This window comes from Haemaphysalis longicornis, unplaced genomic scaffold, assembly GCF_048455015.1.
Source record: "Haemaphysalis longicornis isolate Haplotype H1 unplaced genomic scaffold, Haemaphysalis longicornis Haplotype H1 scaffold_2, whole genome shotgun sequence".
In the NCBI taxonomy this organism is placed as follows: Eukaryota; Metazoa; Arthropoda; class Arachnida; order Ixodida; family Ixodidae; genus Haemaphysalis; species Haemaphysalis longicornis.
The window spans coordinates 117,618,436-117,690,524 of NW_027526295.1; the positions used below are offsets into that span (position 1 = coordinate 117,618,436).

Below are 72,089 nucleotides of genomic sequence, written 5' to 3' on the forward strand. Positions count from 1 at the left end.
GTTCAGCTTTTTGAAGTGTTCACGCGAAAAAAAACGGCAGTGCCCTAAGGGAGTACTGAGCGGCACGTTGTTCACAGTGAGCAAAAACACGCTTGGTTATGCGTTGCCGCCCTCAGTATATTATATTATGTATGTGGAGGCTTCCCAAAAATTCATTAAACCATGTAACATGTCAATATGTGAAGGCTAATTCAAGCATGGCGTGAGGAAGCTGGCTGGCTTGGCATGCAAAACGGCTTGAAGCTGAACCCAAAAAAAACGTACGTGTGCTGCATTTTCTAAAGGGAAAATGAGGTACACGTACAGCGCGAGGTCTCGATGCGGCCATATTGAGACCTCAGTATGAAAAGTGGGGCGATTCTATTCAAAAGGTAACACATGTTTATGGACACAGTTCTTGACGAGAAACTTACATTCACCCGGCACATTATGCTGCTTAAACAAAAGTCCGTGAAAACATTGAAAATTCGTAAACTCTTAGGAAATATTTAATGTGGTGATGAACAAAACTTCTTCTGCGTGGTTTCTTTTGTTTGACTATGGGAGTGTGGTATAATAGTTGAGCAATAGAAACAGCTCGACCCGGTGCTACACTTCGGTCTGCGGCTTGCGTCTGGTGCTTTCCGCACTAGCCCGGTACAAAGTCTGTACGTCGAATATGACAAATTTTGCCTAGGATACCAGAAAAGTATGTTAACTTGCAATGTGCATTGAAACTTCTTCACTGAATTAACACCTTTTTATTCATGCAATGAGTTAACATCCGCATCCACACTCTCTTTAAACCGCTCATCCGTTTCTGTGAATTTCTCAAGGACGGTGCGAGGGGATGCTTCAGAACTGTTGGTCCCTTTTTACACATATTTCAAACATCTAACTGGTTTATTGCCCCATGACACTTTTGCCCTGTATCATGTGAGCAGTCCTTTACGCAACTACAAAAAGCGGGATACCACAAATTGCTATTTTTCGGCATTTTCTGTGTCTGCAGCTGAACTACCAGCTGCAGACGTTTTTTAGCCATCCTTCAGAAATATTCAACGCGGGGTCTTGTGCTGCGGACGGACCCAATTTTGTGTATCCTGTGTATCCATGCACGCAAATACGAACATTCTCATAGCGCAAGCGTAAGGCAATTTTTTGTTGCAGATCATTGTGCTAACATTATGTTACAAATTCGATCATATACACAGATTTACTCAGCGTCGTAGGTGCATTATCTCCCCAAAAACCTTCCAACAAATCTCGTCACTAATCTGGTTACGTTTTTAAGGCCTTGATGTCAGTGCATGCCACAAAGCATCTGAAAGTGATTATATGTCGGGTACGAGTCAATTCTGGGAACGCAGGAAATGGGGCCGCGGATCAAATGGCTGTGACTGCCAGACACACGGATACAGTGTACGTAACAATACCCTACACAGAAATCGAGCCACACCTCAGGCAGAACCTTCTCAAAACATGGTAAACAGCGTGGAGTACACAGAAAAAAAAGAGTTACACGCAATAAAATAATACTTCGGACCATACACCATCGACACGCGTAACAGATACACAGACGTCGCCTTGGCTAGATTACGGATAGGCCACGCACTTATAACCCACTCCGACTTACTTACTGGATCAAGACTTCTGTCTAGATTGCGTGGAGTTGGCCTGTCAGTAGTCCGCAACGTCAATCAACGCAAGGCCCTAAACTCAACACGGCGCAAACACTTGCCATAACTATTCAGACGACATGTTTCACTGCACCAATCACTACCTTCAGGTGGAAGAGAGAGATACTTTATTCACAGTTGAAGACAACGTATTTGTGGTCGGAGTCTTCAGTCCACGACACTGCTGGTACAGCCGGCTGTCTTAGCCCTTTCTGCTAGAAAAGCTGCGTTACGCAGAAGGAGCTGGCCAACGTACTCTCCCACTGCTCGCGTGAGGGGTTGGGGATCGGGGAAGATTTGTATTTAGTTGGCATTCCCAGACAATATGATACAGTGTGCCAGAGGCTTGGCAATGACTACATAGAGATTCATAGAGTAGGATGTATGGCGTGTAGTCTTCTTAGGTATTAGTCTACAGTTGTCGCAGGATGACTTCCTGTTCTTTAATGGCCTGATCTGAGACTGCTGGATACAGTTGGCTCACCAGTCGGTAATATTGGGTGATGTCGGCGTATGTAAGGAGTGCTTGCCAGGTTCGTACCGACTCTTGTTGCGGTGCCCGGTGGGCGAGTTCTCGGGCCAGGAAGTGTGCCGTCTGGTTGCCGTAAAGAGCAGAGTGCGCCGGGGTCCAAATAATTCTGACCTGCTTCTGTGGGGTTCGTGGAAGGAGAACCCGAAGAGCTTGTCTTGAAATCCTACCTGATTGGTATGCTCGGCAGGCAGCTTGACAGCCCGTAATAAATACTTTGGCCTTTGTCTGGCAGAGGGCAGTGGCGATAGCTGTCTCTTCAGCCTGCTGGGTATTAAACAACCGAAGCGTCAGAGTGTAAATGAGGTTGGTTCCGGGGTAACGGCCGCCAAACTTAGTTCGTACCTCACCTATTCCGCCACGTCTGTATAGACAACGTGGTCTTGTCCTCCATGCTGTTTTTCTAAAGCTGTAGCTCTTGCTATGCGTCTTCCCTCATGATGTTGAGGGGACATATTCCACGGTATTGCACAGACAAGAATTATGGTCCTTATTTCGGATGAGATGTCCACTGCGTTTTCCGCGATGTGCTGCGCCGTGCACCCAAGCATAGCTAGCGTTTTCCTACCCGTGGGGCTTTCTCCACGTTTTACTTTCTGCTCCGTTACTTGGGCCTCTATGAGCTCTTCGGTGGTGTTGTGCAGCTCTAATCCGTGATGCGCGCCGTAGAGGTGCTCTCAGGACGAGCCAGGGGCTATTTGACCCCAATACGTGAATTGAGTGCACTTTTTAGTTTCTCAGTGCCGTCAAGTTTTTCTCTCCCATTAGTTATCATACACCTGGAAAACCTGGTCCCGTTACACGTGTCGTCATTTCATTTCCAATTTATTTTTAGAGAACTGATTTATATTTACTAACACTTCACTATCATAAAACATTTCTTTGGCGGTCTTTGCCCTGAGTCAGGTTTGCGTCATAAAAATCCAAACATAATCCCCTTTGATCTCGCAAGAAATGAAGATATTACGCGCAATCTGTAAAAGGCAACGCTAATGCTCGGCCTAGGTAATTCTTTGCGGATCAGCGAACAGTACAAAATTACTAGTTTTTAAAACGCACGCTACACCACTCGCTAGATATGAGTACGTTATACCGTACCTCACACTGCAGCCACCTGCTTAGATCTAGAAAGCCTGAAAAGAAATGCTGAGAGCTTTATTTCGACCCTTTCAGCAGGTCCACTTCACCCATATCTCTGTTACAATCGGAAAGTTAACAAAACCTGAAAGTTACCGCTACTGGCGATATAAATTAATTGTTGCATCAAAAGAAATTCCTAGTGTTCATAATTATAGACTTCGTACCATCCGTTTCACGATAGACACAATCACATTGCCCGAAAATGGTGAACGCATGGGCTCATGTTACCAATATTTTCTGTTGGTTTCTTCCTTGGGCCTTTCCTGCACGAACATGTTTACCGTTGATAAGTTTTATTTCCCGGTTAGTGTAACCTCTTTTTCTTTTTGGAAGCTTCATAACACCCTAAACGAACTGTATTTGTGCGTGAGTTCTCCTATTTCTTCTACACCTTTTCTTTTTTGTTGTTTTTTGTGTTGTATTGTTATAATTGTATCACCCACTTATTGTAAAACGTTGAACCAAGTCAGCAGTAGCCAACAAACACAATTGAGTTTCCACTATTTAAAGGCAACAATAATGCTCTGTGTCCAAGAGAAAGGTAAAAACGGGTTGTAAAGATTTTTCTCCGTTAATTGCCTTCTTCTAGTTGTCTGCTCTGTTAGTGTTATGATGGTCACATCACAAAGAACACATCAACTGCTATGCGGTACATCGTGGTGCAAAACAGTTCTATGGGGAGTGTAGAGACAGGCAAAATGAATGGCGCCGATGGAGAAATACGCCGCACGTGACGAGTAAATCTCAGAGCGTCGTTAAGCACTGCAATATCTCACGCTGCCGCACTTTTGGAAGACGTAAAATGCTTATTGATTTTATAATCCACCGTTCATACTGCTTACTAAAGACGAAAATTGAGTTTAAAAAATTTCGCACGCCTTTTGCACTTTACAGAATCCGACGTTTGGTCTTAAATTTGTTATTGTGTGTGCTGTAACGTATGTTTGGGCAAATGAAGACATATTGTAAATATTTTTATAAGAGCCCGTAGGAGCAAATTACATAGCAACTACTTTGACTCTTTTGCTCTGGCGAGCCCACAATATATTCCCATGTGGTAGACGAGGAAGGAATTTTTCAAGTATTTGTTTTTTTTTCAGATCCAGTGGAAGCATCAAAAGCAAGGAAAATGTATTCGGACTTATTCTTTGCTTGCAAACATGAACTTATCAGGTTTGACGTGAAGCCTGGAATTATCAAGGTAGTAAACCACAATTCCGGCAACAATTTCATTTTTGAAATAAATGTTTACATGATATCTCGATCGAATTTAAATCCACCGATGCGGAATACAAACTGGGTGATTCCTTTTTCGAACCAATGTTTATTCAAATACTTACTTCACAAACGCTGGAAATGCCGCTGGAAACGCCGGAAACATCCGCAGAGTAAACTAAACCCCTTTACTTCATAGCTACCGAATATGATGATGATGATGATGGTTTAAGTTTAATGGCGCAAGGCCGACATGGGCAAAGAGCGCCAAATACAAAGTTATTTGATGAGGAGGGAAATAGAATAAAGTCAGTTAATGACTATGAGCACGGCTGGTGTAAAGGGCCAGGGTGAAGAACGCGAGTGGTTAAAAGATAAATACGGTGGCTGGTGTATAGGACCAGGGGTAAAACTATGGGTGATATGAGATGAGTTGTAAGAAATGAACTTCAGATGGGAACTTAAAGGTGAGCTGAACAGAGAACATGGCATCATCTCCTAAGAAGTATGACGGGTGTAGTGGAATATGTCGTGTGTGTAGTTGAGGGAAGTGTTTGCGTCGTGTAATGTCGAGTGCCTTACATTGTATGAGGACGTGGATCACGAATAGGGCCTCTCCGCACCTGCTGCACAGAGGTCTTGGAGATGCAGTGAGAAGGTGCGAGTGCGTTGCATGAGTGTGCCCTATCCGTAATCTAGCCAAGGCGACTTCAGTGTATCTATTGCGTGTGTCGGTGGTGTATGGTCCCAAGTGTGGTTTTATTACGTGTAACTTGTTGTCTGTTTGTTCGCTCCTGTGCGTTTGCCATGTTTTGCGAAGTTGTTGTCTGATGTGTGGTTTCACGTCGGTGTAGGCTAATGTGGTTATGTCTACTGCATTCGAGAGTGTAGCAGCAGCAGCCATTCGATCCGCTGCTTCGTTCCCGGCTATACCACAGTGGCCAGGGGCCCAGCAAAGAACCAGTTCAAATTTGCGTACATACACAGACATAACACCCTTGACTATTAAATTTATAACGTGATTTTTTGAAGACTTTGTTGACGACAACGCCCGCACAACACTGAGAGAATCTGTATATATAATGGATTGTGGGATGTTATTTTGAAGGATATGATTAACGACAAGAAGTACACCATAAGCCTCTGCCGTAAAGATACTGGTATTACTGTTAGGAGTTCTAGTGACATTAAGGCCGGGCCCATGCGCCGCGCAGGACACAGAGGTGGCAGATTTAGAGGCGTCCGTATAAAATTCAGAAAATTGATACTTCTGCTGCAAATACAAGAAGTGCTGCAGAATTGCATATGTGGGAGCTCGGTTTTTATCTACATGTGTGAAAGATGTGTCGCATAAGACAGGGCGGAGATGCCATGGTGCTATAAAATCTGTTTGAGAACTTTGTATGGTGTCTAAAAAGGAGACAGAAAGCTCTCACGCTTCCTCACTAACTCTGTAAGAGAAGGGTGCAGAAAACGATGGTCGGTTTAGGAGTAGTGCAGTCATAGACGTATCATAAAAACCTGATTTAAAAGGATGGTGTGGCATAGATGAAATTTTAAAAGCAAAAAGGAGATCTGTGTATGCTCGCTGACGTTTTAGGTTCCACTTATTACACTCCACATAGAGGCTTTCGAGCGGGCTAGTCCGGAAAGCGCCACATGCCAGCCGGAGCCCCAGATGAAGCACTGGGTCCAATATTTTGAGGGATGTCTTACTTGCTGACCCATAAACAATACTTCCATAGTCTAATCGTTAACCTATCAGGCTAGTAAAAACACGTAAAAGGAGTTGTTTGTCAGCACCATATGAAGAGTGGGAGAGAACCTTGAGTATATTTATGGCCTTTAAGCATTTATGTTTAAGTGTTTTATATGTAGAATGAACGAGAGCTTTTTGTCAAGGACTACACCTAAAAACTTGTGTTCATTTCTGACTGGAATTGAGACACCATTGAGTTTGAGGTCTGGATCCGGCCGAATGCCACGCCTTTTTGAAAACAAAACACAAGTACACTTTACTGGAATTAATTTAAAACCGTTGCTATCTGCCCAGCCAGCTAGCTTGTTAACACCAAGCTGGACATGGCGCTCGCAGGTAGACAGGTTACAAGACTTAAAGGATAATTGCACGTCGTCTACATAGATTGAGCAGGAAATGGTTGGTGGCAGAGCCTTCCGAAGAGAGTTCATTTTTACAATAAACAAAGTGCAACTCAAAACTCCACCTTGTGGAACACCGTTTTCCTGCACATGAACTCTAGAGAGTGCAGTTCGAACACGCACGCGAAACGTTCTTTCAGAGAGGTAACTGGAAAGCGTGTTCCACATGTTACCCGACATACCAAAGGACTTCAAATCGCTGAGGATGCCGTACCGCCAAGCAGTGTCGCACGCCTTTTCAAGATCAAAGAATACTGTCATACAGTACTGCTTATGGATGAAAGCATCTTTAATATATGACTCTAACGCAACGAGTTGATCGTTCGTAGATCGCCCTGCCCTAAAGCCTTCCTGGCAGCTCTCGAGAAGACCGTTGTACTCTAAGAAGTACACGAGTCTCCTGTTTACCATCTTCTCGAAGAGCTTACACAGGCAGCTTGTCAGGGCAATGGGGCGATAACTGGCGGGAGATGAAGGGTCCTTCCCTTCCTTTAGGAAAGCCACTACTATGGCCTCCCTCCAAGAGCGTGGGAAGTGCCCCGAAAGAAATATTTTATTGTAGAGGTGAAGAAGTGTTTCAAGCGTGTCTGCATGTAAGTGTTGTATCATTGTGTATGAAATCCTGTCTGCACCTGGAGCTGAAGGTTTACAAGTACCAAGTGCGACCTTCAGCTCATGAAGTGACAAGGGGGTGTTATAGGATGAGTTCGACTTATTAGTGTATCGCAAGGACTTCTTCTCACATGATGCTTTGTGTTTATTGAAAGTGTGGGTGTAGTGTGCTGAGCTGGACAGGTGTTCGAAGTGTTGTGCAAGCGTGTTGGCCTGGTCTTCGAGTGTGTCTCCTGTTGTGCTAACCAGGGGCAGGCTGTGTGTCTGTTGTCCTTTTAGCTTGCGTATTCGTGTCCAGACTTTGTGAGTGTCGGTGTATGAGTTGATAAAAGTGAGGAAGGCGCGCCAACTCTCCCTTTTCGCCTCACGACGCACACGCTTACCAAGAGCCTTTGCCCGTTTAAAGGAAATGAGATTATCTGGCGAGGGGTACCGGCGAAGGACACCCCACGCCTTGTTCTGGGCCTCCCGCGCCCGCCTACATTCCTCGTTCCACCAGGGACTCCTTGGGGTGCGGGACGCACTGGAGGCCTGGGGCATGGACTTTTCGGCGGCGTCGAGTATGTGTGCCGCGACGAGTTGGGCTGCTTCCTCCACGTGTAGGTGTTTTATGGTTGTGTGGTGTAGTTTAGATGTTTCTGTGAATGTACTCCAGTTTGCTTTTGATTCATTAAACCTGTTATGGGAAGATGGACTGCTCGGGCCTATACCTATATACGTTAATGAAGTGGGGAAATGGTCACTACCATATGGGCCAGTGCCCACTCCCCACTCAAGACATGGAAAGAGAACTACAGGCCAACAGCCAGGTCAAGATGTGAGTATGTGTTGTGACCTATGTTATGGTATGTAGGCTGTTTATTGTTGAAAAGGCATGCTCCAGAGGATGTAAGAAACCTCTCTATCAGGCGACCCCGGGCATCCGTACGAGTAGAGCCCCATAGAGAATAGTGAGCATTAAGGTCACCTGTTAGAATGTACGGTTCGGGCAGCTGGTCAACCAACGCCTCGAAGTCAGAGCTCGAAAGTGTAACATCAGGAGGAATGTATAGGGAGCATACCGTTATCAACCTATTAAATAATATTGTTCGAATTGCTACAGCCTCGAGGACAGTGTTCAGAGTGACAGGGTGGCAGGCTAAGGATTTCCGGGCAATTATGGCCACACCGCCAGAAGAGTGTGTGCAGCTATCCCTGTGCTTTCTGAAGACCATGTAACTATTCAAGAAATTTCTGTGCTTGGAATTCAAATGTGTTTCCTGAACACACATTACACTTGGCTGATTAGCATGCAGTATTTCGTATACATCGTCAAGATTTTTAAGAAGGCCTCTACAGTTCCATTGAATTATGTTTTCTCTCCCCATTATTTAGTGTGAGAGCTACTGGAGTGTGTGTGTTTGTTTATGTGTCGTCTTTCGGGGCTGTGACTCTCGCCTTTTTTGGCTTGTCGGGAGGCTTTGGAGTCGGGACGCGTTCCTTGCGCTGCGTTGCAGGCAGGAACGGCCCGACATCCATCGCGTCGTCGAATGTCCGAGGGGTGCCCGAGGGACCGGGCCCCCCGGACTTGGCCCCCCCTCGGGAGCCCTTCGTTTGAGCCGCCACCGCTGAGGGCGTCCGGGGCGCCAGAGGTGGCACGGGCGGTGCGGTGGCGGTGGGAACCGGTGCGGGGCCCGTGGTGTTCATCATCTCGGTACCCTCCAACGCACTGGAGGACGGGGAGACAGAGGCGGGAGCGGCACCGGTCCCGACCACGGCCGGGCTGGAGGAGCGACGGGAGCGCACTTTCATACGGCCTGCGCTTCGGGTATAGTTCCCACATTTCACCGGCGCTAGTTCGTGGCGCTGCGGACCAACCCTCGCCGGTTGACCTACAGCACGGGTGGGGTAGAGCGGCGGCGCGCGCGCATTAGCCACTGCCCTAGCCCTGCCTTGGCTACACGTGATACCTGTCCGTGTAAATTTACATGTGCGTCATTAAAATAGGCGACTCTTTCCCCCCTTCTGAATTTTCGGTCTAATATGGTCAAACAGCCTAACATTATCACTTGGAAGCGCCTAATCAAAAAATTGAAAGAAACATTTAAACTCGGGGCACATGAAGAAAAATATGCGAGACCTTCATATCTTATCAGCGACTGTATTATACGGAAATGGTGAGGCAGGCAATAAACGTGGCATTTTCCGTGACTGAAATATCACTTCTTATTTTTCCTTTCGTATGACGCCTTGGTTTGCACGCGCACAGGGCACGACCAGTGACGCGAATGATTTCCCGCCGAGGGAGATACGGTTATCGCTTAGCTAAACGTGTTTCTGCTGCTCACGCTCCGGTCGGGCTGAGCGGACCGCTGGCAGCGAGCGCACTGTCAAAAACATAGAGCTAAAACTCTTAATCATGCAACTGAAGTGCACAACGAGTCTTCTTTTTGGTGAGATATAGCAGCGAAGGCATTCATTGGTACCGGTGATATTCCGCGGCAGATCCAAAACACGTGCGGCAAGCGTTCTCGGCTTGCTCGGCCAGAGGCGATGCGTCGACTAAGAAAAAAAGAGGATTGGGAGGGTAGAGGGTTGGTTCGAAGCGCCCTCACTCTGTCAAGAATCTGTTATATCGTCTCCTTGTTGGGCGCGCAGGCCGTATGAAAGTGCGCGCTCGCCGCTCCTCCAGTCCGGCCGTGTCCCGACGGAAGAGGTTGGCACCACAACCGCTGCTGCCTCAGCAAGCGGCGGGGTGGCGGGTTGGGCTGCCTGAGGCAACCCAGGGGGGGCGGGGCAGGGACCAGGTCAGACTCGCTGAACTGGGTCCCTGTGGAAACCAGACGCCGCTCCGCCCCCCGGCGAGCTGCGTCGGCGTACCTCCCCAGGGGGAAAGAGGCGAACCTCTTTTGCGCCTCTGGGAAGGTGATGTTCTCAGTTACCTTGATGTTGATTATCTTTTTTTCAATTTGAAATTTTTCGCACTTGCGGGAGTAGGCTGCATGCGCCCCCCCCCCCCCTCGCAGTTTACACAAGAGAGGGTGTCAGATGGACAGTTGTCGCTCGGATGGTCATGCGACGCGCATTTTGCACACGTCGTTCGGCCACGGCAAAAGTTTGTACCGTGCCCGAACCGCTGGCACTTAAAACAGCGCCGCGGGTTCGGGATGTAGGGACGGATGGAGCAACGGATAAAACCTGCATTTATGTATTGTGGAAGAACTGCGCGGTCGAAAGTCAAGATAATGTGTTTGGTGGGAATCTCCTTGTCGTCTCTGCGGATAGTGATGCGTCTCACGGCAGTGACGCCCTGATCCTTCAAGCCGGCAAGGAAATCCGCATCCGTTTCGTTCAAGAGATCCGTCTCGGATATCACACCTTGCGAGCTGTTGAGGCTCCGATGGGGTGTGAACCTGATGTCTAGATCAGCCAGTCTAGTCTGAGCTAGAAGCTTCGTGGACTGCTGCTTGTCATTTACCTCGATTAGTAGTTCACCAGACCTTTGTTTTTTGCACTTATATGATTTTCCTATTATGGCTTCAAGATATTTTGCGATCAAGAAGACTGACTGAGATGCAAGAGGGTGGGTTGGATTGAGGGACTTCATGACAAGAAATCGAGAGTAATGATCTGGTTCAGGAAATGTCAAAGATGGCAATGAAGGAAAAGATACTTCGGTGCGGCCACTATTCAGGGACCGATCACGTTTGGGGGGGAGGGTTTGTAATTACCATAGGGCATAGTATAAAAGCAGGGAGACTGGGGTACTTTCTTCTCAAACCTTACCCTGATAGCCTGAGAGGTCCCGGAGCTCTCGGTCCCGGAGCTGAGCTGAGCTCGGGACCTCGGAGCTGAGAGGTCCCGGAGAACGTTTTATTGTATACTGACCGCGCCAGTGCCAGAAGCAATAAAAGGCCAGGGAATACAGGAAACCCACACAAGACTACTCGAAGACATATTTTTGGAATTCACATGCAGGATAACCCTATAAAATCAAAGCGATAATGTTCCGATCTGAAAAAGAGTAAGACAGAGAGATAACATCTCGATAAAAGCTATTCGCATTTCGGAAGGGGTATTTAGAAAGCTTGACTTGGAAATATCGGATTAAGGATTAAAGGAAATACTTTAGCCTATTCAGGTTTCCGGATGACATAGTGTGGCTGAGTGATACTGCCGAACACGTGAAGGCAATGCTTGAGGAACTAAAGTCTTAAAGTACGGCTTTTGAGGTAAGCATAAATGTGAATAAATCCGAAGTAATCAGGAATAAGCACGTCCAAACCTCCTCTCCAGCTTAGGAAGCGAAATGCTAGAAGCAGTAAAAGAATATAACATCCTCAGCCAGATGGTTAGTGCTGACCCCAACCACGAGAGAGAAATCCGGCGCAGAATACGTATGGGTTGGCCAGCACGCGGCAAGCACTCCCACGTAATGAAACGCAAGCTAGCGCTATCACTAAATGAAAAACCCACAACCAATTGCACATGCCTTAGAGGACATGCGGATCAGAAAAGTGGTGTTTGCTGAGCATGTAGAAAGCGGACTTAGGTAGGCTTAAGGGGCCATGGAACGAATTATGTTAGGAATAGGACCCGGGAACAGAACACGAGCTACCGTGATCACACAACAAGCTAGAGTAGAAGATATCATAATTCCAATAAAGAAAAAGAAATCGGCTTGGGCTGGTCATGTAGTGAGACGACGCGACAACCGGTGGACAATCGAGATTACAGAGTGGATACCAAGAGGCCGGTCTGGGAGAAACGGAAGGCCATTTGCCCGATGGAGGAATTGATTAAGGAAATTTGGGGGTAAATTGTGGACTCCACACGCACAGTACAGGAGCGGTTCGAGGTCAATAGGAGAGGCCTGTGTCGTGCTGTGGACATGTGTAGGATGATGAGGATGAGGATGAGTAGTGGATAGTCCAAATAACTATATAATTCAAAATTTCAAATTATACAGAAGAGAAATTTCTATTTACTGTACTGTTTACCCCATTCCGACCAATGATGTGTAATGGGGCATTCAACCCTATTTACATTGTTACTCGATACCTCTGTTTCTCTTCGGTAGTGTAAAAAATATGCGGATTTCGAAAAAAATCACCATCTTCTCGTACGGGAACCCTGAGTATTATGCGAAGCAGCCATGGGGTCGACTCAAGTTCCCATTAGTTTTCAGTTCGACGGCGGCGTTGCGGGAGGAGAATGAGGGGAGCGGATTTATACCACGTAATTTATACCGCGGAGCTACAGTGCCACCCCCAGCGGAGCATGCAGCGGCTACCATCGCGCTTCTAAACCTAAGCTGGTTCGCCATATCGCGCGCGGAGCCGCAGGTGTTGCCATTTGTTGCGCAATCACGGAGAGGAGAGTAGCTTCGGAGAGGAGAGGTGATGATATAAGGAGAGGAGAAGGAGGAGGATACGCATGCGCAGTTTGGGTGTGGACGCCGCACCACGGCTGCCGCACAACGGCGGAGGGAACAGGCGCGACCATAAGCTTCTCTGCATCTAAAATTTCATTACTACAAACAACTGTGAGACTAACATGATACTTTTTCTGTGGTTAATCTTCTTCTGTCTTCATGGTCTGTGGTAGAAACATTGAAACGTACTTCAATGCCTGTTTTATAAACGAAGCCTGTATTGCAGGAGGTGAACCGGTTCTGTGTTTCATTTCGGTTCTGCTGGAGTGTTGCCGAGGAAAGAAGTAACGTGAGTACATGTAGTTTCACTTTGTGCAGCGAGTGCATTTTGGTGCGATTGATAAAAGCAAGTGTAGACATACATGCTGCGAAAACGAAGCGCCGTTTTTCGGGGCCCACGTAAAAGCGAATACCTCAACATATAAATAGTTCGGCTCTTTATGCTGATAAAATAAAAATAGTTAAAGCTACGGCCAAAGAATTTATGATGATTGAGGCTCAATAAATTTAGGGAATCGTTAAAGCATTTCGTACATGTCCACAAATACCCTGCTTCAAAATACAGTTTTCCTACACCTCTTGCAGCACAGTAGGTTCTTTTATACCTCTTGGAGTGGTATCACAGAAATTATTAAAAGAGGCCCAGCTAACTAGCCTCATAATCTATTCCTCCGAGTATAAATATACTTATCAAATTTTATTTTGTGAAAAAGCGTTGAAGGTTCACTTTGTTCTGAATCGAGCAAACACTCCCTTTTTATACACATTGCCTTTAGCACTTGCAGACTACTTACTTTACAAGACACTATGTCTAGTGTGCCTTCCGACGTTTTTTACTGGGTCTCTACTAAAGCCACTTCTAAGCCGTTTCGGAACATGCCACATTTAGACTAGATTACTCACCCCTATGTGACGCAATCTAACATCACCCAACATGACCTAACAAAAATAAAGCAGTCGCTTCTTACGCAAAAACCTAAGGCATAAAATTTATAAATACAACTAAAGAAAACATAACAAATCACCGATGCAGTAGCTGATTATAACCACTGTCTTTTATATCAGTACGCCAAGAAGGCACAATTAGCACGCTATCCATAGGCAGTATGCTTCATGCCATTCCAGCTATACAAATTCCATTATCGTCAGAAGGTGAACTAGCCGCGGCGGCAGCTATGAGCTAAAGTGCGGTTGGACGGCATTCTCTGGACACTGTGTCGACCGAGTTCGGTTACGCACTCATTCCTTAACGTAGGAATTTGCTTCTGCACTTCTTTGTAATCTAATCCAAACAAATTCATTTTCACACAATGACCTTGTTTTCAACATTTGAAAACTTTCAGCAAAGTGACTTTTATTTTTAGCTGTATAGGCACAAAAACTTTCCTTATGCAAGCCTTAGAAGGTAGCCAAGATATGGGAATGGTAAAAAAAATATGAAAACATTCAAATAAACCAGATAGAAAAATAAGTGCCCGCGTTGTCTCCCCAATCAGCGCAATTGTAATCATTGTGGTAATCACCATATTCATTATCCCATTGTTTTCATTATAAGAGAAGATCCTCTGCTACAGATTTGGCGGAGTCCACTTCTTGCCCCGAGCTTTTTATTTCGTCTTTTCTTCCGTCTCATCTAACCATACGCAGTCCCACGTATATGGGTCAGGAGATGGCACCGGTAAAATACAAGGAACACGGATATTTGTATGTTGAAATAGTTTTATTTCGAACTACTACTAACTACAGTTTTTTCTTGTTTCTTTCGATTCGAGTGCCTTTTCACCTTGGCGTGGTGGGTTAATACCTTACAAAACCCTTGACTCCCAACCTTATCAAGATTCTATACCCCTGATGCCGGTACAAAACCTTCAGCGGGAACGCTACGAGTTCGATTTTTGTTTTTGAAGGCCATATTATCGAACGCACCCAGCAGCAAGGTCCCTCATGTTACGGCGTGTATATGGATACTGTGCAACTTAACATACGAAACCTGATAGCAGCGCACGCCCGCGCGATCTTTGACTCCGCATTCTAGCAGCAAAATATTCTTTTCAAGAGAAGGCTCGCCTACCAACACATTTTCTCTGAACGTCTTTACACAAAGATAATTTATTATCTATTAAACGTTGTTCTGAAGAAAATTATCCAGCCTACACCGTATTAACATTTTCGGAGTGAAGAAAAGACTGACCTTGAAGCTCCTTGGGTTGATATAACGCATCAAAAATTTCATACAGCAAGGTGTCAAATACAGCAGGTAACATGCGTTGGTCCTCCCAAGGTATACTGTTCCAAACGGTAGGCATGGTGTAGGCTCTAAAATTAGGAACTCAATCGGCCTAAGCAATGCTGTCTTCTTGGAGATTTTGTAGGCAAACTGTGCAACATGCAACCTTAACACGGCTACTACAACTATGATTGTGTTTTGTTAACTCAACCTGGTAATGATGTCTGATACAGTATAGTTTATTGCCTTCTTTTCGCAGACGATGTGCCGCCCAGCTTGATGTCTCATTGTAAAGAAAATCACGTCATTTTGATTTTAATGATGCTCGCTCGGGCAGACATGCTATGCAGACAGTTTGACGGAGGGCGGGGGGACGATGCGGCTGCGTTACCTGTGACGGAATATACGTTACACAGATTCGCCATGCGCAAAAAACGTACACAGAAACAATGCTACCATACTGAACAGCAATTCATCATTACTATTCATTCACGTAGAACACGAACTTTGAAAAATGTCAAACGCATATTAGAAAAAGATCACTCCCGGAAAGAACACGTGCAACATTGTTGATACCAACATCTGTCTACTCTGTAGTTCAAAATTATAGAATGCAAGTCTCTTCGGCCAATCCTGTCACATTCAGCAATATGTGTGTATATTCGGTTGCACATCACAGGTACGTTGTAATCAAGTGAGTGTAAACAGTTTTCGGTAACGGCACAGGTTAGCAGTATATTTATCTCGCTCATGGGTTCAACTTATTCCCGTTCGGAATGCAGTAAGAGATCGTTCTGCTAAAACATCACGGCGGGCAGTGCTTGAAAAATTGAGCTGATACAAGAAGCGGGATTCATAAAGAATCTTTATGATGGTGATGTTGTTCTGTTGAAATAACTGTTTGTTGGAATGCCGACACGAATAAATACCAATATATAAAATGACTTCTTTCAAAAGGGAAGTGTACCAATGATTTTTCATTAGTCGTTCCAAAATAAAGTTTAACAATTCAAGTGTGATCAGAAAAGGGCGTTTTTAACTTTTCGTTTAAATCTTCTTGGGAAAATGTCCCACCGGTATAGCCCACCCTTAGAAGAGGAAAACATTTCGGTGAACAATTCAATGCGGAGTTTTCATGTCATACCTTTCGAGAATGCCACTCCCAAGACCTAGAGCTCCTAATTAATGGATGCGTGATGAACTCCGCAATAGTTCATTACTAAAACGTATGCGTTTGATCTTTGCTGTCGATCATATAATTTTTAATTTTTAACGAGAATTTTTAAACTTTCACTGAGAGCAATTGTGAAATTTGGACAGAAAATATGCGCGCGATAAAAGCGCACAGTATAACGACTACTAAAACACAGGATGCTATATTCACAGTGCAAAATAAATTCCGTGTTTTTATTAATATATACGGTGTTGTTGTTTACATGCCCATTGAATACAGATATACCTAGTAGACTACCTGGTCATCTCCACGCAGCATAATTTTCAAAGAATATTCAATTTTTAACCATGCAAAACACCAGACTGCAGACGGCCAGAAATGTAGTAATCTCGTTTAAGGGGTGGTAATTTGAGGGTACGTAAGCCGAAGCTGATTACCCCATGTGAAACTATAAAACACCGAATTCACTTCTTAAGCGAGAGATGCTTAAAACACGAAGCCTTCTACCATGCAGCATGCGTAAAGTTTAAGTCAAAATTCCGAACTGCTCCCCGTGTCGGAATGAGGCAATCGTATAGACGTCGAATACAAAGGGCGAGGTACCCAGTATCGTATAATAGCACTCGAATGGTACTTTGTTCTGAGGCATGGTGTACGTTTTTCCAAAGCCACCTTAATTATGTGCCTCCCGATTGGGTAAAGTTGCCTTTCCGGCAGTGTATTTTCCCGTAGGGTTTATGTCAGCGAGGCAAGGGAAGGTTCGCTTTCAGGTAGTTTATTTCCCGTAGCGTCCACGCCCATCTCACCTCCAAGCGCAGCCAGCTTCAAGCAAGCGCACAGTGACTGTATTGTGAGAGAGTATAATTGCTCATTTGTTCCAAAGGAATGGGTGCAGGGAGGAGGATATTGGGAATGTGTACGTCGGCGTGCCATAGCAAGCGATGCAAGAAGCCGCCAGGTGAATAAAGTTACCTGCCTGCTTATCCCCACAGTGCCGAGTGCACTCTGGTGTTTTTCTTGCCGTGCAATTGTCTGCGCGTTCACTGCGCGTTCTAGGCATAAAAACCACGCTTTGGCTCACAAGATTTGTTTCAGCGGGTTCAGCCACAGGAAATTTATACCCTAATTGTCACCTCTACATCGTACGCTAAAAAACTTCGTCTTCATTCGAACTTCACTGAGTAAAATGAGGCACCATTGTTCAGAATTCTGTGTCTCAGCTCAGAATTCTATGGCTCAACGTTCCAACCGAGGTATCAGGTGCACAATATATCAGGTTCAATATATATCGAGGTATCAGGTGCACAATAACCCAATCGTTTCAATTAACCACCGAATCGCCTATCCACGCAAGTCTTGTGAGGATAAAACACCATGCAAATATATGTCCGTTATGGTACGCCTGTGATATAATTCCGCTTTGGTGCTTCGTCGCAAGGGAGCACCGAACACTCCTCCAACTTGGAGCACAAAAACGTGAGGAAATCTCCAAGGCGAACATTTGGCATCTGAATTTACATACTTAAATAATCCTGCCAGGGCCAGCTACACTTGGCAGCGTACGGCATGTCCTACCTCCCGGTCAAGACCGAAAAAAACATATACTCTTCACCACACACGAAGCCTTCAATCTTGCACCCATCACAGCAAATGTGCATCAAACTTCTCATAAATGTTTCAACGGACATAAACGTTTAGGTTTTACGATGTGAAAATTGATATCGTTGCTTTGTTGTAAGTGTAGCGTTTTGGAAGGAACGTACTGTACTCGCCATATTTTCCCTTAAAGCGTTGAAGGCCACGTGAGAAAGTGAGGCTAGCAGCAGAACGTATATATGATGCACTCTACCACGCAGAGTCCCCTGTTCAGTCAGGATTTTCAAGTCTGTGAGCAGAACCTGCAGGATCTTTTATACACAAGTGAACATTTATTGACCAGTTATCACCCAGTGGAGGAACCACTGTCAAAGTGTTATTCATGGGCACTTACTGCAGGGTCACGTCGTTGGACAAGCCTACCAAAAAACAACTTCAAAGCCATCGCCTTTTCTTCTGTTTGTTTGTACCTTTGACGGCTGGATAAAAATCCGCCGGTGAGGTTTTTTGTATAAGTGTCATTAAAGCATTCCATTACTTTCTGACAACCATGGGGTAGTGACCACTACCCTCTATGGATTCAGCTCAGCAGTTCTACTCGTGCCACACTGCGTACGAAGCAACTCAGGGTTACAAATTGGCAACGTTGCCCAATACTTCTAGCCGAAACACCACCCCAGCCCTTCCACGAGCCAGGCGATACTCCAACGCATGTTCTTGTTAGCCGCATTGTTGAGGCACCTAAAGGAGCTACTCAAACTTTAAAGACCGAGCTTGACACACCACCTCTAGACCACCACCTCATTAACTTGTGGTGGATTCGCGACACTTTACAAGAGCGCTACTGTTCTGGAGGCCGCACTTATTCAGATCTCGTGCGAATACGCCAACACAATGCCCACATTCGGCGGCACACGAGGCAACTTGCGAGGAACCGCTGGGAGGAGCATTGCGCTTCGTTCTCTCACCGAACCGGAGCTCGAAAGTTGTGGGGAACGTTTCGGGCCATCACTGGTGGCACGAGCGCGCAGGCTACAGTCCCGGCTGTGCTTCTACGCACCGGGGCCACTCACGAGGCTTTCGAACGAGAAGCTGCAAGGACGTTCTTCCCGCAGCCATCCTCTACGCCACCCCAAAACATTTACTTCTCGGAGCCGGTAGACGAAAACGACCCCCTTGAGGCGCCCTTCACTATTACTGAACTTATAACTGCCCTGGAGCAAGTCAACGTGCGCAGTGTGCCTGGCAAAGATGGCGTGACTTGGTCAATGCTGCGAAATCTAGATGAACGAACTAGATGCGACATACTGGAACTGTTGAATTCCATTTCGGCCTCAGGACATCTGCCAGAATCTCTCAAGCACGCAGTCGTCACACCCATTCCTAAGGCTGGGAAAGATCCATCCACGATGTCTAATCTATGGCCCATCTCCCTGACGTCGACACTGTGCAAATTACTTGAACGAATGGCCGCTACCCGACTAATCCATTACTTGGAAGAAGAGGCTTTCTTTTTCCACCCCGCGCAGACTGGATTCAGAAGCAATCTCGCAACGCATGACAGCATCCACGTCCTTCGGCGGGTACTCTGTCGCACACGGCATCATAAGCCACACATCTTGGTGGCTGTAGACCTTCGCAAGGCTTTCAACACTGTCTCCCACCACGCGGTACTACAAGCCCTCTGCGAAGCTTACCCGGGTAAAAGGATGAGGAATTTTGTGCGAGCCTTCCCGGCCGATAGGACGTTTGAAATACGCTCGGGACGTGTGAATACCCACCATTTCAAGAACACCTGCGGGGTACCACAAGGCGCCATAATGTCCCCGATATTATTCAATATCGTAATTGCAAAGCTAGTCAAGGGTGTTGCTGCAGTCACAGGGGTTCACGTCACAGCTTACGCTGACGACGTGACGATCTGGACGGAGGCCAACGATCATCCTACGACTGACGCCGCCGTACAGCGCCTGCAACATGCTTTGGACACATTCACGGCCCTTCTCATACCCACTGGCATGGAGGTGTCAGCAACAAAAACAAATTACTTAGCTGTGCGCGGCAAAGCTACTAATCGTGAGCGCATTCGTTTAACTATCGCAGGGCAACCCATCCAGCCAGCTCCAGATGGTTGGATCCGCATACTAGGTGTTCCGTTTCATGAAAACGGGGGAGCTCAAGAGTGGCTGAGACAGCTCAAACCATTGTGGCGACGTCTCCTACACATAATACGTCGCATCTCTGGCACTTTCGGTGGTGCTTTGCAAGATATCGCTCGACGCTTAGTACAGGCAGTGCTGGTATATAGAGCGGTCTACGGCGCCTTGTGTTACGATCTCACGAAGCACTAACTTCACCAGCTAGAGGTCTTGTATCGGGAGGCACTGCGGGCTATTACTGGCCTGCCCCGTCCCACTCCCGTCGAAGAGCTGTACCGTTATGCTGGTTTGCCCACGCTTGGGGATACCCTCTCTGCACGCATAGCAGGCGCAAACGACCGTCGCCACTTGACACTGCAGGGACGCCGCCTGCTACGTCACGACGGTGAGCGACTACTAGATGAGCCTCCCATCCCTCCACACGTTCGCCCATGGGACGATGTTTTGATCACAGAACGGCGACCAGCACCCCGGAAAACTGCTCGGGCTACTTATGCGGCGCAACGTGCCACACTGGTGCAGACCACCGCAGCCACCGACGCTGCGGATCCGCGGGCGGACATTACGTGTGTACGTGGACGCCTCCTGGCAACCTCGCACGGCTGCTGTGGCACTTGTAGCTGTAGCGGCAGACAGCAATGAACGCAGCGCTACAGCCTACATCGTCGACTCCATTCCGGACACTACCACCCTTGAGCTGCGCGCTATTGAACAAGGCCTACGCCTAGCACGTTCCGTTCTGCAGGCATGCAATCAGCGCGCGTACCACCGTGTGCACATTTTCACGGACTGTGCCGAAGCCTTACGTTCCCTTATAGGAATTCCACGGAAACACTCTGCAGCACACTGCATTAAACAATCATGCAGCTCTCTGCACAATACCTTCCACACGCCCGTAACAGTACGGTGGATCCCTGGCCATGGGGAGCATCCCGGTAATGAAAGCGCCCACAGGCTGGCGAGCGAGGCATCTTCGTCGTACCGCCGTCAGCCCGGGGATACCATAGCCAGCGGACCCCACTACGATCCTGACGAGGAGCGCCAGCGTCACCGACTTGCCCGGGGCCTTCACCTCCAGTCATCAGTACCCCAGAACCCGCATGCTCTGCCTCCTGGCTTATCTCGCGGCGCCCAGGTTTTTCTCAACCGAGCCCGTTCTGGCTTCGCCATAACCGCTGACATCGTCGCACGGTGGCGAGGACGGCACACTCACTTTGACCCTTCGGGCAATGAATCCCAACACGGCAACAACATACCGCCGGCAGGTTCTCCGACGTCAACAACGGCGGGAAACTCCCATTCTGTAGACCTCGCAGGACCTCCACAGACCGGATCAGCTCCCAGTTCCTCCCCTTCTCTCTTGGACCCCAAGTTGCTCTACTACGCATGCCATGGCACAACGAAGCCTGACCTTCCGCACCTCGTCTGGTCTTGCCCGGGCCTTGCCGTGCTTCGCGCCCAACACCGCCCGGCGTGGGTTCACTCCTACGAAGAGTGGATTCGGCCCTCTTGGCGTGTCAAGGACACCTTGACAGCACTCTGGAGCTTTGTCTGTGCGGCGTCGATGGCTGGACATTACTAGCGTCCTTCCTGCCCTCCCCCTTCCCCTGCGGCTTCGGGCCATCCTTTCTTAATTACGTGTTCTTCCTTCCTTCCTTCTGACAACATGGTTGCGACACTCTTAGCAGGAATTTTTTTCTTTTTGAGCTCGACCAGGGTGGTGACGCTCATGTAGATTCCATTTCATAAACGGAGGCAGTAATAAGCGCGCGATCTTTTATCAGAGTATTCCACCTTACACAAGTACAATGTACAAAATAGTGGCCGCGTATCTTCTCCTTCCGTTGCAAATGCCGTCAAAAGACGATAGCCTTCATCGGCTTTTGCGAAGTAAATGCCTCCCTTCGCTTTCCCGCTCACCTCTCATGTTGTTCCTCTTGCGTTGCGCTCCTTCCAAGGTAAAGACGCCAAAGGTTTGCTTAAATCATTTTAAATTCCCAGCATTCCACTGCACCAAACCGGGTGTCCCGATGCCAACGCTGCTGTACGGCGAAGACGCGCGTGAATCGAGGCGCCCTACTTCAACGTTTATAGAACCGCATTTCCGTACTCCACGTGCGTTGCAAGCAGAACGTGGAACCTATCTAGTGGAACCTTTCGAAACTGTTACCGGTTGATTTCTTAAAATGGCGCCAGAAGCTATAGTGGCGCGGGCGACAGCAGGCGACGGCGGAGTGAATTCTTTTTCTGCAGTTGATGAAGTATTTATTTTCCGAAAAGTCAAGCATGTGTGATTTTTTTATAAAGGAACGCTGCAAATATCATGTCTGTATTGATTTGTTGTCTCATATTTCCGTAATGTCTTGTTCTTCTTTACCAATGTTGACAAGTATGAACATTACACCGGACATAGACGGGTAGATTTAGCTGTGACTATATAAGACTATTGCGCAGACATTGATTTGCTTTGGCCGGGTGGCTGAATCGAGTCACAGACAGACAGACGGACAGACAGACACATACAGACAGACCACATTTTCTGGATTTAAGCAGCCCAAGAAAGACTATCGTCTTTAAAAAACAAAACATTTCTGCTGCTACTCTGTGCCGGTGTGATAGATACACATGAAAACACTGGCTCGTTGGCAAGGACACCGACAAGGGGATTAGTAACATCATTGCGCTGCGGGCTGAAGCCGCGCCTCCGTTCGTCTTTACATTAATGCTGACAAAACTAGCAGCAGAGAGAGCCGAAGGTCCCTACTTCTTAACAAATAAAGTTCTTTCGTTTTCTCTCTACTGGCGCTGCTCGTAATTTCCAAAATAAAGTTCCCGCTGCTCTCCATTTCACATTCCGGCAGGCTCTCATTTCTGGCTGCCCCCGTCAAGGTGTCACGTTTGCGCGGATGTCGTATTTCCTTGTGCGCTTGATAAGCACTACGGAAAATCCCGGCTGGTGAATACGGTACCAGCGGATGTCTAGTGTCCGCAAAATATCTCCCAGTGGGCTTAGCACCGCTAAAGAATAAGGGACTTTTAGAAATCAGACATGCATGTCGTAGCAGTTGGAATTCCGAACAGACTACAGCCGATGTACGGAAGCCTGCTCATATTACCGGATATAATAGAATCCCTCTCCAGAGTAGTCAACCTGCAGGGCAAATAATTTACTTCAGCCACAGGTCCAATCAAAAGCCCTGAAATAGCCGACGAGACGCTCATCGCTTTTACAGCCGTCAGTGTCACACAAGAATGAACACGCCATCTGCCAGATTATGAAGGGCTTCCTACCAGTCTGTCAAATTTAAATGTTCCGTCTTTGTCCACTCCGGCGCATGCATTTCTTCATAAAAGAAGAGAAAAAAATGTGTGTGGTTTACTCTTTGATCTTTACCAACGCGGGATCACGTCGTCTGTCTTCGTCGGGAACTTGAGGCCAGACCACAGAGCAAGAATAATATAGGAGGGGAAACGAAGCTTCCTAGCGTGGCCATATAATGTCACAAGTGCTCCTCGTAGGTTAAGCTAGCGGCATCTGTCACGGTCGGAGAAACTGCGCAGCCACCGCGAGCGGTATTGCACTGTGCAGCAACGGAATGAATTGCAGCCGCTATCATTTCGTCCATCAGGGACCGCTACCTTCTCCTTCGCCGTCGCAGCTACGAAGCTTGGCAGTCAGCCCTGTTTTTTGTTGCGACATTATCTGGTCGCTCGCGCTTGCTTGCGGATTGGGCCATTTTGCCTCCTACATATTCTTGCTCCGTGGGCTAGACACAAAGTGCACCCCTCTGTCCGCCTTAACAACTAATCAACACGGCACTTTTCGTACACTTTCGTTCACCCTACAAAAAGCACTTTGTTCTCTAAGCTTTTCACTGATAATATTTTATCGGCATAGCGCCAGCATTTGCCTCGCCCATCGTGTTGTTTGGCCGTTAACCAGTATTGGTGTTTCTTTGCCTTCATTCCCATTGTTTCCCCTATTTTTCCGACCCGCGCTGGCTGCACACTCAATTTTAGAACCTGTAAAAGTGGTGAAGGATGTGCCGGAACTTGTCGAAACGGTGTGCGACGGCGCATAGAAAAACGAATACCAACAGGAGCGTCGGCAAAGAACCAGGCGAACCGCTCTTCTACTTGACATCTCCCAAGTAATGTCGGCAGCGGTGCGAAGTGAGCGCAACCGCAGGGAAGCGCTCGTTCTTTTCGTGGCGTTCTGTCACGGTCCATTGACCGAAGAACCGGGACAATATTTTGCGACTTGCCCGACCTTGTTTTCGACTTGTTTGCAGTAAGTCAATGTCCCACTCCCTTGAGAGAGGAGTCACAACCACTATGGGCAACTCACCTGGCAGCCCCAAACAGGGTGTTTGTCCCGGCTATTCGTTTTCAGGTTTTAACGGTTTGTTTTTCAATCAAGCGCTTTTGTAGTTTGTCTAATAACGCCCATTGTCTTATCGCGAAGATGGCGTTGTCCCCCTAGAAACGCGAGCTTTGATTTCGGGAAGACTGACATTTTAGGGCGAAAACTTTTGTTAACAGTAGATAAAAAATTCCGCCCTTTTTACTGGCTTTCAGAACAGACAGACCATGATTGACTACGTGTTTTATTGCTTGGACAAGTTGGCACTAGCAAACATGACGGTTAAATCGGTAAGTGTCCTCCAACTATTCTTGATAGGGCTCAATTAAAAATAGCTTCAATGAAGCTATAACGTCATGGTGTGCCGATAGTACAATGTGTTTGGAACCACAATCCACTGAAGTTGAAAATTGAAACCATGTGTAAGCGGAAGCTATAGGCCGTAGGCGGAATGAGCAAAAGCGGCGAAAAATATGGCGACGGAAAGACTGGTAAATTTTTATAAGGCGAGCATGAAGGGCAGACGTTAGGGCACTCACAAAGAAGAGAAAATGATTACTGCGGAATGCCGAGTCTCCGGCGGGCTGTTAGGTCCCTCGTCTCTATGTCTTGATGTATCTTGGGGTCAGGAGTGGTCAGGCATCCAGCCACTGCTCGTAGAATAAGGCGAAATTAAATGTGAAGGCACGGGTTTGAGGCGAAAGTAATGTCGCCAGTGTAATCCAATATTTATATCTGCGAACAAAACACCTGACGCGGCCAGTGGCTTTAAAACACAAGGTACGTTATGTCGCTAAGGTGGCCGAAAACTAACATCCCGGTGTGTTTTAATAACATGCATTCACCACCAAAGCCGCACGCCGCTCAAAACAATATGATGGTCCACGTACAGCTGCCCAAATCTTTAACTAGCGTGCGTGAGCGACGACTTTTCTGAGCGTGAGCGCCATTAAACAGCGCCGAAGTTGAAAATGAATTGAGGCTAAGCGCATGCTCAGATTGCGGGCTCAGCGGTCTCATCGTCTGCTAGGCTGTTCCTTCTTAAGAACGTCACCCCATACAAGTGCCCTGCTAACGAACAGGCAGCATGAGCAAGCGAAATATTTTGCTTGTAGTTTATATTCGGGGGATCAACGCTGCCACACAGGGTTGATAACCCACCTTTCTGCAGATGAAGAAAGCGTTTACGTCAGGAAGTAGCAAATGAACAACATATGTTCTTAGGCTTCCTTTCTGATTTGGCGTGTTGGGCGTATCTTTACATTTTATTTGCTCGATTTTAAAGCAAGGCTTTTTACCTCTACCCCCCAAGGGTTCTTTCGCGACCGTTGGTGTCACCAGAAAACTCCAGCGAACAAATAAAAGAATTTACTGGCACGGCCGGGAATCGAACCTGGAACTAATAGACTAACAAAGCGAGAGCCCGTTGTCTTACCGATTTAGCTACGAGCCCACGCGAAGACGGAGAAGACAAGTGGTGTACTCACCAAGCACATCTACGGGTTTACCCCCTGCGTTCTCGCTGAATCCCACGTGAAAGCGTCACGCGACCACTCACGCCCGTCTGGCGGCCCTGTGCACACCTTGCTCATATGCTAAGAGTTACAAAAATTAAATGAAGATCACACCAATGCATGACATCTCACTTCTAGTACGCCAATGTGCTAAAGCCGGTGGCCTCCAGTGTTCACGTAAAAAATCACAGCTCCTTGTCGTCCGCCCTCACGCCAAATCAAGGAATACATTCAAATATTCCTTAATGGCCAGGCCATCGCTCCAAGCCCCAGCATCACGATCCTGGGCCTACATCTCGAGACTAACACCAAGAATGACGTCTCCTTCCATCGCCTCAAAAACAGCATAATTCAAATCTTACACATGATCAGGCGACTTGCCACCAAGAAGCGAGGCCTAAAGAAATTCGGTACCTTTCGATTAATTGAAGCTTTTGTCCTCTCGAGAGTCACTTACGTCAACCCCCTGTCTTCTTCTCGACAAGGAAAACATCGAGATGCTTTATATAATGATTAGGGAGGCGGTCGAGCAGGCCATTGGTCTTCTCATTAGTGCGTCCACACAGAGGCTGCTTAGCACGGGGCTCCATAACACGGTGGAAGAGCTGATAGAAGGCCATCTTTCTAACCAGAAGGTCCGACTCAGAACTTCGGTGGGTAACCGCATGCTTCGCCAGATTCGCTGGGCAGCCCAGAATGTCACTCCGCTTGACGTACTCAAAGACTCTTGGCGACTAAAACTAAAGATGCTCCTTTTGCTTAGAAATATGAACCCCTCACATGACCAGGGTCACCGAAAAGCACGGGCTCAAGTGCTAAACACCAAGCAGTTATCTACACAGACGCCTCCAAAAATCGAGGGCAGCAAAACGCCATCATCGTGGCTACCTCCAGAACCAACCTCCTTGCGTGTACCTCGCTTAGGAACCAAGAAATGACGGCAGCAGAAGAGGCAGCCATCACCTTGGCTCTCACTCAACCAGGAGTTCGGAGGGTAGTCACCGACTCCCAGAAAGCCTACTGGAATTACCAGTCGGGTTTGGGTATCCTGACCTGCACTGCGCGTGCTAAAAAACCACTCCCCAAACGGTTCCATTCAGCTCATCTGGACCCCCCCCCCTCTCGCTTCAATGGAGGGCAACAAATACGCCCACCCAAGAAGCCTGCGCTTTTACCTCCCGTGCTATGGAGCTTCACGAGGACAGTTACCCGGTTTGCACGTTCATGGAGATAACCCAGGATTATCGCCTTCTGAGACAGACCGTGCCTTCGCCTTACCCTGCTCTTTCCAGAGAACAACAAACTACCCTACGGCTCATACAATCCGGTCTCCTTCCCACAGCCTACGGGTCTTCACTTAATGCATCCGAATCGCTACGATGCTGAATCTAAATTTCGCTCAGAAGTAGGAGCACTCCGCCCCGTAATCGGGGTGTGCGACTTTAGCCCTAAGCACCCTCCTCTCTTTCCGTCAACTACCCAACAAGAGCAATGGGAGATGCTGCTGTCCAGGCCCTCTCTACCTACCCAGCTTCAGCGGACAGGCCGCGCGGACTGCATATGGGCCCCAAAGAAGAAGGAACCACTCCCCAGGGCTGCACTCTGGGCTGTTCAGAAATCTGATCAGAAGTATTTCTTCATCCTCCTTCTCCTTCTCTGCCGCGAATCTCGGAGAAGTGAGATCGTCTAACACCGGGTTGGAGCTTACTTTAGTTTTATAAAAAAAGTTTCCACTCTTGTGCTACACCAATACAACTCAACCAGACACCGTTCATGCATCATGCATTGATTTAACCTAACCAAGAAAATCTCTTTGAAGTAATAAATGGTGTGGTTAAATGCATTTCACTTCTATCTGGTTTTACTATTTGTAGAGCGATGTGAGTGAATTTAAGTGACGTCGCATGGGTAATCGTTATGGGTGCCGTTTACAGCTTTGCTTTCCAACCACATTCACGGGGTGGATTGGCGCGATTTTTTTTTTCGGTAAAACTGATCTTTGGAACATAAAATGCGAGCAAAATGTTTGGCGTACCCACGCGGCCTGCTCGCTTGCAGCTCGGTTGCATGGGGTGACGTTCTTAACAAGGATCAACCTCGCAGGTGATGAGCACCTTCGGACCATGCACTTATCCTCAACCCGTTTGCAACTTGGCCCCGTCAAATGGCGCTCACGCGCAGAGACGCCTTCGCTCGCGATCGCTAGTTAAACATTTGAGTGACTGTACGCGGCTCGCCATTTGGATAGCAATCTTGAGTAGATTAGTTATTACTGGACACCATTTTAAGATCAAAGTATGATTTACATATCAACCCTATACGACACACCTTATCACCTGGATATTCATTTCAAGCATAGTATCTGTCTATGACACCATTTGAAGTTCGTTAGAGTTACTCGCAAGCTTCTGAATGTAGATATCTGTTTTTATAATGTGTGGACTACCCGGAAAAATAAAATGCGCTCACACCTTTCACATAATCCCCCCCCCCCCTTTCACTGCTAGTCATGTGTGCTAAAACGCTTTTCCGGTCATCTGTTCTGACAAACTTAAAGGGTCAAGATTTTCGACATGCCCAAACCTGCTGGCATAAGGGGCAAAAAGAAAGATCGAATTAACCGGTGGTGGATCATTGATTTCGATGCATGTGAGGGAAGAAGGATGCTTTGGGGATACGTGTTCTTCGCAGTTTCTAGAGAGTGGCGTCTTCAAATCACGGCGGTCATGGGCATCCTGTCAGGTGTATTTTGCGGTATACAATATAGTGGAGAAGCATGTATACATACTCTATGAGCATACCGGCCTTGTGGGCAACAAGGGTGGCTCCGCCCTCATCGATAATGGCCAGTTGTGTACGCGTGCGGGAAGCGGAATGGTCGGCCTCATTACGTTTGAGGGGTTTATGTAGGACGCCCGAACGGGGTGTGCATCGACGAGGAGGGGAATACCCTTCTGAATGCAAGGCAATAGTCTATAAATGAGCACTTGTAGGTAATTATTGCAGGGTGCCTCCAATTGTGTCAGCACTGTGATTGCCTCGTAATCTATCGTGGCTTGGTGACCCGGAACCTCACAAAGCAAATGTAACTTCCGCAAAGTTAGGAGACTCTTTAAAGGTGAAAGGCTTAGTACACTACGTTTCGAGCACGCACGTTGTGATATACAGATAACTGTTGAAACATAAAGAGTTCATGTTTTCGGAGCGAGCGCGATCCCGTGATCACGTGCAAGGAAGAAGGAAACAGCCATGCTGGAGGAGAGTGGGAAAATTTCTGAGATACAGGCTGTTCGGTTCACGCTGTAAAAGGAAACCACAGCGCCAATATATGCAGGTCTCTAACGCACGTACTATAGTAGCGTCATGAAACGTGAGGGTATTTTCTGGCTACGGCGAGTGATTAAAACGAGGTTACGAGACTTTTGTAGAAGGAACCAGTCCGGTAGTGACAGGCGCAGGCAGAAAGTTCGGCGTACATTTAAACAGTACGCAAACAGCAACAGGTCGAATAAGAATTTTACGTTCACATTCGTACACATTTTTAAGCAGTTAACAAAACTTTCGCAAGCAAGGGCGGTATACTTGGGTATAATATGCGCTGACTTGCAATATAAATCCTGCAACACGTTGCGATAAAAGATTCCAGACTTGCATGTTCTATTTACGCCTCGCGTTAACCACACTTTTCTGTCCCTATGCGTAACTAATAATTTTGGGCAGCCTTTAAAAGTGGCTCCAAAAAGTGGTGTATAGTAGGCATTTAAAAATATGCAGCTAGCAGCCCTTCAAACATAACGAATATGCTCTATGCTCTTCGTTGAATCCTGCCGTTGCATTACCCAGAAAGCAGGGCATGACACAAATGTCGACGTTCACTAACTTTCACAAGGGCAGAAGAGATACAGCAAAAAGGCATTTTAAAAGACTGCGCTTGTGCCGTCTTCATGTGTTCTTGTCCCCTTAATTTGCGCGCAGTTTGTTTTGTGATGTGCATTTTAATCAATGTCATAAGCTCTGGTTGACAATTCTTTCAGGATTGGGCACAGAAGTACCACTACAATCACACCCACCAACTAGCAGCATTTAAGGTTAGTACGTATTTGGAAATTGCTCCGGCACCTTTTCAATTTGTTTTTGCGTGTGCCAATCGGTTACGTGCACCCAAGAACACCGGAAGTATGTGCGATTTTGTCGCAAGCCTATTTGTCTCGGCACCAGGAATATTTGTCTCGGCACACAACAAAAAAAATCAGGACGAGAAATCAGCTTTTTAGCCGCGCAAATAACATACAAATACAACTTTATATGACGGATGGCAAAAAATGCGAATTAAAAAAAATAACATACAAAAGGACGAATATGTGTGACAATTGAATGCAAAAACGTAACTCAAACTTGCCGCAACCGTGATTTGTAATATTTTATGTTTGTATTAGCTTTATTTCTTCTCTGGGTAAGAAAATTGAAAGTGTGCTTACGCTTTCGTACGCTCGTTGCATGTATATGAGGCTTCGATAATTTCAGTTTCGTCTGCTATGCAGCCTCTGCGAACAAGTGGCTACGGAAATATAGAGAGCATTTGCTTCGTTTGTTGGGCGCCGCGAGCGTTGCCTGCGCTTGCAATGTTACCCGCGTGCGGTAGTGCACGCTTATTGTTTTAGTTGGGCATCCCTCTAGCTATCCAATGCACGCTTTGCCAGACAAGAGTAGTAGTTTCTAAACGACCTTCCGAATGGAGATGGCGTATTTATTTCGTTCTACATTCCACTTCACTGGCTTCAAGACTTTTTGTGGTGGTGGTGATCTTCCCCACATGCTCGCTGATTTCAGCAAGGCTGAGTAAACTACAAGAAAAAACTACAACTGGCCTCTTCGTTTTGCATTTGCTTTTGATTTTCACCATCCCTTTAAATCCCGCAGTAGTGTTTTACGTATAAGTACATCAATGCTGTTAGGCTAGACCAGCCATGTTCTCCGCCCGGGGCATCTGAGTAATCATAGGGACGGTTTCGGTGACACCGCGGACACAGAGCCCCCAAAGATGAGCTGGAACCAACCTTGGTGATGTGTTTACAGGTGCAGGGTAAGAACGCGCGAACGGTGTTACTCGGAGCCATGGTCGAGCTCCAACCATGGGATCCCTGTCGTTCTACGATGCAGGGCACTCCGGTACCTCTCTTGGCATCAGGGTAAACCAAGCAAAGAAAGAACCTGCTTCTTTTAATGCCATATGGTAAACCGCAAACCCCTTCCAAGCACGATCGGATTTCGTGAAATAAGGGGATACCCTTCTCTCGCGCCCCACTATCATCCTCATAAGTGTATTCGATTAAAGACAGCATCTGGAGGGGTGTCCACGGCTCGTCCCTTTCTCCCCATAGTTTGGTGCTGCGATACCCGGGAGAAGGGACCTCCTACGGTGAGGAACAGCAAGCGTATTCTGCTTCTGTTGGACCGCCTTCTGACCTCTGGAGATCGCGAATGAAGCCGCACATGGAAGGAGTCGATTTGGGGAACGGTGGGGCAGCCTAAGAAGAAGAAGACTGAACGAACTAAGCCATCAGACATATCTGCCTGACACAGCACGAGATGTCCGGAAAAGAAGACAAGATCGACGCGGAGACGACGCCGACCTCTGCCTTCCGATCCCGCTCCCCAGCTCTTCCAATCCACGCGACGCTGGACCGGACAATGGAGGCCCTTCTCGATAGGCGGAGCATCGTGCGACTAGAAATCACAACAATCATCGGCCAATTTCAAGATCTCCTCCCAAAGACACGACCCTCCATGAGTGAGTTGAATAACCTTGCTACTCAGTGAACACTAGGTCATGACGAACTAAGCAAGATTAACCGATAAGTGGAATATTCTGTAGACATTCATAATCTGGAGGCCGAGTTTGAAAATGCATTCAACTTCGACCATCTAGTTTGTGTGGCAAAATCCAAGCTTAAACTTAAATTACCTGAAATAAAGAGAGCAAGAGAAAACCGCATAGTATTCATCAAAGACCGAATTAGGGCAGAATATAAGAAAGGCGGAGAAAATCAGACGGGATATTTGGAAACCAACAAAACGACAAAGGCAAATTACACTCATGGACAGGAAAATGGTGAAGGCCGACATACAAGGAAACTAGATTTTCAAGATATAACCCGAATGGAAACCAAGGGCTTTGTGAGTTCTCCCGACAAAACTGACCGCGAGGAAGCGACCACTACCACTACGTTCTTGGAGCGAAAGGCGATGATTTCTACCAGGACTGGACTTGCGCAAACTATGGAAACCAATAAAAACTTTGACATTTATGACCTGACACCAAAGATGCCCCAGGAGAACTCTTGTAAAGGTGAAAGAGTGCTTGAAATAACCAGTGATAGAAAGCGCGAAAGTATGGATCCCACGATGTTCGACACTGATTTTCCTGGGGAAAAGAAGACGGCATCTTCTTTACAACCTTGCGTATTTATTCCTGTATTGTTCAAATGTAAGGCACTGAGAAAGCAGTGCGTGCGAAAGAAAGACGGAACTGCCAAGAGGAATCGTTCAAGGACAGATGGCGTTACGTATAGCTGTGCTTACAACTTGCCAAAGTTTAAACAGAATTACCGCCGCCAGCTGGTGTTGAGAATAAGAAGGAATCATCTTCACCTCCTTGGAAGAAGACGCGCAGTGAAACACTACTCAAAGCGCAGAAGTGGAACAGCACCGAACACTACAAACCGTATCGTGCGCTTTGAGGAGAGCCGCAACGCGAATACGACCCCTAAACATCCGGCTGAAACAAAGAAAAATGATGCCTTGCCGAAACGGAAAGAAATACCTGCAACTAGTACACGGAAAAGCAGTTCAACTAGTCTGAAAAGAGTGCATCTATGGGGTCTAGTACCTCGGTTCTTGAGCCCACCAAAGGCAAGACATTAGTACGATCAATGGAGGTGGAAGCCAAAATGTGTTGAACTCTATTGGCCCACTCGGACATAAAATTAGCCCTCCATGGACTGAACAATTTCTTGGCCACGAACCATACTCGTTCATTGTTGCGCGGGGAGGATGTTGTGAAATAAATAGATATCCTTCCCTCGTGCCCCACTATCATCCTCATAAGTGTGTTCCATTAAATATAGCATCGGGAGTGGTCTCCGCGGCTCGTCTCTTTCTCCACATGGGACCGTGAAAAGGGAGCGCACCGAAGTACCATTCCGCCCCTGCCAACAACTCCTTTCCGAAAACGAGAACACTACCCCCGCTTCCTGATGATCGAATCTATTTGTAAAAAACGCCGGTTGCCTCACTGCCCATGTTCTTGATCACGAAGTTTATAGAAAGATTTATTAGATAGTCTTACAAAGCAAAGAAACCGAGAACTGTTGGTGAAGTCAACATCAAGCAGCAGGGAAGAAATCTCTTGAGCCAGACATGCATCGCAGATCTTGATACCAGGGTGACGCCATACCGAAGCTTGTATGCAGGTGAGCTCCCTGCCGAGCTCAAAATATCCCCAGTGAATTTCCTTTCATTTTCCCGTCGCAAACCACAACCACCACCACCATACCGAAGCTTAACAGATCACAAGGCGTGATCTCAGATCCTGACATCATGAATGAAACCGAAACCGATCTACTCGAGGGTCTCTGAAGTCACGGCGAAACAGCAGTGAGGTGCATAACCATACGCAGAGAATACAAAGAAATCCCTACCAAACACTTGATCTTAACCTTTGGCCGGTCCACACTTCCCCAATTCACCAATTCACCCAATTCACCAAGATTCATTCGATATTCCGTTCGGCCATACATCCTTAAACCGTGGCGCTATTTTAAGTGCCAAAGGTTTCAGCATGGTACTAACTCCTGGCACGGCCGACTTCCTCATGCAAAGTGTGCCCAGTACGACCAACCATCTAAAAATTGTCCATCGAAACCCTTACCTACGCCAACGGCCTGGGGAGCCCCCCGCGACCTACTCTCGAACATGCGAGAATTTCAAGCTGGAGACGCAGATTATCAATGTCTGAGTCTCTGAGAGCGTTACCTTTCCAGAGGCACGAAAGAGGTTCGCCTCTTTCCCCTGATGAGGCACTCCGACGCAGATCGCCAAGGGGCGGAGCAGCGTCTGTTTTCCACGGGGACGCAGATCAGCGAGACTGAACTGGTCCCGCCACCCTCCACCCCTCCCGCTGGGCTGTCTCAACGCGCCTCCATACCGCTCTTAGAGTCACCAGCGGTTGTGGTGACAACTATGACTATTGGGAGAGACATGGCCTCCACCCTTCCCTCTCCGAAGGGTGGAGGTGAGGAAGACCGAGGGGGCCATGGCGGCTCCCCTCCCTGCTGCATTGTCTGCGCCAGCCGTGGCACCCCCGACACCCGTGACGATGGCGGCTTGAACAACGACCAACCAGATGGGTGCGCGGTCGAAAGAGCCCGGTCCCTCGGCTTCTCTGACTATATCTGACGACGAAATAGTCGTCGGACCAAAACAGTAAATGCCCAAAGAGTTCACCTTCCCATAGTAGGTTCAATGAAGCTAGAGCGAACTGGAGTACATTTACAAAAACATACAAACTACACCACACATCCATAACACACCTACAGACGCAAGACGTCGCCCAATTCTTGACGGCGTACATCCTCTACCCCACCAAAAAGTTCGTTCCCCAGGTCTCCTGTGCCCCGTGCAACTAAAGGAGGCCCTGGTGGAATGAGTATGTAGCGCCCTCTGGTTGGCGCTTTTAGCCGGCGCCTTGACGCCGGCTATGAAAGATGAGAATAAAGAAGCGAGCGGCGCGTGCTTGGTGCGGCAGCATGGCACGGGCAGTTCCATTCCGAAAGCCTGCAACGCTGGTACTCTTTCAGTGGCGCTGCGCTGTGACCCCGCGGTTCCCGACAGTGGTGACTCCGGACTAAGACATGACCGACCCCCGCAACCTCGCGCCCTCGGGCCCTCTTTTGCCTGACGCTTCCTCGCTGCCGCCGGACGTCGCAGTTGTACAGCTCCGTCTGCCCACCTTCGTGCGCAAGAACCCACACGTTTGGTTCACCCAGGTCGAAGCCGTCTTCGATCTGCACCGCGTCACCTCGGAGACAGACTACTCGGTATCGCCACTTGCTTTGCAACCTGCCTCCTGAGGTGACTGATGAGGTGGCAGACGTCATCGGCGCACCTTTGAACGATGCTCCGTACCAGCGGCTCAAGCAGACTATTCTGGACCGAACCACAGTGTCCGAGAGCGCGCGCCTCCGGCACCTGCTCACCCACGAAGAGCTTGGAGATCGCCGCCTTTCCCAGCTGCTCAACAACATGCGACAGCTTGAGGGCTCGAGAAACGTGGGCTCGAACGGTGCACTTTTAAAGGAGCTCTTTCTGCATCGCTTGCCAAAGTCCACTCGCATCGTTTTAACTGCTGCAGGGGACTTGACCCTCGACCGCGCCGCCGAGCTTGCGAATAGAGTTCACTACGCGACTTCTCCCTCAGTCGCTATCCTCGCTTCGACAGCAGAGTCATCGGCCGTGTCCCGCTTAGAGACTCGGATCGGTCAACTCGCCGCTTCCATTGAAGCGCTTAGGACGTCCTCTGATCGCCGATGCGGCTCTTCCCCACGTCCTAGCCGTCGTTCGTCTTCCCCGAGAGTTGGAAGGAATGCCTGCCCGGCACCACACGCATGACGTCAAGGTCATGGCGCGAGGCGCGGGGCGTGAGAGCTTTATTCTCTTCACTATGCTACACGTGCGGGTGTAGCAGATTGTCCCACATGTATTACCGGCCACCAAGGATGAACGTACTTCTAAGTCACCTGGACCTACGGTTCGTGCAGCGAACTCTACCTGTATCGCCACGTATGGTCTGCGGTCCCTCACCCGCGACCTTGGTTTGCGGCGCACCTCCCGGTGGGTCTTCGTAGTAGCCGACGTTAATCAGCCCATCCTCGGCTCCGATTTCATCACCCACTTTGACCTAGACGTCAGCATGCGTCACCATCGCCTGATTGACAGCAAGACGCACCTTTCCATCCTGGGCGTACTGTCTACTGTCGCTCCAACTGGCATCCGCACGCTGCTTCCCTCATGCCCGTACGCAAGAATCCTCGAAGACTCCCCTGAGGTTACGAGACCCTGCAACTTAAAGCAGCCGCCCAAGCACGGCGTTACCCACCACATTGTCACGCGTGGTCCACCAGTCACAGCTCGGGCGCGCCGCCTCTTCGGTGAGCGTCTGGCGACTGCTAAACGTAAATTCGAGCACATGCTGGGACTCGGTATTATCCGCCCATCGTCCAGCAATCACGCGTCTCCACTGCATATGGTTCCTAAGAAAAGTGGAGAGTGGCGTCCCTGCGGCGATTACCGGGCGCTCAACGCTCAGACTGTCCACGGCAGCTATCCCCTACCCCACATCCAGAATTTCACAAGCCACTTGGAAGGGTGCACAATCTTTAGCAAAATGGACCTTGTCAAAGCGTATCACCAAATCCCCGTCGAGCCTGCCGATATCCCGAAGACGGCCATCACTACACCCTTCGGCTTGTTTGAGTATGTGCTCATGCCCTTTGGGCTGCGCAACGCAGTCCAAACATTTCAAAGGTTCATTGCCGAGGTTACGCACGGCCTTCCGGCTGTAATTGCGTACATCGACGACATCCTAGTCGCGAGTCCTACTCCACAAGATCACGAGCGTCACCTACGAGAACTCTTTGAACGCCTTCAACAATTTGGCCTGGTTGTCAACGCCCAGAAATGCGTCTTCGGGATGTCCGAGCTCGAGTTCCTGGGCCATCACATCTCGGCGCAGGGAATTCGTCCTTTACCCTCTCGCGTTCAAGCTGTGAAGGACTTCCCCGAGCCTACCAGCCTCCGCCAGCTCCGTGAGTTCCTGGGCCTGGTGAATTTCTCGCGACGCTTTATACCCCACTGCGCCGAGCTTCTGCATCCACTGACTGAGCTTCTTCGCACGACCAAGAGCTCCTCATCCGCGATTTCCTGGTCTCCCGAAGCTCAAGCCGCTTTCAACGCTGCTAACCAAGCCGTCGCCGACGTGCCCACTCGCATCATGGTAGATGCATCCAGCGTTGCAATCGGCGCTGTTCTCCAGCAGAGAATCGACTCCGAGTGGCACCCGCTGGGTTTCTTCTCTCGGAAGCTCCAACCTGCCGAGACGCGCTACAGCGTTTTTGGTCGTGAGCTGCTCGCCATTTACGCCACCATCCAGCACTTCCGGCACTTCTCGGAGGGCCAGTCCTTTCACGTTCTTACGGACCATAAGGCTCTGGCGTACGTTTTCCGTACGAACTCCTCCAAGTACGTCGCACGGGAATTCCGTCAGCTCGCCTATGTTTCGGAATTCACGACGTACATTCGGCACATCAAAGGTACCGACAACGAGACTGCTGACGTGCTTTCACGCATTTCCTCCATCGGCAGTGCTGCATCTGCTGTGGACTGGGAACGCCTAGCTCAGCCGCAGATTAAAGACCCTGAGCTGCAAACACTGCGGGACCACCCGGGTTCTCTTCGTCTACAACTTGTGCCTCATCCGTTCGTGCCTGGCTCACTGTGGTGTGACATGTCGGCGGCGGCGCCTCGATCCTTCGTTCCGGCTGCCTTTCGTCGTGCTGTGTTTCATTCGCTCCACGACATCTGCCACCCCAGCATTCGAGCCACGCAGCGCCTCATTACACAGCGGTACGTCTGGCCGAGATTCAACACTGATGTCCGCCAGTGGACCCGTTCGTGCCTCGCTTGTCAGACAGTCAAGGTGACCCGCCACACTAAGACCCCAACGCAGCCTTTTTTGTCACCTAGCTGTCGCTTTGACCACGTGCATCTTGATTTGGTCGGACCATTTCCTCCCTCCCGTGACTCCCGGTACATTCTCAGAATGATTGGGGGCTTCACCCGCTGGCCCGAAGCCGTACCAATTCCGGGCATCACGGCAGAAAGGGTCGCAAAAGCCTTCGTTTCGACATGGGTTTGCCGTTTCGGCTGCCCCAGCATTGTTACCACGGATCGAGGCAGGCAGTTTGAATGTACCCTCTTCACTTCCCTGAGCCGCTTGCTGGGCACTAAACACTGCCGAACCACGGCTTACGATCCCTGTGCCAACGGCATCGTTGAGCGGCTCCATCGCTAGCTAAAAAGTGCTCTCACTGCGCGCCTGGATAGAGAGCACTGGGTTGATCACCTTCCTGTAGTGCTTCTTGGCCTGCGTGCCGTCCTTCGTCGCGACCTCGGCTGTTCAACTGCTGAACTTGTCTACGGCGCACCCCTGCGTCTTCCTGGCGATTTGTTCGTCCCTACGGCCTCCTCGCCCGAGCCGCTTGAGTACCTCCAATGCCTGCAGGACTGCATGCAGCACCTGCCACCGGTTCCACCTCGGTCTTCTGACCACCGCATCTTTGTGCATCCCGGCCTGGCGTCTTCGACACACGTTTTCCTCAGGCTGGACGCTGTAAAGGCGCCTCTTACCCCCTCATACGATTGACCGTACCATGTCCTTAACAAGGCCCAGAAGTCCGCCACCATCCTCTTGAGTGGCCGCGAAGAAGTCGTCTCGTTGGACTGCCTCAAACCGGCCTACCTCGAGACGCCACCCAACAAACTCCGCGCAGACATCGCAGGGCTAAACACTCCACTGCTCGCCCCCAAAACCAACGCCCGCCTGCCTCGCCGTCACGTGACGTTCGACATTCCGTCTGGGCGGGGGGCCTGGAACGCCCTCTGGTTGGCGCTCTTAGCCGGCGCCTTGGCGCCGGCTATGAAAGACGAGAATAAAGAAGCGAGCGAGAATAAAGAAGTGCTTGGTGCGCCAGCACGGCACGGGCAGTTCGATTCCGAAAGCCTGCCACGCTGGTACTCTTTAAGTGGCGCTGCGCTGCGACCCCGCGGTTCCCGACGAGTACTCTAGACGGGCGCGAGGAGCCCCGCAAAACGCATGGGGTTGGTACCCCACGTCGGTACCCCACGTCCATAACCTTGCGTCGTATAAAAGAGCGAAGGCCCTTGGTGAGCATGTCGCCGTGAGACGAAACAGAGGGTTGGCGCACCTGCCTTTCGTCCATTAACTCATAAACAGACGCACAGAAGGTATAGACACGAATACGTAAACTCAAAGGACAGCACACCGACAGGCCTGCGCCTAATTGGCACAACCAGGGGCACCGTTGAGGACCAGGCTCAACACTCGCTCACTTCCAACGTGCGTCTAGTTCGAGAAACTACACAAACACTGTCATGCAACACAAAACATCCGCAGGGAGGAAGAAGCCCCTCAGGGACAAAAGTAAGTGGCACACTTCTTACAACTCCTTAATTTTCTACATATAGTGCAGCTGAAGGCTGGTAGAAGCGAGGATTTTATCTTTTGTTTTGAAATTGCTGAATCTAACAATAATTGGCTGCATTTCGCTGTTTGAAAAAGTACCTTGTCTGTGCGCGCGCTCGATTTCTTTAGGTGCAGCGCCAAGAACCGATGTCAGCACGGACATTTTTTTTCGTTTCTGTTTATTCTCACGTTTTTTTGTGTGTCCAGGATGCCGTAAAAACAAGTTGTTTCTACGAGGTCGGTCTTCTAGTTCATCTAAACAAGACGCAAATTCAAAATTTTGACTTGTTAGTTCGTAGTTTGTGCTCGGCAAGCTGCAAAGTCACCGCTCTTGGCTTTCAATCTGATCCGATTTTTGTTCTAAATTGTTTAGTTCAATTTTGAAAGGTACATTAGCGATTCAACGGCTTCCTGTACATCCTTAATACCCTTTATTTCAGCGACAACTTCAGTTTGCCACGCCGAACTTTGCATCAGATCAAGACTGTAGATCTTTGAGGATGTGAAACATGACTGTTCTTTGTTCTACGAGGTAATCAGATAGGGTATTTAGGTACAGTAGGGCCATGGAACGTTTAGGAAGATCGTGGTTGCTTTCTATATCACCTCAACATAGCAATAGAAAGACCATTGAAAAACAATCGCACAGTCACAGAACACTCGTGGGCACAGGAAAACTAATAGAAACCGGTCATCGGACTTTCTAGCATATAGTGAATAACGCATACATACCTGCAGCAACGGCGATTAGCCATGTTGGCTGGACTGCGCCCGTGACCACTGAAGATTGGAGCGCTGAGAAGTCTTATATCCTTTTCCCAGGATGTGGATGTCGATGAGGTAGGTGGCACGTCATAGAAGTGCACTGTCGCCACGACGTGCGGCGCGCACGGCCAGGACAGCTGCAGCGGCCTAACCAGCGGGGGAGGAGGTGAGCAGCAAACGAAGATGCCACCGCGCATGTACTGGAGTGGTCCAGACGACAAAAAGCCAGGGGGGGGGACGCGGTGGTAAACAGTTGACGATTGCAAGCAAGGCCTGCAACAAGCAAGGAGGGCGATTAGCCATGTCGGGTGGACTGCGCCCGTGCCCACTGTGGGGCGAATATGCTGGGTCCCAGGGCACCCAGAATAAGGCTGCGGATCAAAAGGCCGCTACTGCTGCAAACTTATTAATACACTGGACACAACAACAATGCCTTATTCCGAAGTGGAACAACACATCAGACAACACCTTCACAAACAATGGCTGGCAAACTGGAGTACACAGACATACAACAAACTACACGTAATAAAACCACACTTGAAACCCTACACCACCGACACACGCGAGATACACAGAAGTTGCTTTGGCTAGGCTACGGATAGGCCACACCCATGTAACACATTATTAACTACTCACAGGGTCCCCAAGACCAGTGTGTAGCATGTGTGGAGACGGCCTATATGTGATCCATCTCATCATACAGTTCAAGACACTAGAAACAACACGATAGAAACCCTTCACCCAATTCTGCAGACAACACATCTTACCACACCCAACGCTTTTCCTGTCTGTCGATCCCGTGTTTTCTGTCAAGTTCAGTTTAAACTTTTAAGCGAAAGTGACATTGTTGGGCCTAATTTGAATACCAGGCATAAAAAGAACCCGCCCTGCTACACCAGCCATCCACATTGCCTTTCACAGATTTTAATTTTGTTGTTCTAACCGATTTTAGTGTTTACCAATTCATCGCTCACATATAACAAATGTTTAGGCGCCCCTTACCCTGTTCGGCCTTGCGCCATTAACACCCAACCATCACCATCAAGGCCAGCCTTTTAGGTCCCATGCACTGTGCCTGCTCGCCGTAGAGTTGCGCAAGCTCTGCTCTTGTGCCCGTATTCATAATTGTGTGTGTGGAGAATATGCAAATACCATATTTTTAAAACAAAACTGCTCAAACCGTTACATTGAAACTAATCACCGCTCACGACCCCTTGGGACAAGAAGGAGCGGCGCCGCTGCTGAACCCCTAAATCAAGGGCTCATAACTATATCTTGCGATTGCATCGCTCTCATATGCCATGGGTCGCCGAAGATGCAGAGGGATAGTAGAGCCGAAGGATAATAGAGCCGATGAGGGCGGAGGCTCCAGCTGCAAAATATTGCTTGAAGCGAAAATTCGACGATCAGTAGTGTCCCTTGCGATTGCTGAAGCAAGGAGACGTACGACATGGTCCAGTCAATTGTTCTATCGTGGTTAGGCTTGGCATAGCGCGCTCTTCCTTGCAAAAGAAGTAACCGCGTAGTACGCACAAACCATCTCGGCATGCTCTAAAATTTTATTGACAAACACTATAAACATTCCCTTCTATAAAGCAATAGTTGCACTTATCTAGTAAACGTTGGTTTTTGCGGTGCCAGAAGGCGATATTTACCTGCTTTGTACTGGAGAAATCACATTACACGTAACTGCAGCCTGCTACACCCCTCAACACGTGCGTGCCGTGTACGATCCAGTACCCGGCACCACGTACCGTGGCGGAATCGTTTTTTTTTTAGTTTTCACAAATTCTGTATTTTCTAAACAAGACCTCTGAGAAGAGGCACTGTCTTCCGGTTCAGAGCAATGACCTGTGCCTGCGCCTAAGCAGGGAAAAAAATATCTCAGGGCGAAGTAGGCACTACCACCGGAAACATTGTCCTCAGTTCAAACCGCAAGAATTCTGACATAGAAAAATTAAACAATGGGGACATTTTCGCACCTTACCTACTGTCATATCAGGCACAGTTTGTATAATATGTAGCAAAGATTTGAACCAGCCAGTGACATAGAACAGGAGGAAAACTGCATTGGCTATGCTCAGCGTTTGGTGCATCGTTCACGCTTGTCGTGAGTACTACGCATGCATTTTGGTCCACAGTAGAACACTTAGTCTACCCCGGCATTGGGAGACGCTGCCACAATTTTCCTTTGTAGGGTCAATTTGTTTACGCTTTGCTAAGCAAATATCAATGGCGATTTTCTTGTGTAACCACCCCAGCTTACCACCATGATGTAGTTTTGTACAAGTCGCCATTCTAAGTTTATAAACACGTCTTCCTGCAATACCCTGCTCCCAGCGTGGGTGTAATTTTAACTTAATCTATAAGGAAAGCGGCACGCCGTCATTAGCAACAGCCCTCAAGCGCTAAAGCGTTCATGTATCAGCCGAATCATGTGGCTAATAAGCTCGAACGTAAAGTAACATCCCAAAATATGGAAGCTGATTTCGCGGGGCGCGAACAAGGCTTCCCTGCTTAGAACCATGCGATTGGCAGGTGGCGACGCTCATGGTGCTGGGATTTACTTATGCGGCTAGGAAGCATCCCAAGTTTCCGTGAGGTGCATGCGTTTGTACTTTAAGGTTCTGCTGTGTGGTGCTGTGTCTGAAATCATTCAGCTACGGACGTGATCTGAAGCTGAAGAATTAGCGTATGAAGACAAAGAGATGCAGGCTTGGTTCATTCGAAAGGTTTCCCCATTGGAATAACAATGACACCATTTTTAACACAAGCTTCCCTGAACTAAGCTCTATAATTGGGAAAACCGAGAATAGCCATGCCACTCACGAGAACGTTTTCCGCACTGAACCTATGACGTATTACGGATATTTGTTGCGATTTACTTAAGCCGACAAAATCCAACCTAAATAAAGCAGGATATTGCCGCCAACCATGCATTGGGTTGGTTTATTTGTGTTTTGCTTTTGCCGCCCGGCTGCGCCGGTCTGTGTTATCGGTGTTGTCTGTGGGCCAAAGTAGGCGCTTGTTCCGTTCTTTCTTTCTGTGCCGCACGTACCTTATCTCTTATGATAGGCAGAGCGTTCTGAACTAACGTGAACAGCCTAGAATAATCTTCGTTGATCTGCAGTGTTCTGGATGCACTTCGACTATTCCAGAAACACTCGCGCCGAGTGATAAATTCCCGCAGAGCAGATGGCGCGGCATTCGAATCATCGCGCTCGCTTTCACACGTCACTTTGTGGACTGCTGCTTTGCCGCCTGTATTGTTTGAGTGGTTAGGGGAGCACAAGTTCGCTCCAATAAACTCGTTTTCTTTGAAGACAACTGCGTCGTCTTTGTCTCCGTGATATATGGCGGATATGCTGTCTATGTAGTACGTCGACGTTGAACATAAGACTTGGGACAAAGTCCTTCCGTATGTCACCTTGCGTACAGCACGGCTATACAAGAAACAGCACAGATGACACCGTTCGAGCTTGTCTACGGAAGACGGCCGACTACGATGCTTGACGCCATGCTTCCCAACGTGGAAGAAGACGACCTCAACGCCGACGTCCAAGGATACCTTCAGCGTGGGGAGGAGGCCCGACAGCTCACTCGAGGTCGCACAACGGACCAGCAGCTGGTAGATGCGAGACGCTACAACCTACGATGCCGAGACGCCGAGTACCGCCCACGGGACCGTGTGTGGGCTTGGACTCCAATCGAATAACGTGAACTCAGTGAGAAACTTCTACGACGGTATTTCGGACCCTACCAGATTCTACAACGTGTTGACCACCTTACCTACGAGGTGATCCCCGATGGTGATTCCGCAACATCACGACGACTCACGCGGCCCGAAGTCGTCCACGTGGTTTGCTTAAAACCTCTCTACGCACGATGACGGACTTCTATTTCTTTTTATCTGTTCGGACTGTCGCTTATGTTAGCATCGGGTCGATGCACTCTTAGAGGGGGGGGGGGGGGATGCCGCGAACCATGCATTGGGATTGTTTATTTGTGTTTTGCTTTTGCCGCCCGGCTGCGCCGGTCTTTGTTATCGGTGTTGTCTTTGGGTCAAAGGAGGCGCGTGTTCTGTTCTTTCTTTCTGTGCCACACATACGTTATCTCTTCTGATAGGCAGAGCGTTCCGAACTAAAGTAAACAGCCTAGAATAATCTTCGTTGGCCTGCAGTGTTCTGGATACACTTCGACTATTCGAGAAACCCTCGCGCCGATTGATAAATTCCCGCAGAGCGGATGCCGCGGCATTCGAATCGTCGCGCTCGCTTTCACGCGTCACTTTGTTGACTGCTGCTTCGCCGCCTGTATTCTTTGAGTTGTTAGGGGAGCACAAGTTCGCTCCAATAAACTCGTTTTCTTTGAAGACAACTGCGTCGTCTTTGACTTCGTGACTTTGACTTCGAGAATAGCCATGCCACTCACGAGAAAGTTTTCCGCACTGAACCTATGGCGTATTACGGAAGTTTGTTGCGATTTACTTAAGCCGACGAAGTCCAACGTAAATAAAGCGGGATATTCAGAGATTATACGCTTTCAGAATAAGCTGTTAGCGCTTATTGTTACTGCATATTCTTTTACAGCCGTAAGAATGTTGGGCTAACTAATGGAATTTACGAACGAACACCTAAACATGGAAGCCGTAATTGGTACCGTCCGCCCTAGGCCGGCCAACGCTGGTCACTAGGTCAAGAGGCATATGTCATACTGTCCTTCTAGTCGAATTGTACTCAATATATGAATAGAAAATTACTATCAACAGTAATATAGAGCCGGGTATAAGTCAGGACAGAAAGATACCATGCGCGTAGTCTGGCCCCTCAGCGGTATCGTTCCATGATTCAGGAAGGGAAACGATAGCATGGCTAACAAAAAATAGGTTCTTGCAGAGGGCAGCAGCCGTTGTGAACTTATCTTGTGCTTTTATGGTAGGTTGGTAGGTAGGAATAAATTTATTGATGCTGGAAACCGACGGTTTAACGCGTCGTGACGTTGGCCAAGCGTTGACCCGATGTTATGCCCTACTCTGCTATACCCCAGTTCGGCCAGTTTGTGGCGGGTCGTGAGGCTTGTGCTTTTCGAGCGCACCCCGGGCCTGCTGGACGGGCCATAGTTGACTGTCCTTGTCTTTAGACTACACTGCACTTAGAAGTTCTGACGGGTATGTCCTGCAGGTAGCTTGGGCCAGGAACCTGGCACAGTCTCACATGATGTGCCATTGATCCGCCAAATCCACTGCACAAAAACTGTACATACCACTCGGATGGAGCTCTGCGACGTGTAGCACTGCTGGGGCGGGGAGTGAAGTGGTCTGTATCTGCCTTAATCCTGCCCTTGATACGACATTGATACGGTGCGTCGCGAAAATTGAAATTTGAGCTAAAGTGGCTTATTTTGCAGTGAATAAAGCACCATTGTCTTCCGGACAAGCGCTGAAGTTAACATAGAACACCGGAACTTTCGTATGAACCATCTTAAATTTTATCTGCATGGCCCCTTAAATTAGATACGTTATGAGCGGGTAGGCTAGAACAGATGCGTGTTCCCCAGTATTAGACACTAGTATGAAATGCCTGGCCTATACCTCAAATCCTAGCAATGGCGTGGATTGAATTTCTACAATTTAACGATGAGCTATTGGTATTTCCATCTGTGCGCTAAGAGAAGAATAATGAATGACCACAGCTTTAAATGCATTTTGATAGAACAGAAAAAAGACTTTGGGGTGCCATGCTTCGTGGAAACCGTAGCGGGGAACTAAGCGATCCAGGAGAACGGTGTGCTCCGCTCCTCCTCAAAACCCCAAGGAAAGACGGATACTAGAATTTTGGTGAATTGGGCAGGCACCCGAGATCTTCCTCGTCAACCGAGGCCGCGATATTTGCCCTCATTTATATTACAGATGAAGGAAAGGGCAGTGTTACTCTTGCATGCTGGAAATTTATTCTGGCATGATTTCCTATGTTTTGAAGGACGACCCCAATTTTTTTCTCTACAAAAAAATACCTCATAACGCGCAATGTTCGCAAAAATACTTCGTGTCACAACATCAACATCGTACGCACTCCGGCTCTGGCGAGCTTTTCTTCAATATTTTAAGGACGAGAGAGGATCTGGCCGTTTCTTTGCAGAGCTGACCTCGGGACCACCCAACCTCGAAGACGTGGACAGCGGCCCCCCTCCTCCTCCACCGTAAATTCCCCCATTTCTGTCGCAAGGTTTATACCCATAAAATACCGAAATAAAGATGTTAAAAAACAAGAATATACTTGAGTAAATCAAGCTTCGCCAATATGATGTATTGCAGTGCCAAAAAATCTGCGACGTTATTGCACCCGTAGATGAAAAAATTGTTTTAACCATCATGTGGTCCCACGCTTGCTACACACTAGGAGCAGATTTTCAATTCTGATGTTCCCTCTACTCATTTGAAGTCGAGGATACTCACCATAGTATTAGAGCGGCGGAAATGATGAGATCGTCCATCAAAAGAATAATTTACCAGAGAGACAATGCTTCCTAGTAAACTGATTAATCCATGTCGCACTCGGGTACGGCACCATAATTGTTAGAAATAACAATTGCCCACATACTGACGGGTGCCATGATGTCTGTTCACGGGGTCTAGTACTTGTACACCATGCTCCCGCCGCCTTAAAGGAGGGCAGGAGGGGTTTTTGGTTCACTGTGTTTACGAATTAGCCTTGCACGGGTCGTAGTAACATTAGTTATTAGCTCATTTGTTTTTGAAATATCAATTGCCCTAATCTTTTTTTTTTCTCTTTCAGCGATGCGGATCCAAGTACCTTTCCACAGATATCCGTTTCATTTTATACTCACTTGGCTGGATTACAGACCTAATTTCAGGATGAAAAGATAAAGTTTAACGGCACTGTGCAGAGGAGCGTAACATGAGGCTGCAACAGAATACGACACCGATCTTTTCGGCAATCACAGGATTTAATAAATTTCCAAAAAAGCACCTAAATGGCTGGCTTTACAGCACCTATTTGATTTCACTGAAACTCGTGCCTAGCTCTACGAAACCAGATCAGCAGTGGTTTTTGAACTGTGTTATCAAGAGGACATCTTTACATTCCACCTATTAGAAAAGGCCCTCATTGTTTCTGCCCAGTACACTGAATTTGCCGCTGCGGAAAACACTATATTAAAATCTAGTTCACATGTGAACATTACCAGGGTCATAAAGGTAGTATCTGAGTGCGTAAGAACTGCCCTCCCTAATCACGTTGTCAGTGCACAGACAAGGCGTAGTCCGGTGTGTTTCTCGGTTAGACTTATTGCTAGCCACAAAAACGCGAAAGGGCGTGATTAGTTACCTAAAAGCCAGCCAGGCGGAATTCCGGTTCTGAAGAAGGTGTAGCTTGCCATAGCGCCACTCCACTTGTGAAAATATTTGGCCTCAGAAAAGAAAAAACGCGTATGCATAAGAACAGCTTTAATTGCGATATAGCAGTGAAAAATTTATTCATAATAATTTCTTCGAGAGGAAATTATGGTTTAAATTGGAAAATTTGGACACAAGCTTAAGGGCACCGACGAACGTTGGTCCAGTCCAACGTCACTCAGTATGTCTTAGGACCTTTTTCATACAACCATCTATTTAATTATATGCGACGAGATATGCATTTATATATATATATATATATATATATATATATATATATATATATATATATATATATAAGGTTAGTAGAGACAGAGACAAACGAGAAAGACGTAGAAAATGGAAATAAGTTTACTGACGTTTCAGGGAGTCCTCTCCCTGAAACGTCAGTAAACTTATTTCTATTTTCTATGTCTTTCTCGTTTGTCTTTGTCTCTACTAACCTTATTTTTTTCGCGCTCTGTTTGAGTTTTTATCTTTTCAGACTATGTATATATATATATATATATATATATATATATATATATATATATATATATATATATATATTCATACATATACGATTTGGAAACGAGGGGCTCGTTAGGAAATACAGAATGAAATGCCGGCAGTCTACAACGCCAAAGAAGGCATAGGGGAATGGTTAGACTATTTTTTGACCGTTAGGGAAGAATTATATATATTTTTAATTGATTTAAGTAGAAAGAAAGACAGAGAAACACGCGCCCAAAGTGGGGACCGAACCCACGCCTTTCGTTTAGATCTCGAATGCCTTACAAATTCGGCTATCTGGGCGACTGTGTTCTCCTTCAATTTCTGGGGTATTTATATTTACTACAGCTGTATATGACGCCTGAGGGTGGTAGCCAGCGCCACTCAGACTATACGGGGAGAAGGGGACCTTCTTTTCGAACAACGGGGCGTGACTCGAACGTCTACAGCCTGTCATGAGCGGGTAACTGGCGAAAAAGCCCTCTTATGCTACCTTGGCATCAAGGCTGCCAGAACCGAGGCGCTCGCTAAGTTTTCGCAGGATAATATGATTTGGAAATGAGGGGCTCGGTAGGAAATACAGAAAGAAATGCCGGCAGTCTACAACGCCAAAGAAGGCATATAGGAATGGTTAAACTATTTTTTGACCGTTAGGGGAGAATTATGTATTCTTTTTAAGTATTTAGTAGAAAGAAAAAAAAGAAAAACATGCGCCCAGAGTGGGGACCGAACCCACACCTTTGGATTAGATCTTGAATGCCTTACCAATTCGGCTATCTGGGTGACTGCATTCTCCTTCACTTTCTGGGGTATTTATATTTACTAGAACTGTTCGTGACGCCTGAGGGTGGTAGCCAGCGCCACTCAGACTATACGGGGAGAAGGGGACTTCTTTTCGAACCCCGGAGCTTGACTCGAACGTCTACAGCCTGTCATGAGCGGGTAACTGGCGAAAAAGCCCTCTTATGCTACCTTGACATCAAGGCTGCCAGAACCGAGGCCTTCGCTAAGCTTTCGCAGGATATGATTTGGAAATGAGGGGCCCGTTAGGGGTTTGGTCCCCACTCTGGGCGCGTGTTTTAAATGCAGACCATTTCTTTAACTCACGACGTCACCCGGTGTTGGCGTGCCTCGTTGTCCGCAACAGCCGTTCTAGGCGCGCCCTCTCCCCCACTCCTCCTCGCCTGCTCTCCGCTGCTCCTCGCGTGTTCTCTGCGTGCTCGGATCGCGTTCAGCAACAGGTGGGGCGCGCATGCGTCCTAGTTTGGCGTGGGAGCAACAACAGTTGTGGCGTGATCGTGACGTAGTCGTGACGTGGTCGTGGCGCGGTCGTGCCGTGATGGGGTGGTTCTCAGCATTCGCTCTCACTGTCAATTTCTTTCGAACCAGATAAAATGCCGCAAAAGCGGCGCGAAGAACGCCTTTACAAGCGCGCGCACTCCGTGCCAGAGAAAAGGAAGAATAGAAGACCACTTCCACGCACAAAGTGTCCAGCCAGGAAGCGCTACACTTTAAAAACAACCAACAGCAACAACTGCAACAACATTAACGTAACCCAACCTACTTAACGTCGTGCGCCCCCCGAAAATGCTCTGCATTTGACCGTGCCCCTCGCGAGGGGGATATGTTTTACTGAGAGTCTGCCGGAACGGTAGTGTGCTTGCTATTCTGCAGACCAAGCTGGTAGTCAACAATAACGCAAAAAGTTGGCTGAATACTTTTTCTTTCTTTCTTTCTACCTAAATTATTTAAAATGTATATATAATTCTTCTCTAACGATCAAAAAATAGTTTAACCATCCCCCTATGGCTTCTTTGGCGTTGTAGACTGCCGGCATTTCTTTCTGTATATATATATATATATATAGTGGCGTGTCACGGGGCACACGACACTAGGGGATCATAATACGGCTTCAAACGCTGGACATGAACAGTGTCCTTCCTGCGGCGACGGAGGTCTGAGGAAGGTGTCATGGGCTCTATGACGTAGTTCACCGGTGACGTCCGTTCGAGAACACGGTAGGGTCCGCGAAACCGAGAAAGAAACTTGCTACACAATCCTGGTATGGTGGAGGGAATCCACAGCCACACCAGATATCCTGGAGAATACGTCGGGTGGGTAGCTGTGTCGTCGTGCCGAGATTTTTGATACAACTGATCTTCAGTCGTAAAGGACCTTGCAAGCTGGCGGCATTCTTCCGCGTACTTGGCAGCTTCAGAAGCTGGGGAGCACTCGGAGCGATCCGGTCGGTAGGGGAGAACCGTATCAAGGGTACATGACGGCTCGCGACCATACAGGAGGAAAAAGGGCGAGAAACCTGTTGTGGCCTGAATGGCTGTATTGTACGCATAAATCACGTAGGGCAGCACAAGGTCCCAGTCGTCGTGATCCGCTGAGATGTACATCGACAGCATGTCGCCGAGGGTGCGGTTGAAGCGCTGAGTGAGGCCGTTTGTCTGCGGATGGTACGCTGTACTTGTTCGATGGACAACACGGCACTCAGCGAGGAGGGCACGAATAACGTCTCACAGAAACACACGTCCCCTGTCACTGAGGAGCTCACGAGGCGCCCCATGCCGCAGAATGAAGCGCCGTATGATCAAAGAGGCGACGTCTCGTGCTGTGGCGGCAGGCAGAGCCGCAGTTTCGGCATAGCGCGTCAGGTGATCGACGGCGACGATAACCCATCGGTTGCCGGAGACTGTGTGGGGCAAAGGTCCATACAGGTCTGCACCAACACGGTGAAATGGTTTCTCCGGGCAAGGAAGCGGCTGCAGTGGACCCACCGAGCTTGGAAGGCGAAGACTTGCGACTCTGGCAGGTAGTGCATGACCTAACGTACTTGTGCACAAAAGTGTACGTGCCACGCCAGTAATAGCGGAGACGGACACGGTGGTATGTTTTTAACAAGCCAGCGTGGGCACACGTTGGATCGGCATGAAGCGATGCGCAAATGTCGGTGCGAAGGTGCCGAGGAATTTCCGCCCTTCGTTGAGGTAATTCCGTCGGTAAAGCAACCCGTCACGAAGAGTGAAATGCAATCTGCGCAGGGCCCGAGGTAGTTCAGTACGCGAGACGCCCGAGAGCAAGGGATGAGGGAAGCAATCAATGGGTCCTTGCGTTGTTCAGAGGGCATGTCAGTGAAAGAGAGAGGGGACACAACAGCGTCGTCAGGCAGGATGCAGGCATTCTCTGGTGACACTGGAGAACGGGATAAGGCATCAGCGTCGGAATGTTCGCGGCCAAACCGATATATGTCGTACCCTTGTAGCCGTAAAGCCCAGCAAGCTAGCCGTCCAGACGGATCTTTTAGTGTGGACAACCAGTATAGCGCATGATGGTCTGTGACGACGTCGAAAGGGCGGCCGTACAAGTAAGGTCTGAACTTATCTAGTGCCCAAACTATGGCCAAACACTCTTTTTCCGTGACGGAGTAGTTTGCTTCAGCCTTTGTAAGGGTACGGCTAGCGTAGGCGACAACGTACTCGTCAAAGCCCGATTTTCGCTGAGCAAGCACAGCCCCAAGACCAACGCCGCTGGCATCAGTATAAACCTCAGTGGGGGCGTTCGAGTCGAAATGCCGCAGGATAGGTGGCGACGTAAGAAGCTTCCGCAATGTCGCGAACGCGTTTTCACAAGTAGGGGACCACGACGTGAGGTCTTTAGAGGTACCAGAGACAAGCTGCGTCAATGGTGCAACGATGGTCGCAAAGTTGCGGACGAAGCGCCTGAAGTAAGAACAGAGTCCGAGGAAGCTCCTGTCGGTCTTCATAGATGTCGGCTTCGGGAACTCCGCAACTGCCTTAAGCTTAGACGTGTCGGGTAGAACTCCAACCTTCGAAACGACGTGGCCCAAAATAGTGAGCTTGCGAGCGGCGAAGCGACATTTCTTGAGGTTGAGCTGTAGCTTTGCGTCGGCAAGACAAGTTAAAACGTGTTCTAATCGGCGTAAATGTGTCTCGAAATCCGGAGAAAAAACGACGATGTCATCAAGGTAGCACAGGCATGCTTTCCATTTTAGTTTGCGCAAACTGCTGTCCATCATGCGCTCGAAAGTGGCAGGCGCATTAAAAAGGCCGAACGGCATCCCATTGAACTCATACAGGCCGTCAGGTGTTATGAAAGCCGTCTTTCCGCGATCAGCCTCGGCCATAGGTACCTGCCAGTAACGGGAGCGCAAGTCGAGCGACGAGAAATATTCGGCACCCTGCCGACAGTCGAGGGCGTCATCAATACGCGGGAGAGGGTAGACATCCTTTCTAGTTATCTTATTAAGGCGCCGATAGTCGACGCAAAAGCGTATCGAACCGTCCTTCTTTGTCGCAAGGACTGCGAGAGACGCCCAGGGACTGTTGGAGGGCCTAATGACGCCTCGCTCAAGCATTTCGTCCACGTTTTCATCAACAGTACGTCGTTTTTTGTGGGAAACGCGATAAGGTCGTTGTCGTAGCGGCGCGTGCGAGCCAGTGTCAATCGTGTGTTCGACTGTTGATGTTTGACTTAGCGGAGCTTTCAAGCAGTCAAAAGACAAGCGAAACCGATGGAGGAGGGGCCGCAGTTGATCTCGTTGTGTAGGCGTGAGATCTCCATCGATAGCCTGATTGAAAACGTCGGATGGTAAAACCTCTGCTTCGGATGTAGCACTCAATTCTGCCACATGAGTGATAATGGGAGGCTCAATCCTCCCGATAGTCTCGCCCTGTAGCAGCGACATTTTATCCGAGGACCAGTTACTAACAAGCATGCGGCTCGTACCAGCATAGGTCGTTAACAGAGCGGACGGCAGCGGAAGACGTCTCCGTCGGAGGAAGAGGTCGGACGGCGTAAAAAGCACGGTTGTGTCACCAGTGCACGCACAGCACAGGGGCAAGGAAACCGAGCCGTGCGGCAACATTTTTGTATCTTCGCTGACGACCAATTTAGCAGCAGTTGCCTCATTAGGTGCGCGTCGCCATCTGGTGCAAATTCAACTTCCGCACGCGCACAATCGATGACGGCGTGGTGACGAGCGAGAAAATCCCAACCCAATATGAGGTCCTGGGAACAAGTAGGAAGCACGATGAACTCTACAATGTAAAAAACATCCTGGATCGTCAATCGCGCCGTGCACGCTGCAGACGCATGGTCGTGCTGTGCGTTTGCCGGCTTAGCGCAAAGCCATCCAACGGCGTCGTCACTTTTCTAAGCACACGGCAAAGGTCGGCATGAATAACTGAAACGGCAGCGCTCGTGTCGACTAACGCCAATGCACGTCGATCTTCCACAAATACGTCTATAACATTTGAGGGCGAAAAATTAGGACTTGGACAGTTCGCTGGTAACGCAGTTCTTGCCTCCTGAACTGCGTCAACTAGTTTTCCTCTTCGGTAACGATTGGTCGGCGGCGCAAGGGAGAAAGAGACCGACGACGAGGGGAGGACGAGCGACGGGTGCGAAAGTACGGGAGTCAGAAGGTGCAGCGGTGAAGTCGGACCTGTAGGAGACTTCGCGTGGCGATCGGCTGCGATGGCCATAAGTAGGGGCTCCGGTATCGTCATTGGTGGGCGTCAGGCGTCGGCGGCAGTATCGAGCGACAATTGAAACAGATGGGATGGTTGTCCTACGTTCGCCAGGCACTGCTGGATTGCGGCAGAGGCCGAGACAAGGGCGGTGGCCTCATCGGTACAGGGTGTTGGTAAGACATGGGGACCCGCTGAGGGGGGACACCCACGGCGTCAGCGTACGTGACGATCGGTACCGGAGTCGTCCTTGCGACGCTTTCGGCATACGGAAGCGGGGTGGTAACGGTGAAGTTATGACGAGGAGGCGCAGTGGGAGTCGGCGAAATGGCGTCAGCAACTTGCTCTTGAATTACACTGCGGAGTGTGGGCGCCAAAGTAGACGAAGGCTCCGGGGTGTATGGCAGCAGGGAGAGCTGACGGGCGACTTCTTCCCGCACTATCTGCTTGATCTGCAACAGCAGAGAAGAGTTCTCGGGGTCACGGACCCAGCTCGCTATGGCGTCGTCTTGGACAAAGCTGCGTCGTGTGCTCACTCGCTGTCGACGAAGCTCCTCGTAACTCTGGCAAAGGTTCACCAGTTCAGCAATGGAGCCCGGGCTTCTCGCCAAGAGCATCTGGAAGGCACCCTCGTCGATGCCTTTCATGACGTGCTTGATTTTCTCAGGGTCTGTCATAGATGGGTTCAGACGCTTGCAGAGGTCCAAAACATCCTCGATGTACCTCGTGAACGTCTCGCCGGTCTTGTGGACGCGGCCGTGCAAGCGTTGTTCGGCGAGCAGTTTCTGCACAGCGGGACGGCCAAAAGCAGCAATTAATTCCGTCTTGAAGGCACGCCACGCAGTTATGCCGGATCCGTGGTTGTTGAACCACACTTCGGCGAGACCGGTGAAAGAAAAGCTGACGTTATTGAGTTTTCATGGCGTCAACCCATCTGTTATGCGTGCTCACACGTTCAAAGGACGCCAATCAGTCCTCAACGTCTTGCTCCTCATTGCCGTTGAACTTGGCAGGTTCACGTTCACGGAGAGCGCCAGCGCAGATGATAGCTGGGCTCGGAGGCAAATGGGGTGTGTCGTTACCGCCAGGCATGGCCGTTGGTATGGTGCGGCTGCGTAGTTCCGGGGCTTGGTCAGGGACGCCGACCGACGCCGACCGACGCGATTCTTGAGCCTTGAGGGGATTGCTTCAGGAACCCTGACGGGCGTAGCTGAAGAACCGCAACCTCCACCAAAATGAAAGGGGGTTTATTGGCTGGTAGATGCAGACGGTCGCAGAGGTCCAGAACCACAGAGACCGAAAGAGCCGACGAACGGTCACACCCAAAGCCGCGCAGACCGAGCTTCTTCTTCGTTCACACGAGCGGCTGGTTGTCTGCTAGCAACATGGCGATGTCCAATGGCACATAGCCATTACAAGGGATTGTCCGCAGTTCCTAATTATTGAAGCCCACGTTACCTCATTACAATATTGATATATATATATATATATATATATATATATATATATATATATATATATATATATATATATTAGTACATACTGCAGGCCCAGTTTGGGCCCAAGAAGGAGGGGCGATACAGCACATACAATACACGCAAATAAACAGCACAAATATGTAGCCGCACATTATGGCAAACAAAATATCAAACATTAAACAACAACAAAAAAAACAATTCACTACACAAATCAAGCAACCGCTAGTCAAAGAAAAAGAACTATACATTGAAACAAGAATACGTAAAAAACAGTTCAATACACAAATCAAGGAACCGCTAGCTTAAAGCAAAATCACTAAATTAGATCTATGCTATGGGTAGACTGTAGTGATGACAAAGGCAAGCTGTTCCAATCCGTTATCGTACGGGGAAAGGAGTTTTTAAACAGATTCGTTATGGCATTATAAGGTGTTAACGATTTTTCATGTCGATGTCTTGTCAGTCGTCACCAAAGGTTGTATATATATATATATATATATATACACATAGTCTCGAAACATACAAACTCCCACAGAGCGGGAGAAAATAAGGCAAGTAACGACAGAGACAAACGAGAACAACATTAACAAATAAAATTTTACTAACGTTTCAGAAAGAGGACTTCCTTTCTTCCGAGTACAGAATAAGTTGGTTTGAGAATTATATATATATATATACATATATCTATATATATATAGATAAATAAATATATATATATATATATTTATATATATATATATATATATATATATATATATATATATATATATATATATATATATATATATATATATATATATATATATATATATATATAATGCAGCAAGGACGAGGACAGGGAAGGGAAGGGAAAGTTTGTAGATGGAATTATGGTTCGTGGGCAGCGAAAAAATGGGAGAAGTGGAATAGGGAACAAAAGGATAACCAGAAATCACAGTCACACGGTACGCACATGACAAAAAGAACCAAAAAGGCAACAAACAGAACGAGAAAAAATTTTCAACGAGGTAATACTCCTTTTCTACGGTGGCAACAGGGGTGAAAAAGGCGCCAAAACAAGATGTGCCCATGCACCCATTTTTCATCGCCAAAAAAATCACTGTCAGGCGGAACGAACATGAGAAAACAAGAACTAAAAAAAGAAACAGAACAAAAAAAATTAGGAAGGTAATTACCTTTTCCCGCCCTGGAAATATGGGGGAAAAAGAGGGATGAAAACAAGATATGCCATTGCACGCATTTGGCATGGGCATAAAAAAGATAACAACGAAATCACAGTCACCTGGTACGAACTTGAGAAAGAAGTAAGAAGAAAAAGAAATTCACAATTTAATTGGTATTTTCAGTGTCCCGTGGCAACTGAGGGCAAGAGAAAGGTCAAAAGAAGATATGCCCATGCACGCATAAGGCGCACATCTGGCCATACACCACCGTTCTAAGAATCAGAGTCAGGTGATTAAAACATGAGAGTACTATACTTGGCTTCTGTTGGTGGGGATTAAGGGTCGCGTCCAAAAGCAGTCAGACGGGCAGTTTTGACAGGAAATGATTGTACATTCATATACAAAGAGCAGAATAAAGCAGGAAAAAAGAAAAGTGGAAGAAGAAATTACCCCACCTTCCCGCGAGGGGAAGCCTGGGAGATGCGACGCATCTTGGGGGTTCACTTGGCGTTTCCGTTGGGTTGATTCTCTAATGGCGTGAAACGTGTGAGGAACGCGTATGATGTATTCTTTATTTAACACGCGGCGTAACTGGAGCGTACGGCAGCGGCTTCACGTTGACGAAGTTCAGCATCGGCTGCTCGCTTCAACCGTTTGCATTCGGTATCACGTTTACGAAGTTTGGAATCGGCTGCTCGCTTCAATCGTTTGCGTTCAGCATCACGTCCACGCCGCTTCGCAGCCTTGTCTTCAGTGGTGCTACCATTCCTGTTATCACAGTGATCGGTGCTTGTTACGGTTGCGCGGGTGATAGCAGAATTGTCCGGCTCCATTCAACGCATCGATGGAAATCGGAACGCCGGTGCTGGAACGACCGCGGCTATGACGCAACGTGGCGCGGCTATGATGCAACGCAATCCAACACAATCAACTTTAATCCAATCCAATTCAAATCCAATCACATCCAATCCAATCCAAGCGACGCCAAGCCAAGCCAACTCAATCGAATCCAATCCAACGCCCCTCGCGAGAGAGTGTTCGCTATCGGAGAAGAGAGGGGGTGAGCGGCAGAAAGCGCAGCTTGCGCGGCGAGGAAAATGGGGGAGGGGTGTGGACGGACAACAACAACGCCGCATGGAGGGACAAGGCGAGTGAATGAGATGCAGTCGCATCTAAAAGACAGGGTCAACCAAGTCATGACAATAAAGATAAAAAAACGCAGGTTCACGCGCATGACGCGCACATGGGGGTGCACATCTGGTCGGCACATGGTACCAGGCGAGGCGCCAGCAACGGACATTGGAAAACAGAAATACAAAAAAGGAAGAGTAGAGGAAAGCAATCTCACACACTCGCGTGCGTAAATCGATTACAAGCTAACAAGGGGAGAGTATCAAAGCTAACAATGGTACCGCAGCCTTCTACGCAGAACATAATGTCCAGACTTGCTGGTCAGATTTGGTTTAGTGAAGCCACTGGGCTACAAAACGCGGTGCTAGCACGAAGCTATTACCCTCTACAGCGGGTCGCCAACTAATGGGAGAATATTATCGACGGAAAGAAATGAACAGGCATAACACTACCCTTAAGAATGCAGGATTCCAGCATATGAATAAGAAGGAGAGAGGTAGAGGAGAAGGCGAAAGCCGAAAGTTTATTTGCAGCAAAGACGCGTCAATTTCTCATAACTTTCATTGATGCCAAACGACGCTGACGTAAACTTAGAGATGAGGTAGGAATCACGAACCTCGCGATCGTGATGTGTTTTAAAACTAGATTCGAGAATTGTGGCTTTCAGGTGTTCAAAAAAATGACCAATAATGTTAACATGCTTTCATAGATGCAAAGAAGGGCCGGTTTTTGCATGACAGCGGTGATTGCTAAACCTCAAACGATAGGGTGTTTCAGTCCAATGTATTCTTTGCCGCAGGCGGTGCATTCCAGCAGGTATACGACGTTGGCCGATCAGAGTTAAAGTTATTTTGTACATTAACATAATAGTTTGAAGGTGTGCTGGCGGCGCTACAGCGGTCGTCATTTGTGGGCATCTTACACCGTGGTTTGTTACAGGGCATGCAACCAGTAGTCTGTGGTGGGCTGATGCAGGATTCGATGAGAACGTCACCCAAATTTTTGCTGCGTCTATAAACAACGCGTGGCGGCTGGGGAAATAAAATTTTCAAGCGTTCGCTTTCAACAAGGATATTACCCGCCGCGGTGGCTCAGTGGCTAAGGCGTTGCGCTACTGAGCACGAGGTCGCGGGTTCGTTTCCCGGCCGCGGCGGCCGCTTTTCTGATGGAGGCGAAAAGCAAAAACGCCCGTGTCTACGAGATTTCGGCGCACGTTAAAGATCCCCAGGTGGTCGAAATTAATCCGGAGCCCTCCACTACGGCGCGCCTCATCGCCTGCGTTGCGTCGGCGCGTTAAACCCTACAATCATCAACAAGGATATTGTAATGTTTTCTTATTGCGGATGCAACTTTTGGGAAACAGGCCGAATTGGTAAAAACAAGGTTTGTGTTTGGATTGGGTTTCGGAGCTTTTTTACGAAGAATTTCAGTGTGATTCAACTGGTATGCTTGTATAATCTCGTCGTCGATCACCTGTTCTGGCTATTTTTGATTCAAGAGCATGGTTTTAAGTTCTCCGCATTTAAAATCGAAATCCATTTGGCTTGTGCAGATTCGCCTAAAACGGTGAGATTAGCTATAGGGTATTGCGGAATTGCACTGCCTGACATGGCAGCTATGGAAGGGCAGTTACTGGCGCGTGTCCGTAGGTTTCCTATAGAGATTAGTCTGAAAGCTGCCCTGAGAAACTGCCTGTAACATCCAGGAAATTTATGCTGTGCGTAGAGTAGCAATAAGAGAGGGAGATAGTAGGATGCCCAAGGTTAAAAGCTTCAATAAACGTAAGAAACTCCATTTCACCATGCTGCCATATCATGAATATATTTTCTATGTACCTTTTGTAGTACAGTGGCTTCAGATTTTGGGTTGCGAGGAAGTTTGACTCTAGGCATCCCATAAAGATATTCGCGCAGTTGGGCCCGATTTATCTGGTTCGTATTCCGCATTCCCAGCTTCGGGATTTTTTTGGTGTATGTTACTTTGTGCCACATGCTCATTCCCTTCAAAAAGCCTGAACCCTGCGAGAAACGCTTTAAACGTTTTGTACTACGACTGCCCTTTTATTTTAAATTTGTTTTTGCTTTTGTTGAAGGGTAAATTCTGTAGTAGCGTCTTCCCTATAAGCACATCAATGCTGTTAGGGAACAGCACCCACTTAAACCCTATGCACCGCACCTGCTCGTCTCAGAGAAGGCCTCGTGGAAAGTGTCAGCAGCGCGGCTACTTAACCTCTATACCAAGGGACGCGTAGATCTGCTACCTAATCCCAACGCATTGCACTCATACGCCGTGGGTCTCGCAAGATGCGTCGAAGGGGAATAAAGCAGATGAGCGCGGAGTCGCCTGACAAACGATATTACCTACGTACCATAATCCACCCTTGTCGAACTCGAGTATAGCACTGTAATCGTTAGAAATTACAAGCTTCCACAACCTCATGAATGCCATGATGTCTCTTCAGGGGGTCGAATACTTGCAATCTCATCTCCGGTCGCTTTATAATAGATTAACGACGAGTGTTGCTTCATTGTGTCTATGAATACGCCTAGCGCGTGACATCATAACATTGGTAGTTAGCAGTTTTTGCCAAATATGAATTACCCCTGATGTTGTGTTTTTCCTCTCTCAGTAATGTGGGTCCAAGTACCTTCCCGCCGTTATATGTCTGGATATATACGCTTTTAGCTGGATTAACGACCTTATCTCAAAGTGAAACAATAAGCCCCAAGGACACCGTGCAGACGAGCGAAACATGAGACTGCAAATGAACCCATTACTGCGGTTTTCATGGCTTACAGGATTCAATAAACTGGCCAGAAACCAAAGAAGCAGGGACTCTTTAAACACGAATTTGACTGCACTGAAAGGCTGACGCAACGGTACGAAACCAGAACAGCGTTCGCTTTTGGTCTCTACAATAAGGGCGAAAGCTTTCTATTTCCTCTTTTACAAAAAACCGGCGTTGTTGTTTCTCGAATCTAGAACTGGCCGCTGCGGTAAAAAAAGGAAAAAGCACTCGAGTTCATAAGTGAATACAGTCCGGGTCATTACAGTAGGATTCGAGTGTGTTAGCGCTGCGATGCTGCCTAAGCAAGTGGTCAGTGGTGGAAGAAGGTCTAGCCTTTTGCGTGTGGCGGTGACACAAATCGCGTGACGCGTGACCGCGACAGCATATTGGGAAAACAGGTGCCCGCCAGCCAGTCAGTACTGCTATTCTGAACAAGCTGTGGCCTGCGGTGCCCCCACTTACCTGTTTAAATGGGTTGTGCCAGAAAACAAGGAAACGTATGCACAAACACACATGCAATGACCGCGTACAGAAAAAATTCATAGATAAGGATTGCCAGGGGAAACGATAGGGCTCTGACTTTAAAAGTCCGAATGCAGGCATGAAGGCACCGAACATATTTGCTATAGTCATACCTCTCTCAGTGCGTCTCGAGATATTTATACAACCAACTATTGAAATACATAAGTACATACACACACATAAATACATACATTCAAACTGATTACCGGGCAAGAGATTTAAAAAAATGTCTTGGCAGAACCGAGCGAATGGGCACTGCATAGGACATGAATATTTATCAGCGGGCCACGACTTCCCTTTCTCCCAATCAGAGCGTAGCCACCAACCTCACATGAAAAGCAAAAGAGCGCTATGCATTGATACTAAGCCGCCGCACATCTTTAATGAACGAGTTTAAAACGCTCCTGGAATTTAACACACACCTAATTGACTTTGTCAGCCAAGGTAAAATGTTTTACGCCGCATGTTTTCGGCCGCTCATATTTTCAAGTGTCTCACAAGTCCAAGCCGACCAGATTTCTACATTCAGTGGTCATGCTGCACGGAAGCTACGTGCTCCATTGAATGCTGAGGCACAGCAGCCTTGTCCTGCGTCAAACATCCGAAACAATAAAGAAGAGCATTGATACATGCCTAAACGACCGTTTACGCATGCCTTAGGCTTTGGAAGGCACCTCCGAAATGCTGAACCTTGGCAGGGACACGTTGTTTGTTTTTTGAGGTGACTAAACAACGGAGGACTCTTCGAGTGTACCGGAGCCCTAGAGTTTACGCAAAGAAACACTTTTGATGCCGAGTCCTCTGGTTGTTATTTTCCCAAAGCGATTGACAATATTCCGCTGTTCATTATAACTCAGACAACACAAATATCACCGCCACGTTATCCCTCCACAGAACCTTGCGTCCTAACAAATTCACTGTCGCATCCCTGGCCCAACTGGCCCAAAAAAGCCAATGCCTGATCCATAAAAACCGTATATCACGCTTATCTACACGTACATAATGCATTGGACTAGAACAGACACATTTAAATTTAAAGATTAGTCATCATCCCCATAAAGTTCCTCGGTATTGCACGAGCCACAAAGTGGGGTCAGATGCTTTCATCTAAAGCGACCAACCATTTCAGCAGCTTTTGAATTCTATCCCCTTACAGAAGAAATCTCTGACAACCTGCTCCACGTGCTCCACTGACGAAGCCTCTTTACGGAACCCTAGTCAGCTCTGAAAATTTTATCTAGGAGGAGTAGTTCTTCCCCCAGCGCATTGGTGCGTGCCATGCCCTTTATATTAATCAACTCGCCTAAATTTCTAGAAAGGACATAACATTGCAGCGGATACCTGGTCCCAATAGTACCACAAAGAATAATACAAGCCGATGCAAAGCATCTTAAAGCCTCCTCGATTGAAAATATTACAAAGTTTTCTTTACTAAAGGAAAGGCTTTCACCATGGCTTAGTGACATGCAGTAGCCAAAAGAAACTGGCAATGGTGGAGCCACAAAAATAACCACTGCATTTTTCAAGCAGTTGAGAGGACGTTCATATCGACAATTCCAAGTCAGCTCCTTTGTATCGTAAAATCCTGAAGCTGTAACCTGTGACTGACTTCATCTTACACAAACAGATACCTTTGTCTTGTTCAAATGGCAACAAACCGACAATTGTTCTTTTATAAAAGCAGTTGTACATATTTTGTTGGAACGTGCGGCCGACATGATCCCAAGATGGCCCATTTTTCAGGATATTGAGCGCCTAGAGAAAGGACACCAACTGTTAATATTATTCCATCAGCATAGCCTACCTCCCAAAAACAGCTCCAATCTCTAAAATGTTTGTCCACTTAATTGCAGGACATTAGCCGCATTTGGAAAAGCGTTCATTCTGGGACGCAAGTTAAAAAAAAGTCCGCGGTTCCACGTCTAGCCCACTCCAGTTTTTTCCTTCTTGTCCACGTCATTGTAGGGCCCTTTTTCGTACATCGGCAACCCTCAGGAGGCTGTGAACTCAAACAAAACTGTATGCTCTTTTTTCCAAGAACGAGCCTTCTCGTTCTCCTTTCTTCACCTTCCTGACTTTCTGTATTTTGAAATCTGGGCATTCGTTACCGCTTCTTTAACATTCGACCTATTACCATAGGTTTAAAAAACTTTCTACAGTTGTGCAGTTGTACATATTGTACACATTGTACCCCGACAATTTTTCTAGTGAACAGTATTACATTTGACGGCTATGCTAACGTACTCTAATCGGTATGAGCTTCAAATGCTGCACCCACCCTCTGCTTCGCAGTAATAGCAAGGACGAGTCAGTATGCTCGCTTCAGTGCACCGGAGCTTGCTTGATCTGTGGACCACACCTCATAAATTACCATTCAAGCATTACATCAGAGATTAGATTGCACTGACGTTACTTGAGCCGCGCCTCTTGGTCTATAGCAGTGAGCTCGACCTCATTATGCTCCCCTAAACGTTGAATATGCATGTACATGTCCCTTGAATGCTTGCCTGTTTACAACAATCAGATTAGAGGTGCCTGTTTTCCTGTATGCAGAGCCTGTACTGGTTTTGTAGTTTACGCAACGGGGTCTATCTGCACAAGAAACCGCGCAATCTCGTATAACCCAATTTTAAATAAATCACAGTAAGCAAGACACCGGACCCGCCATGGTGGCTCAGTGGCTAAGGCGTTGCGCTGCTGAGCACAAGGTCACGGGTTCGATTCGCGCCGCGGCGGCCGCTTTTCTGATGGAGGCGAAAAGCAAAAAAGTCCGTGCGTACGAGATTTCGGCGCACGTTAAAGATCCCTAGGTGGTCGAAATTAATCCGGAGCCCTCCACTCCGGCGCGCCTCATCGCCTGCGTTGCGTCGGCGCGTTGAACCCTACAATCAATCAAATCAAAGGAAGGTGCCGGGGCCTCAATCACTTTTCTTTTTGGTGCGTCTCTGTCTTTATGCGACGGTCGGAGAACACAATACGAACGGCAGCAATTTTCGCTTGCCTGCCATAATCTCAGAGCATTCATCTCAATGTTGCAGGCATGGGCAGTCGCTTTGCAACGAAAAGAGAGATAACTGAATTTTTTAATGTCCCGTGTTAGTGACCACTACTTTGAGCCTGACTACGACAATGCCATTCCGAGTTAATTAAACGGCTTCGACTTGGAGAAGTGCCTAGTGACCAGAAATCAGTGATGCCCAGCGCACCCCCACTGTCTAAATATTTATCCATAAGAAAAGACCTCGATTCATGTCCACATAGAATGAACAACTCGTTCACCACAAAGTATAGAATGTGGTGAGGGAAAGTGAAGGCCTAAATGCGCTGGAGTGTGGTCCTGAAAATCGGGATATTGGTTTCCATGACGTGTTAAAGGTACTCCTAATATCTGGTGAGTGATCGATCGGCAGGGGGATAACGGTAGCGGCAATACTGTATTGCACGACCATATCACGATCGGCGATTAGACGGCCCCCAGCGGATTTCTACCGTGATAGCGGTGAGACGACCACCAGCCCGAAAGCTGAGTACCCTTACCACATAAGACATCGTCGTGTTACCTCTTAGACAAGTGCAGAGAGGGGTTCCAAATGTGCTCAACTGGAGTTGTCGGCGGATTCTTTCCTCCGCTGTGTAGTTTGTACTTTCTTGTTCGTACTGTAGATGGCCGTGAGGACGTAGCCGTTCTGATGGCGGTACCTTGCGGCATCCAAATACGATATATGTTAGCGGATGGACAATTTCGTTCCCTGTGCTCGAGCTGGTCATCCAAATGAACTCGATGGGGCGTAGGGTGCATGTTCAAATCAAGGAGATGAACACGGAGACTGGCATTGGTGCCCCGCGATTTGGACTTGCGAGTCTGAAATCGCTGAGGAGAGGGGACACAAACTCTAATATCTGCTCACCACCTCAATTCGCGGTCAATCATTGGGGTTGGTAAATGTGACAAACTTCAATCCGTTTCCGAGCCGTATTGTGATTACCTAAGACATCAAGCCTGAGAGTGAATACATTTTGGGGGATTTCCAATGCTATCATGTCGACTTTCTTCATTACACTACAAGTCGACCAAGCCCACACTTGGTGTAGGGTAGAGAATTTGCGATCGTTCTGATGATGAATGACTGCGCAAGTTGTAGCCAGCCCTCTCCCCGCACCCGTTGTTGCGATAAGGCACCGGTGGATGAGATTCAATTGAGACACCCATTTTATTTTACACAGAAACGAAACTGGGAGAGATATAATTAGGTTATATTGTCAGCTTTAACACTTGCAGCATGGGCACGTCTTGAGCAGGGTAACCGTCCACAAAATTTATCGTGTCTGGCAGCGCGCTTCAAACGCAGGTTCCGCCGCCACCATCTGGACCAGAAAACATTTATGCGAGCGCATTAGGCGCCACAACAAGCGAATATCAGGCGCCCTGCGTCGGCCTGGCCAAAAGGCCGCCCGAAAATGTCCAACGGCGAAACATTAAACAAACACAAATAAATTTCAGCCGGGCTGGAGGATTCCAAATACCCGCCCAGATTTTATCAGCGCAGATTTACCAAGTTAGTATTGTCACGTATCCAAAGACTACGCTGCTGTCTTGAAGGGAAAACAAGTTTATTTGAGCGAACTTGTGCTCCCCTGACAACTGAAAAAATACACAGGCGGCGAAACAGCAGTCAAAAAAGTGACGTCCGCAGACTAGTGTCGACGAGTCGAATACCGCGGCGTCTGCTCTCCGGGCTTTTATCTTTCAGCGCGAGTGTTTCTCGAACCGTCGATTTACATCCAGAACATTGTAGATCAACGAAGATTATTCTAGGCTATTGACGTTAGGGCGAAACGCTTCCCGTATTAGGATGAGATGACCCGTGCGGCATAAAATAAAGAATAGAACACGCCCTTCGCTTGAGAAACAGATGACGCAGCCGGGCGCGGACGGGCAGTAAAAACAAAACATAAAGAAACAAACCCAATGCATGGTTCGCGGCAATAGTCATGACGATAATTACAGTGGCTAGTCTGTTCTAAGGGATTGTCTTTGCAGAATAGGCATAGCTCACACCTAAATCTTCCACTCGCCATTACTACTGAACCATACCACGCCTGACTCAGTTCCATACTTTTTGATTAGTCAAACATTCGTGAGTGCTCAATGGAGATGCCATTAGGAACCAGTAACGTCTGCTAACATTACTCAGTATGCAGTTTGCCGCTGCCAGTGCAACCTTGCATTATTGGAGAACTACGATTAAGGACTTTTCTGCGATGATCGGTAATTTTGCTTCTTGCCTGGGTGTATACGCTCCTCTATATTTTTTCAAGCCATCTGCGCGCGTTCTTCCGTGGACACAACTGTGAAAATGGGTAGGACAGTTAAAGCAGGAAATATCCGTCGGCTTGCTTTAGAGAAACGCTCAAAATCTCATCAAAGGCATTGCGACGGGATGATAAAACCTCTCTCTTCCTTTTTTCTTTAATAATGTGACACAGAATGACATTTTTTTTTGTCTTCAAAGCAGGTGTGCACGGTCGCAACTGACTCTTAGTACTTACTACTTAGTCGAATCATTTCGCTATTGGGGCATTTTGGATTTATGTTGTTCTTGTGCAAACTGTAGGAGTCTGGAAATATTCCAGTCTCTTCACGGTGCTGTGATTTCTTTTCTTTTTTAAAAAAGCTCCTAGGAATAAAATATCTGTGTTTTGCATAAATTTGTCGCATGCGCTAATGAACTCAGGGAGTCTCGATGCAGGCACGCAGTGCAACGAGCTGCAGAAAATGAAGCCAGTTTTGGTGCTTGTCTTTGCAAGCGTCATTCTTGGGCTAAAAAAGCCCGTTCCCTTTTCGACCAAGCCATTTGACTTTTGCTACGAGCCATTGAGTGAGTTGATATTAATTACTATCTACCAGTTACCACCTGATTGCTCCACTTGTGCTCTTGTTTATATGTTCCTGTGATACCGGCAGGGCTGTGCCTTCAACGTTTTTCCTAGGTAAGATGTAAGGTCAAGGCAAATAGAGGAATCAAGAAGGTGTCTGTTTCAATTTTCTTCGATCGATCTTGTACAGAAATATAGGTGTCCGAACTATTTTAAAATAAATCAGTGAATACAGCCAACTGTGTTAAAGAGTTGATTTCTAAAGCTATGTTAACTCTAAAACTTCGTTTATCCCATCTTCAACCAGATTTCGTGCAGATGGCTGCTAGTGTAGTCATGTGAGCCGTGGTGTGTGGCGAATGTTTGCACAATTTGCAAAACATTTTTACATGATTCTGTGTTAGTATTAAAGGTAAAATTTTGCAGCTTCATACTAACTACCTTCATTAGCGTCTGTTATTTATTCCTTACAAGCAGCTTTCTTTTCTCTCAGAGTCGACGGCACTGCGTTGTCGAACAGGAGCCGAGTAGTTTTTCCCTGCCCAATGGCATCTTTCTAATAGGGGCGAAAAAGCAAAGCGCCACTCTGCCGAACTCTTACCCGTCGTGTACATTTACAGCTAACCTACATAAAAGTTTAGCCTCCTACAATACTTTCCTGTAAAAAAGTATACATTGATTAACCGATACGGTGAGTAAATACCAGGCTAAATGAACATAATTGTTCAAAGGGGATACACTACCATTGCCGTGTATTAATTGTTGATTGTGTACCTGTAATTGAACTCACAATCATTTTAATACGGCATAATAACCAGTAAACACCAGAAATTGTAGAAGTCAGCCACATTTTAAAAGCTGCTTCGGATTGCATCAGTCATCCGTCTATTGCTTTGCTTGTCCGGGGAGTCGCACACTTAGATGGGTAAGAAGCACGAGTACGGTGCCTCACATGGCATTCGTGTTGGGAGGCTAAACTTATGATGTATCTGTTATGCGGTTCTCGATGGTTTTTGTCATTTGTGTGACTAAAAGATTATTATTGTTTTCTGTACGTGCGATCGAGTGTGCCGAGACCTGTAACGCACGTAGGGCGTTTCAAATGGGCGCTGGGGTATTCATGCTTTTGATGTCTGCAACAACGAAAAACGAAACAATACATTAATAAACAAAATCGATAAACAAAAAGAACAATAAAAAACAGCCGACATTTAGGAAAATACAGATTCCACGCAGACACATTCAAGTACTCATTTTTCCCCAAGCAATCAGAGATTGGAATGCGTTACCAGATAACGTGGTTGCATGCAGAACCCTTGATGTTTTTTGTCGGCAGTATCAAGCCCTGGACCAAGTCTGAGCATTGCCCGTATCAGTTATCTATTGCGGTTTTGAGTCTGTCATTTTTGCACGCGTGTGCACGTGCATGGTCATTATACCGTTCACACATTGTCATCTTTATCCCCCATGACGAATTTTGATTCACAAAAATGACATATTGTGTTTACCTTAAATCGTGAACTGTCGCAGTTTCGCTACATCGCTCTTATTTTTCATGCCTTACGTTTCCCTTCTTCAAATACATTGTAAACGCGAAGTGTGCTTTGGATTTCTTTCTGGCGTGTGCTATGTCATTGCTCTGTTTTAAATGCGAAGTGTGCTGCGAAAGTTTATTTGAAGTGTCCTATGTCATTGTTCGGAATGTATCCCCCAATTCCTGCAAAATCCTCCACTAAGAGGCTATCAGTATCTTCTAAATAAATAAATAAAATAAAACAGTTTACGATACTGCGCTTGTGTTGTCCTCATGTATGCCTGACTCCGTTACCATGCGTGGAGTGATTGGTTTTACGATGGACGTTCTTTATTTTTGATAAGTAGTAAAATTGCCAATCCAAGGACGCAGGCTCCGTATTAACGTAGTTTAGTTCGCGCCCGGTGCATTTTTACTGTATTTTCTTCTCCCCTGCATTCTCCCGCAATGTACGTTTGTCCGCTGTTTTATTGTGGTTTGCCCTTATTAGGTACTTGTTAAAAACAATATTTTTTATTCCACTTACTTACCTAGTAAGGACAAGCAGACGGGCGTTTTGTATTGCTGCACAGGAGGTAGAAAAGGTAATTGTCAACTAGCCTTCCCACTTTGAACGGAAGAAAAATTAGTTACGGGGATTAATCCACCGTGAAGTTATACTAGTCGCAGCGTGAGTGCATACATTGCAATCTGTATTTGCTTTCCAGACCCAGTGGAAACTGCACGAGCAACGAAGATGATAACAGACATGTTCTTGTCTTGTAAACAAGAAATATTTAATCTCAACATCAAGCCCGGGGTTATAAGGGTAATTTGATGAACACGTAACTCTGTTTTCAGCTTTAAGGTATGAGTTTTATAGTGTATTCGTTGACTTCACTCAAGTCAGAAAAGATTACACAAGCTACTCTGTTCACAACTGTAGTGCTGTGTTAGGAAAAGAGCTCGATATTTAACCTTCGTGGGCGCATTCAGACTACTCAGGCTACTCTTTTTAAAACGCATACTTTGGCAGACCTTGCTGTATATTTTCAACGCTGGCGCATGTACACTACTCAGGTTACTCTTTTTGAAATGTATACTTTTGCAGACCTTGCTGTAAATTTTCACCGCTATGCATGATTTTTTAGGCTTACAAAATCATCTCAGTGCCAAGATGACCACAAAGCAGCATGAGTTTGTAGCCTTTCAATAACATATTGTTAACTCGATAGGAATCAATGAAAGAAGGCTGTTGGTTGACCAACACTTATTGGACAAGTGTGCGCTCAGCCGATTTTAAGCCGAATAACATACCTGCTACGTATTGAAGCCTTGTACGCTTAAATCTCTTTACAGACTTGATTATTCAGAAAATTAATCATTGCTGCCTGTTGTTTTGAAACTCTCCCTGGTTTATACTCGTTACATGGCTTATACGTGACAACGCTCAGCCGATATTGTTGTAGGCATGGCTACATGGCGAGCAAGAATTCTAGACGGCAACAAATTTTCCAACCAGCCCTGGACTGGTATAAAACGGTTAAATCTAGAGTAGCATGTGCGCAAAATATGTGTCTACTGTTCCTATAAGTACGTTGTCGGACTGATATACTATCTGTCTGAGCATATTTTCAACCCTCAATTCCCTTAACGTGACAAAAAGACTGTGAGATTGCCGCGCCGAAGTTGGACCAGGACTATAAAATACACAGTAGTGGGATGTGGTGAAAGGATATAAACCAGGTTTGAAACATTGCGATTTGCTGTAATGACACCAAAATGCAATGCATAAACTACTTAGAGCAGTGAACCGGGTCATGATAAATATCAAAAACTATAAAAAGACACTCATGTAAGGAACCAAACAGAAAGAACCAGAAAACGCTTGAAGCTGAGCGCAAGAAACTTATGCCTATGTCCTTTTGAGCTGTTCAAAAAAAAAGCTTTGTGGCAAGAATATTCTAATTTACTTGCAGTTATTTCAAACTGATCGATAGATTTCTGTTTTCAGAAACATGTCTCCTTATGTACAATACTGATGGTCTTAGGTATCTTTCGCCAAAAAAATTACATTTACCCATACTTCCCCCATCACCCATCCTGCACGTAAAGTCTGTTGTAAAGTAATAAATTCAAACCTTAGTAGCAGCTCATTTCCAAATCGCAGTGATCTAAAATACTTGTATATTTATTGTTATCATTCCTGTTATCTCTTTTTAATCCTCCATAAGGCACACGTCATGTTTCCAGCGTGTTTGAAAAAGTCAAGGAAGAGAAAGACAACGTGGGCAGCGCAAGCGTAGCGTGGGGTTTATGGAACAACAATTGCTGCAAGGCTTTAACAATGATTGCACGCGTGTAGTATTTCATCTGTCCTCAACATTTTGGTTTCTTGAAACCGGGAAGAAGACCGGCATATAGCGATCAACCATGAATTAGCTGCGCGACAGCAACGAGTTATTTTCGGTGCCAATAAGAGGCGACAGTCAAGGCGGAGATTGAGAATTATTAAAACCCGTCACAGTATTCGCATGACTTGCAAGAGGGGTTTGACGAACTTGTCAGGAAAAGACATTGCATTTTGCAGCCACACAAGAAGACGGGCGAGCTATGTGAACGCAACGGTATTGGTCAGGATATCTTCGACGCCTAGGGATACCAAGAAAACATTCGCCATGCACTCAGTCGGCTCCCCATTACCGTAAATTCTGTAAGGGCGGCCGGCGTGATAATTAATAATGGTGGCGCTACAGGCGAGCTGGTCTCCGCTTAACACCCGAGAATCGTGTCCAATGCTATTCGCCCAACCGCCCAGGCGGACGACCGCTCTCACGCACATGAACTTTGTGAGCTGTCCTGCCCATGCAGAAAGTCGACGCTAATAACAGTGAGCCACAAGACAGGCAGAGGTTTTAGGAGCACTTTGAGACTCCGATACCCAACAACGCACACCCTCCGGCTATCGTCAGCGTAAGAAACTTTCCCGGCTGTCAACCAACGATCGAGTGCTTCAGAAAGCTTACGCTCAGGCTCATCGCACCGAGGAAAGAAAGTGGAAACTGGTCCTGCTGCGTTCTCTACGTCATGAAGTCCTGAATTTCGACCCAGGATATTGTAGATTTAAAAGTATATTTGAGTACTTTTGTTGTAACTGTCGTAGCAGGTGGGTTCCATACCACATTACGATTACACCGACATGCGGAACTTAGAAATGCTTCCAGTCTCTACCGCAACAGTAGCAGTCGATTAAGACTGACAACAGCAGTACTTCATTTTGTATGGTATCTAAAGTTTGCATTAAGGAACACGCCATCGTTACACCTAATACACAGCAATCCCCAAATGCCGAAGATGAGATGCAACGCAAATGCCCGCCTGCAGAAAACGGCGTCGAAATAGCGTCAAATGTACTAACAATGGACAAGTGCGAAGAACACAAAATACGCCTGTCGCACACAACGACCATTCAGCGGTAGCGGTCCAAGCACAGGACGTAAAATGGGTAGGTTTCAATGACGTGAAAGAAAGGATAGGGACGTCACAATTTGACTTAGACCGAATCTGCATTTCAGAGACTGCACAAATGGCGGTCCCGTACCAGAGCGATTCAAAATCAGGCGAGAGGAATCGCCGAAAGAGTGCGAAAGTTTGCACCATTGTTCAAATCTGCGCCGTTAGAGATCACAGAAATTGGAAAGGCTGAAGAACCCTGTCTGAAGAACTAGCGAGGCATCGTCGAGAAACAGTGCCGTAAGTTGAGGCAACGCCAGTCACAAAAATAAAATTGTCGGAAATGACATGTACAAAAATCAAACAGGAGCAGCCGCAAGACAGATCCGGGAACACCGCTGGACTGGCTGTACCAATGCTACCGTAACTGCGACACACTGAAAGTGGGCTGACATCGCCTTCAGGACAAATGCTGCAATACTAAACTACAGCAGTCGTTTCAGAAAGTTGTACGCACAGTTCGTTTGTCGTCTGCTTCCATTTGGCGGCACTTTCCGGTACGGACATTTGCAGGACTGTAAAAGCAGTGCGTGAAAAAAAAAGACGTGACAGCTTTCGGAAACATTTTGGAAAAAGTGGCGAAACCGAATTGTTGCGATCACTGAATAATGTCTCATTTTCACCGTTTTTCTTCCTAACGGGGTTAAAGAATATGACAAGCACGTTCGACCGAACAGGATTGAGCTCGGACCTGCTGCACAACAAGGAGTCATCAGAAGCCACGCGGGTCTGCGTACAGCTGAGCACGAGGACGCAGGTTTGATTCCCGGCCGCGGCAGCTGCTTTTCTGATAGAGGCGAAAAGCAAAAAAATGCCCGTGTGTTCGAGATTTCGGCGCACGTTAAAGATGCCGC

At 47.5% G+C, this 72,089-nt stretch overlaps 2 protein-coding genes across 3 annotated transcripts in view; both read left to right on the plus strand.

The window, feature by feature from the left end:
* Window positions 1-4,428: 4,428 nt before the first annotated feature.
* LOC144167327 (uncharacterized) lies at window positions 4,429-31,056 on the plus strand. 2 transcript variants are annotated; one of them, XM_077696620.1, is made up of 5 exons: window positions 4,429-4,528; window positions 12,954-13,016; window positions 24,462-24,536; window positions 29,795-29,848; window positions 30,837-31,056. In XM_077696620.1, the coding sequence occupies exons 1-5, from the start codon at window positions 4,457-4,459 to the stop codon at window positions 30,951-30,953; spliced, it is 381 nt and encodes a 126-aa protein (XP_077552746.1). In that variant the 5' UTR covers window positions 4,429-4,456; the 3' UTR covers window positions 30,954-31,056. The 2 variants fall into 2 exon arrangements, 1 of the variants encoding a protein (XP_077552746.1); XR_013321955.1 differs by lacking the exons at window positions 4,429-4,528; window positions 12,954-13,016 and adding an exon at window positions 23,923-24,174.
* Window positions 31,057-65,726: 34,670 nt separating this feature from the next.
* LOC144167328 (uncharacterized) overlaps window positions 65,727-72,089 on the plus strand; it is a 31,451-nt gene continuing 25,088 nt past the window's right edge. The window contains exons 1-2 of the mRNA XM_077696621.1: window positions 65,727-66,211; window positions 68,451-68,551. Of these exons, the coding sequence (XP_077552747.1) occupies window positions 66,058-66,211; window positions 68,451-68,551 (255 nt within the window). The 5' untranslated portion in view covers window positions 65,727-66,057. The remainder of the gene's footprint in view (window positions 66,212-68,450; window positions 68,552-72,089) is intronic.

What these genes read in the sequence shown, in the direction of transcription:
- LOC144167327 (XM_077696620.1), top strand. Translation starts at nt 4,457, where the DNA reads ATGTATTCGGACTTATTCTTTGCTTGCAAACATGAACTTATCAGGTTT. An exon ending in TTGCCGAGGAAAGAAGTAAC is followed by an intron (nt 13,017 to 24,461) that starts GTGAGTACATGT and finishes ACTGGCTTTCAG; the next exon opens with AACAGACAGACCATGATTGA. An exon ending in CAAACATGACGGTTAAATCG is followed by an intron (nt 24,537 to 29,794) that starts GTAAGTGTCCTC and finishes CAATTCTTTCAG; the next exon opens with GATTGGGCACAGAAGTACCA.